This window comes from Gymnoscopelus braueri, assembly GCF_963280865.1.
Source record: "Gymnoscopelus braueri genome assembly, chromosome: 14".
Lineage (NCBI taxonomy): Eukaryota > Metazoa > Chordata > Actinopteri > Myctophiformes > Myctophidae > Gymnoscopelus > Gymnoscopelus braueri.
Window position 1 is genome coordinate 43,959,531 of NC_137619.1, and position 72,089 is coordinate 44,031,619.

General features: G+C 41.3%; 2 protein-coding genes across 4 annotated transcripts; both read left to right on the top strand.

Moving 5' to 3' along the window:
- Positions 1-4,597: 4,597 nt before the first annotated feature.
- On the top strand, positions 4,598-43,237 carry LOC308100423 (ligand-dependent corepressor-like). 3 transcript variants are annotated; one of them, XM_080449467.1, is made up of 7 exons: positions 4,598-4,718; positions 17,674-17,739; positions 19,659-19,738; positions 20,042-20,174; positions 20,442-20,759; positions 23,686-23,785; positions 35,987-43,237. In XM_080449467.1, exons 1-7 carry the CDS (start codon positions 4,622-4,624, stop codon positions 40,899-40,901), a joined length of 5,709 nt encoding a protein of 1,902 aa, XP_080305593.1. In that variant the 5' UTR covers positions 4,598-4,621; the 3' UTR covers positions 40,902-43,237. The 3 variants fall into 3 exon arrangements, with proteins under 3 accessions (XP_080305593.1, XP_080305595.1, XP_080305594.1); XM_080449469.1 differs by lacking the exon at positions 35,987-43,237 and adding an exon at positions 25,581-27,992; XM_080449468.1 differs by having other exon boundaries at positions 4,608-4,714.
- A 25,024-nt stretch (positions 43,238-68,261) lies between these two features.
- LOC308100120 (GTPase IMAP family member 7-like) lies at positions 68,262-70,160 on the top strand. The gene is made up of 2 exons (XM_080449025.1): positions 68,262-68,318; positions 68,476-70,160. The coding sequence occupies exons 1-2, from the start codon at positions 68,282-68,284 to the stop codon at positions 69,516-69,518; spliced, it is 1,080 nt and encodes a 359-aa protein (XP_080305151.1). The 5' UTR covers positions 68,262-68,281; the 3' UTR covers positions 69,519-70,160.
- Positions 70,161-72,089: the final 1,929 nt, after the last annotated feature.

A 72,089-nucleotide genomic window follows, 5' to 3' on the forward strand; every position in this document is an offset into this window, starting at 1 on the left:
CTCCTTCACATATGTTCTATGTATGGTGTGCAATATGAATAAAAAAAAACATCACATGGATGCACCTGGGACGTATCATCAGTGTTGTAGCCTGGGGTCGACGCCTCGACGAGTGTTTCGGGTCTCGCAACATACACCCTCGCACAGGTGACCCAGCCGGGGTTGATCAAACCCCGACTTACGTCCCCTCTACCCTCGGTCAGTCCTCTTAGGGAATGACAGGGCCCCTCAGTCCGCTTCTCCGGAACTACTCTGCCGGGACCGGGGGAGGCTCTGGCACGTGGAGGGACTAGGCTCTGTGGATGGCCTCCTGTCCGGGCCCCTCCTTCGTCTCACCAGGTCCAGGACCTGTGTGTTGCAACAAACACCCCCGCTCCAAACATTTCATTCCAGCGTGATGGTGTCATGGGCCGTGGTGGTACTGCAGGCTCCACTTGCGGCTTGCCTGAAAGGCCCTCCTTAAAGGCCTCGCCGTGTTTTTTTGGGGCTTCTTCGTTACGGAAGACACAGGCTGGGAAGCCAACCCATACTGCTCCCGGGTGCCGTTTATATTCCGGCTGTTAACCGACTCTCTCTCTGTTAACCGAACACCAGACTGTTCCTGTATACAATGCCAGCAAAGGTTCGAACCAAAGAGGACAAAGGTCTTAACTTTCCTGTATTCAAATTATCAGACAGTATAGTCTTGAATAGAATCAAATACCTTGGTCTCTTTATTAATAATCAAATGACAGATGATGATATATACAGAGTCAGACAATGTCGAAAGATGTACAGTATGCTCAAGCAAACACTATTGCTCGTAAGTTTAGTCAATGTTCAATTAATGTTACTGAATTCTGTTATTGTCAGAGGTTAAACTTAGTAAACCTCATCCAAGCTTGAATGATTATTTGATGTATAATTTATAGGCATATAGATTTTCAGTCAGGAATCGAAGTGATATGCAACATAAGCTACTCACAAGCTGTTATTTTAAGTGATGGAATAAATTATTACATACTTTACTCAAGTATGAGTACTTTTGCCTAAATATAACTGCTTTGAATAAAAGAAAACAAAAATATTATTGTTAATTTATTAGTGCCCGACCACTTCGGTCTGCCACCTCGGGGCGACTGATTGCCTCGTCGCTCAAGGGTCCTTCTGGCCGATCTACACGGTCACGACTTTTTTCTGTTCTGGCCCCACAGTGGTGGAATGAACTCCCCACTGATGTCAGGACAGCAGAGTCACTGCCCATCTTTTGCCGCAGGCTGAAAACCCACCTGTTCAGGAAACACTACCCTTCCTCTTCGCCTTGCCTACTTGTTGTTAACTAGTTGTACGAACTCTTGTTTTATTGTTGTATTGTTTTATTGGATCTTGTTTAGTCGATGCACTTATTTGTTTTAGCTCTTGCTCATTTGATGAGCTATTTGTCTCATCTTTTTAAGAAAGTAGGTAGCTGATATATTGCACTTTTACCTTAGCACTAGGTATACTCTTGGTTGCTTGTTTTAGCAGAAAATGCACTTAAGACTTCTGGTGATTAGTAGTTTTGTTCCCTACCTATGTTGAATGCACTTATTGTACGTCGCTTTGGATAAAAGCGTCTGCTAAATGACTGTAATATAATGTAATGTAATGTGGTGGAAGAAGTGCCGTGTTCCAAGCCACTAAACGCTGGTCCACCTGCATGGCATCGCAGCAAGCTTCTCAGCTAGGCAGTGTGGTGGTGTTGAAAGCGGGAGAAGTCAAAGAACATGATTCTTGCAGTGTTGCCCCCAGGGTCAAGGTGGATATACAACGTAAACACGTAGATGATGGCATCCTCTACCCATACATGGGCAACTGGCGGCCCGGGGGAAACATGCGGCCCGCACCTTAATTTAATGCGGCCTGCTGGTTAATATCGGAATACTATATATAATAAATAATATATATTGATTTCAGCTGTTACAATTCCAAACATGCAATCATGACCCGCTTTAATTACTTCAGTATATATTATTAGTTTAATTACTTTTTTATGTCCAATGCATTTGTGTTTAAGTTCATAAAGTTAACTTAAGTATAACTAAATGCATTTGAAATTAAATAAAAATGTTACTTTTCAGGAAAAAATACCAAAAAAGAATTCAGGAGTCCAATTCCAAAATAGCAAAAATAGCAGATTTACAACCTCAAAACGTGTCGCGATGCGACTTTTGTGTGACATACTAGAATGACGAATTACGGCATTAATTTACGAAAAAAGTTCAAATACTGTATGGATCAGAGGTGTCTGCCCGACAGTATATGCAATGTGGCCCTCTGGAGTGAGTGTGGAAATATAGTGGCCCTCTCCATCCTCAAAGTTGCCCACCCCTGCTCTACCCCGATGTTTGCCTGGTACATGAACTGCAGAGGGTCAAGGCAGTCACTCACCCGCGGTTTCAAGAACTGCAGGACCAGTAAGTAAGTAAGTGAGTGGGTCGGAGTGTTTTATTGTCATTATCGGCCGAGAACGAGGGTGTCTATCCCCTTTTCCATGCACCTGACCCCTGGGAGATGGAATGCTGAGGTGGAGTGACAAACGCCGAGTTGGCGGTGCCAGGGAGAACCTTGTGTTCCGAAGGCGAGTGCTCTATACCGACTGAAATACCCGGACACTGCAGGACCAGCAGTCGCTCGAAGATCTTTATGACACGCGATGTCGGAGCAACTGGCCTGTAGACCTGTAGTAGGGTAGGGGGATTTTGTACATCCTGTGTGGGAAATTCAGCTTCAGCTTCACCCTACTGCTGCTCAAATAGCCATGATGAGCGCTTGGGGGGTGCGGCTCGGGAGCTGTTAGGGCCGGGTTGAGTGCCTTGCCCATGGGACACTTCGGCACATAGACATGTATGGGCAGGGAAGCGAACCTGTGACCTTCTGATAACCAGATGGCCTATCCAGGATATAAGAATGCTTTCTCTGGATACATACATGCAAATAATATTGAGAAGTATGCACACAGCACCTTCAAGCACGGTAGCACCTTAAAGTGTGCTATGATTAATGTACGTACAAGTATTTAACTATTTCTTCCCTTACTACTTGTTATTCTTCTTCCATCTTCACCCTTTAACAATTATAATATAATAGTTTATTACTTGATTTAGCATTTGTAGTAATAATATAAATCTGCAATGTTTGACTCTGGGATTGGCCTTGGACCCCCCATCTGGAAACATTTTGTGCCAGTGACCCAGGGCCGGACTTACCGTTGGGCTAGGGTGGGCTGCAGCCCACGGGCCTCCAACTGGGGGGGCCTCCGATTTTTTTGGTAAAAAAAATATATATATATATATATCAATATTTATTTATTTATTATTATTTTTTTATGCCAAAAACCAAAAACTGGAAGAAAAACGAACCCAATCCGCCCAGAACCGCGAAAAAAACGAACCCAATCCGCCCAGAACCGCCCAAAAAATTCGCACGCGCGCAAAGGGGGCAAGCATGCACGCGCACGTGCATGCGCGCCAGGGGGGCCTCGAAAATTACTCTAGCCCACGGGCCTCAACTCCTATAAATCCGGCCCTGCAGTGACCCCCATAAAACATTTGTGTTCAAAATTTTCAAGATATTTCAGAATTTTCCAAAAATATCAGCAGCTATTTTTGAATGGGTTACCCGATTTTAATTAACTCATTTTGCTGGAGTTAATGACCCCTGGGGGTCCCCGCCGCCGGACCTCACTTAGAGAACCACTGCAGTAGAGTGGGCCTACTTGAACTATTACTTTCTATCACTGTGTCACTTGCCAAAAAATAACAGTTCTACAAGCTGACAATCTGTCATTTTGTAAATCTGTTCTTTTTTTTGGGCATGTGACACCTTCTTACTACAGCCTACTGCCTACCTTGTGGTACCAGTACCACTACCTGTGTAACAATTATTATTATTTTTTGTACCTGTGGAAACCCTGAGGTTTCCATGTACTGCTCAGTAGTCATATCCCATGCAGAGCCCCGTTTACTGGATCCGGTAATTTGTCATACACATACGTGCACGCACAAGGACCGTTTCCGTATCCGTTCTAGACCGGATTTGCAGCCTGTAAAGTGAATCGATCCCGTTGTGCGCGTCTGCGTGACAGAGCGCTCGTTCGAGCGCTTCCTCTCTTCTCTCCAGTGTTGCCATGTCTGCTTATTATAAGCGACATTGGGCTTGTTTTTCTGTAGTTGCTTGTAAACATTGGTAGTTGCGGGTTGCAGTTTTTTGGGGCAAATGTTTTAATTATTATTTCAACCGGTGGTTCTCAAATATTTTCATGAAAAAGTTTTGTGCCAGGGAGCATTTGTGTTGTTAGAATGTTAGAAAGTATTCAAAATATTCCACATTTTATTGCAAGAGTTTATGAAAATAGCAGATCTACAAGCTCACAACGCGTCGCATTGTGAGCTTGTAGATCTGCTATTTTCAAATAGCCGACGTATACAGTAGGGGTTTTAAAGCGCTCATGTGGCCTAAAGTTGCTTCTTTTGGACTTGTTTTCCTCGACCCGGTTTCTTATTTCTCTCACAAAACCTGGCAACACTGTTCCTCTCTCTCTTTTTCCGTCGTGAACGCGCCCGTCGTCCAGAGGACTAGGAGGAGGACTCGGGGTTAGAAAATGGCGAGTCCGTGTAAAAGGCAGCAATGCACGATCGAGAGGCGCGGCTTTCGGCAGGAATTAGACTCGTGGCGGCACAAACTCATCCACTGTGTAGGTAAGGACAACGTAATAACGCACGCCGAACAACCGTAGCGCCTTTTAAAGAGCCGCAGCGTGCCGTTTTGTAGGTGTTATAATATAACCCTCTACAAACTGCACCGTCTCTCCTCTCCTTCCTTCCGCCAGCTAGCTACCAGTGTTGCCATGTCCGCTTATTATAAGCCACTTCGGGCTTGTTTTTCTGTAATGTTGCTTGTAAAGATTGGTGGTTGTGGGTTGCGTTTTTTGGGCTTGTGTAGTTGCTTATTTGGGCTTGTTTCGTAATGTTGTTTAAACGCTGTTTCACAAACATTTGTCAAGGTATATTTTGTGCCAGGAGGGACCATGTGTATCAGATTTGTGTTGTTAAAGGATCCCTGGCTAATAAGCCTTATATGCCTCAATACATTATAATTGCCCTCTATAACTAAAGTTAAGAATTAAAAACACTTACTTTTTTTCATAGACCTGGTTGCTTATTTCTCCCACAAAATCTGGCAACAATAAGAGCGACTTTTTTTGTCCTATTCAACTGTTTTCCTTTCCTGACGAGCCCGTCTATCGCTCTGTGCTGTGAGCCAATAATAATAATATTTATTATTATTATTAAGCTAATGGGCGTGTGGTTAAACGTCCCGTAGTTGCTTGCTTGTAGTTTTGTAGTTTTCTTTTATTTACTAAATATCGCGATAATTCCTCACGTTTGGCTGATTTGCGCCGTTACCGTGTAATTTAAAGGGCACCGTGTTTGTTTTAAAGGGAGTGTGATCATCTAACGGCGCGTTGCGTTTGTCGTCGGCCGAAATTTAAAACGGCAGATCTACAAGCTCACAAACAAACGTCTGCGCCGTGAGCTTGCCGTTCTCGTGCACGCGACGCCGTCGCCGCGCAACGAAAATCAGGCTAAAATTACCACCACCATCACCACTAGCGTTTTGGCTGGGATGCGCGTTCCCGTGTGACGTGTACTGTATTTTGGTTGTTGGGGGTTGGGGGGATGGTGTGTGTGTGTGTGTGTGTGCGCGCGCGCGGATATTTGAAAGCTATACTCCTTAGTACAACGGTGTCGCTTGCCTAAAAGAAGTGATCTACAACAGTGGTTCTCAAACTTTTTCGTGTCAAGGACCCCCAAAATTACACACATTAGCCCACGGACCCCCTCATTGTGGGATATATGCCGGGGACGTTTTATTTTTTACGGCTATAGCAGGGATTCGTAAACATTTTAATTTGAAAGACCACCGGTTCTGGGCCACGGAGTCCCATTTGATATCATTTTGATCCCAAATCTACACTGTTATCATCTGTGTTAATTTAACGGTCCATTTGGTTCCATTTGTACACACTCAGAGTTACAGACCCTCAAGGGTCCATTTGGTCCCCAACTATCAATCATTTGGCTGGCGATCCCCTGGACCAGTGACCCCTGGGGGTCCCCGGACCCCACTTTGAGAACCAATGATCTACAAGCTATAGGGAATTGTATTCCTTCGTTTTGGCACAAGAGTCTCTCGAGATGTGGAGTATATATAAAAAATGTTAAGGCTTGGGGGAAAAATGACTGGCTTTTGACTCACCTTGCTCGGGAGGCGCCTTGCTGCAATCAGGAAGTGTGTCAAAGACCCCCCCACCCCTCCTCCTAGAAAATTATTGTTTTAGTTTTATGATAAACTATAATACTGGAGTTCTCTTTTATCTATGTTAGTTCCCGCTCCTAATCCACAACTTCCCCTCGCTGTGCAGTTTGTGATGTGTAACTGTAGAGCAAAGAGTTTTGACCTGTTAGTGTGTGTTCTTTAGGCTATGTAGGGAAACATTCTTTTGAGTGTTTGTTTGTATGTTAAAACAATAGGCCTACATACATTTAATTACATACATTTGAAAAACAAAACAAAGAATATAAAAAAAAGAACAACATTAAACTGTCCGTGTGTGTGTATACACATGCGTGCATGCATGTGCTTGGTGTGTGGTGGGGGGTATGTCTACAAATTAGTGCACCGGGACGTGCACACATTTGTAGGACGCCCAAAATTACACACACACTAACCCACAGACCCCCCATTGGTGGGATATATGCTGGGGACATTTTATTTTAGACGGCTATATCAGCGATTCTTAAACATTTTAATTTCAAAGACCCCCGGTTTGATATGAATTGGGCCACGGACTCCCATTTGATATAATTTTGTGTGATATCATTTTGTGTGATACACCTGTGTTTGGTGTGTATGATATTTTTCCTATACGAGGCTGGTGGAGTCAGTAAAAAGTGCTTTATTATGAAGCACTATATATATATAATCCAAGCACCAGTAATCTGTAGGAGCCTGAAACATTACACTAGTTACTAGTTAATAACAACAATTGGACCTACTTGCTTACCGTTGAATAGCGGTATATTGAAAACCATTTATGTTTTGAGGAAAACATATTGAGAATGTGGATTATGTGAGGAGACAGATTGTAATCACTCTATGATTCATGGTGACTTTTTCGTTAACTTCGTTAACCCTGGTGTCCCTATTTTGGGCATGTTGTGAGAGAACTAAAACAAATAGCCTTGGGCTATTTGCTTAATTAGACCGCTCTATGCCAGCCGTGCGTTGTGTGTTGTGACGTGTTGGTGAGATTGTAGATCGGCTATGTTCGTCATATGATGGTGTCAGCCTTAAGTTAACGGAGCCTAGTGCATTTGTTAAATGATTTTATTAGACCACCGCCAATATAGTCAGTGAATTACAATTACAATCAATGCACGGATTGATTACCCAACAACACCATGGAGTGTAGAGGCCTTTAAATGTCTACCTTTGTTGATTATTGGTATGTTATATCTGTCTACTCAATCCTGCTGACCACTGTTTGCGAAGTTTACAAGTAAATACGAACCCATTTCAAAGTTCATTGTTAGACATTTCTCGTGTGAACTACGACCTGCTGGAATAAACAATTACCGTACTAAAGTTAATACAAACCTGCCAAATGGTGGGACTTACACTGTTTGCATATTTTCATAATGCCTTACATTTGCATTTTGATCAGATTAAGATTAATCTGATATTAAGTCATATAATAATCAAGTAAATATAAAAAAAATGTAGTGAGTGAAAAATTTGGCTCTCAATGTCCAATTTCTACTTATGGACTGGTTTTGTCCAGTTCTCATCCGCCCCATGTCTTAATACCTTTGGTCAAAATGGTCCCATGGTGAGAGAAAAGTAGGATTGTCATTGTGTAACGATGTTGCTTAATTACAGCCTTTATCACAGGTTAAACATGTTCCAGTTAAGCCTGATTTATACTTATTTGCACGCTGGTGTTGCATGCCGCAAATAGCAGATATACAAGCTCACAGCGCGCCACATTCGCGTTGTGAGCTTGTAGATCTGCTATTTACTGAGCACGACACCAGCACGCAACTAAGTATAACTGAGGCTTTACATAGGCTCTGGTACAAGCTAGGCTTTCTGCTGGTGATTAGACTGAAAATGAACAGAGGGAAGATTCTGGTTGGTCACTCACTGCCCCAAGGCCCTGCAGCAGTTAGTCAGTCCCTTCTTCTTCATATATGACCGACAACTGTCCCTTGTTCCCTGGCTCTGCATGACAACAGAGCTCAGCCTGCTACAGAATGGCAGATTCTGTCCATGACAACAACAAGCCCATAGTTTTGTTTGGCTTTTTGGTGGAGAGTGCTGCACGCCACCACCACCCTGTTGAAGTTGTTTGTAATGGACATTTTGTCTTTGTGTATTTAATGTGAGCCTGTAAGACCACAGGGCAAAAAGGAGGGCAATTGTCCTGTTGAACAGCGGAAACTATTGTCTGTATGTCTCGCATGCGTGTGTCCCATAGAACACCAGCCCCCGTGTGCAAACTGTGCTTTCCAGCTGATGACATGTGTTCTGTTCTGTTCTCTGTCCTCAATCTGAGAAATTTGGAATACCAAATAGTTTTGGAACAGGCTAGGCTAACATTTAAAAAGTCTGGAATTTCAGCCATTCATGCAGAGGTTGGTGTGGGTGAGTGTTTGAAGATGTAGTTCTAAATCAAATGACAAACACATTATTGACAATGGCTAGATTGTCTTGTTTTGTCTATGTATGGCTATTTGGGCTACATCTCGTAATTTGCTAACATTGCTGAGGCTTGTTGACAGACTCTGTATACACACACACACACACACACACACACACACACACACACACACACACACACACACACACACACACACACACACACACACACACACACACACACACTCCTAACAGTTTTTTAATTCCATTGTTTTGGCAGGCTAGGTGCGTGCGTGCACAAGTGTGTGTGTGTACACTGTATTTGAGCTCGCATGCATGTGTACACAAGTGTTCACGCTCAGACTCACGCCCTCATGTTTTTATGTTTGCATTTCACTCATGGTCTCACTGGCTCTTGTTATTGTGAGGTTTGCTCTGTGCAGCATTACACCATTTGAATGTCACTTTGCATCATATCGTGTTAACTATTCATGGAGGCCTTTTCCCCCGTTAGATGTTCGCTCAAAGCTGTCACCTCATTGCTTACTGTACAGCCTGATGCAGCTATATTGCTGTTTCGATGATGAGCCCAATGTATGTCTGACAAATGTCATTTCAAGCACTTGCTTTGCTCATGCCCATGGAGGCTTGGATGCTTGATTTATAGTATATACTTGGCTGCATGTGGGTGTCGCACTTTGAAAATATGCGATCTACAATCTCACAATGAGTCACGCTGTGACGCATCGTGAACTTGTTGATCGGCTATTTTCGGTGCGGGACAACCGCACGCAACTATGTATATATCATGCTTAAAGGAGGAGTTCACCCCAAAAATTACGTATTTTCTATCAATTGCACACCCTATCTATGAAGCCTTGAATCCATGGATTCTTTTTAGTTTTAGTTTAGTTCAAGTGGCTAAAAATTATCAGCATCGTCTCCCAGAAATGTACACTGTGTGTGATGGATTGCCGGACTACAATTCTCAATTAACATTTTAAGCATTTAACAGATGCTCTTATCCAGAGCGACTTGCCAAAGTGTGAGATCAGGCAGCAAACGATAGGGTAAATGGTCACATAAGCAGAGTGAAAAGAGAACTCTGCTCAAAGAGACTGTTGGATAACCAGGTGAACGTCAAACCTAAGAATCTGTCTGAACAAAATGCTATTTGTGTAGCACTCGTAGCATTGTGGTCAAGCAAAAACAAAAACAAATTGTGACAAGAAGAAGGGATAGAATGTAATGGTCAGTAATGGTCTTACTTGTGCCATAGCTCAAGTAATCGGTGCAACTTTGTGATCTCTCTCTCCTTATATCCCCAGCCTCCAGTGCTATCCCGCATCTGCATAGAGAACTGCTCAGGCATGTCAATGACCCTCTTTGTATGATATGGATGTATGATCGGCTTCAGTACGTGTGAACATCATATGATTTTGAAAAGATGATCCCGTCAGAGAGACGGAGAGGCTAATCTAATCAATGAATCGATTGATTATTAGATATCTTTGCTTCCTAGTGTTCCCACATGCAGGGTGGATGTAGTTTAATATTTTTGGTTATGTACACTTCAAGCTCAGAGAAGCTCCAGCCATCAAAGATTGTGGTCTCTCTCTCTCACTCTCTCCCTCTCTCTCTGAGTTGTACTGTAGTGTCGATGGGGGATGGGTCATGCAGGCGTTGGATACGAGTCAGAGACCCTCAGAGCTACTAGGGCAGCATGAAACAGGAGGCTTGTCCAATGGGAAGAGCACTGCACTCCCATGATGAAATGTTTGCATTCAATTAACATTTGAAGAAATTCTATGTTCTTCATACAGAACCCTACTGTATACGGAACCTTACGGGTCCATTTGGTTACATTTTACACTCCTAAGAGTTAAATTAACAGTTTTGCTCTTGGAATTGGTGAATATAAGTTAGGACTGTATTCTTGATGAATGGTTAGTAGAAGGACTAGAAATTGACACACACACACACACACACACACACACACATAAATGCCAAAGTCTATCCAAATGGCATCTTTAGACCTGGTAGGGACTAGGGATGGGTGGATGCTTTTTTTGCCAGGTGAGTGGATGTTGCCTGTGATTGCACACGTGCCAGGAGCAGTGATGTATGACAATGACCAATTTCCTGTTTTGGTTATGTTCATTACTTACTATTCATTACGTACTATTTATACTTATTTGCCTGCCAAAAAAAGCTAATCTACAAGTTCGCAACTCGTTTTGTGCCGTGTATAAACACGATATAAATCAGGCTTTAGGACCTAGTGCTACTGATGCGTGTTAAATGGAAGGAGCGAATGCATTGTTGTTTTGTTGGACAAATTACTAGAGTAAAACAAAATACATCTTAGAACAACTAGCCAATTTAATAGTATACACACTGAGTTTAATTGTTTGTAAACCTCCTGAACAATTAGAGGTGAGTGCACAAATAGCAGGAGACATGTAACACATAGCAAGCAGCTTCTGAAATCCCAAACTAGGTCAGACAGCCCAAGTAGGCTGATAAAATAGCCTCCTACTAGTCAAATAGATGGGACATACAATCCCTTAGCACTTAATCACTTCTTGCAACAGGTCATTGATCACATGCATTGACATTACAAAATGAACTTATGTTCCCACTTAAGCCTGACATCATCGTGTACGAAAAATAGCCGATCTACAAGCTTAGAACGTGTGTCGCGCTGTGAGCTTGTAGATCTGCTATTTTAACCACACAATAATACCAGCTCATGAGGAGCATGAATTAAGGATAAATATAGGCCTACAGCTATTTTTGAGAATTCTTGCCTATAATGACATGGCCAAACTGAGGAATTGAATACTAGACTGATTACTTGAGTACAATGGACCACAATGGAAACGAGCCCCTGGGGCTTCTTGTGTTATCCTTTTAGCAGCACCGTTGACTGTACCACCAGTACTGTTAATAATCGTGTTTATAAAGTATTCAATCAATCAAAACCAGGGACGCCAGATTGACTGTGGTTAGAACTTGATTTTATCACTGAATTATTACTTTAAAGTCATTTAGCAGACGCTTTTGTCCAAATCGACTTACAATAAGTGCATTAAACATAGGTAGGGAACGAAACTACCAATCACCAGAAGTGCATTCTCTTCTAAAATAAGCAACTAAGAGTATACCTAGCGCCAAGGTAAAAGTGCAATATATCAGCCACCTACTTTCTTAAACAGATGAGACAAATAGGAAAATCAAATGAGCAAAATCAAATGAGCAAGAGCTAAAACAAATAAGTATCGAATAAACAAGATCCAATAAAACAATAAAACAAGAGCTCGTACAACTAGTTAACAACAAGTAGGCAAGGCAAAGAGGAAGGGTAGTGTTTCCTGAAGAGGTGGGTTTTCAGCCTGCGGCGAAAGATGGGCAGTGACTCAGCTGTCCTCACATCAGTGGGGAGTTCATTCCACCACTGTGGGGCCAGTACAGAAAAAAGCCGTGGCCGTGTAGATCGGCCAGAAGGACCACTGAGCGACGAGGCAACCGGTCGCCCCGAGGCGGCAGACCGAAGTGGTCGGGCAGGGGGGTGTAAGCCTCTACCATAGCCTGGAGGTAAGAAGGAGCTGTTCCTTTCACTGCCCTATAGACAAGCACCAGGGTTTTAAACTGGATGCGAGCCGCTACGGGGAGCCGGTGTAGACAACGGAGAATGATAGTTGTGTGGGAGAATTATCAGTCTAGTTGTGATTGTTAGCTATATTTTCTTACTGACTGCAGCTGTGATATTTCACCAAATCAAATCCAGTGAATTTGCGTTGCATCTTGCCTGTGTGCGCTGCACCTAGGAGGAGCCTTGAAACCAGCCTCCGTTACCCAGTCGTTTCGGCTGATAGGCTAATAAGCTACTCCTTTTGGCTACATTAGCAAAAAGGGGAAAAAAAAGACGCACCAAAAAACGAAATGCACAACGTTGCTAGCATTTCAGAAGTCGGCTTAGCGGAATTAGGATCAGTTGTCGGTGATGTACAGTGGAGGTTAAGGGTTGGATTTAGGGAAAATAAGCTGATCCTAGATCTGCCTCCTGAAAGGGGATTTCTTCTATTAAGTGGTGCTTGGAAGGACAAGGGTGTCACTCCAAATCTCTCTCCTCGCTTCCCTGGCCCTGATTGGTTGGAGATGTAGGTCAGAAGAAGGCTAAGACAGATTGGGTAGTGTAGTGTTACTCTCAATGAGCGCACACACACGGCTCAATGGAAGGTGTTCAAATAAACTGGCTTATAGGGAAGGTTTGTGGTTAAAACAACTGTTTATTTAGGGATCCTGCCTTGGCACAATATACTTCATTACCAACACACTTGACCCTTTTTAGCAATGGCTGATTAAAGCTGCAATCTGGAACTTGTTTTACGGAATACAATGTTATTTTAACCCAATAAGATCTGAGGCCGATTCTACAAAATGCCTTCTAAATCAGTACTTCTCACACAAGATTTTTCATAAAATGTTCAGAAAAAGCAGATGTACAAGCTCTCAGCGAAGTGACGCTGTGAGCTTGTAGATCTGCTAGTTTTGAATAGCCATCGCAAAAATCTAAAATGACACAGATGCTTTCCCGGTTTTAATGGCTGCAATCTGGAACTTGTTCTACTGAATAAAACGTTAGTTCTACTGAATAAAACGTTATTTCAACCGATATGTATGGTAGAGTATGTTAATACAACGTAACTCTTTTACATCTGCAGCGGTTGTAGCTGGTCTCCCTAATCTTCCATTGAGACATTTAGACCCTGGTACCTGAAGATTCCGGACCATTTCTTCATACTATCGAAACTCTTCTGCCTGCTTCCCTTCGCTTTGGTCAACTCCTCAGGGAGTTTTTGATGTAGGGCTACATATCTAGCACACACACAACCTGGAGAGCCTAGTCTAGGCCCAGGTAGATGAGCATTCTCAACGACCACACTGCCATGGGTGTACTACGGTATACAGATGGAGAGGTAATCGCACCTTTCCTGTGGAGATATAATTTAGACGTCACTTATGCTTAAAGGTAGGGTAAGTGATATTTTTTTGGTAAAATAAAACGTTTTTTTTCTTAGAAGGTTAAATCACTATATTCTGTTAGTAATCATTGCTATAGTTTGTTCAGTCACATGGGTCTCCCTGTCTCTCCAGCTCTTTAATAAACAGAAAATACATTTTCAGGTGGGTGACAACATTTCAGCCAATCAGGAGAGAGTACCCATTTATCCGCTGTTCCAGTTCCAATTTTGTCTGCTCATTTCTTTGTCTCATCACTTCCAATTTCACTTGTTTAATCTGTATCCTGTCTGAGTTCTCTCTCCTGATTTGATAACATTGGTATCCCAACCTGAAAACGCATTTTCTGTTTAATAAAGAGCTGGAGAGACATGGAGACTCTTGTAACCGAACAAACACTCTATAGCAATGGGTACTATCAGAATATAGAGCTATTTAACACTTAGTGTAACCAAAGACATTTTTTAAATCACTTTTAATGAGAATGAGAATGAGATCTCAGAACGAGTCCTCAGGTCTCAATAAGATCACCCGTCTAAATAAATGTTAAAACCACACTATTATTTCAGAAATTTTCAGCATGTGACGTCGCCGTACGATGACATACAAATCAGGTCATAGTGTGGAGATTTATCAAAACAATTTAGTTAAAAAGTACATTTCACAACTTGGTTTTTATGTACTGGGGATCCTAACGCAGGTCTTCCACATGGGAGACTACATTTCTGTTGCTCTTCCAGGACGAAATCCCCCGCTTGGCTTGGAGAAATATTGGCTTATGAGCTTGGTGCAGAACTAACTACGTCTGTGTCGTACCTGCCCCACAGAAGGGTCTACATGTCTTAATAGAAGTGTAGGGAAACCACCTTCAACCACTGCAGATGTGCTAGTTAGTTATATTTATATTGTGTTAACATTCTCTACAATACGGATTGGATAAAATACAGATTGGTTAAAATAATGTTTTAGTCACTAAAGTCAGCTGGGGCATTGATATACAATTACTTTCATGAGCACATTTGGTCACATTTTGCCAACAATTTTCAGTGAAAAAATAGTCACTAAACATCTCAATCATCTTTATTTATTTTTTATGTCTGGGCACTGGATGAAGCCCAGTTAATATAATGTCTTTATCTCTAATATCCTTTCATCACTGTCCCCAATATGTTTTCATCTAGCCTCTTCCATTGCCTCCTAGGTCAACAATCTAGTGGTTATTAGACCTGTGCGACTGAGCTATCTTTTCTCATTATCACTTTATTCCACACCTCTTTAGCTCTTTACATTGTGTATCTGGAGGCTATGTGGATACCATACATCGAGCTACATCTGTGTAGCACAATCTGAATGGTGGCCTAATTCCTGTTCTGCCATGATTAATTGCCCAATGTTCCATCAAGTCAAAATGCGTAACCCACCTTTTTTATAGGCTGAGAATTACGCTACTATTTCCACAGCCATAGTCGCATCACTTGAGATAAAGACGCATTGACCACTTTAAACCTGGCATCCCTATTTTGGGCATGTCGCTATAGACGAAGATTGTAATTTTTCTTTTTTTTTAATGGACAAATAGCAAATCAACACGCTCACAAAGCATTGTGTGATGTGACACGTTGTGAGCTTGTAGATCTGCTATTTCTGCTACTAGTCATACAGCAAAGTATACAAGGGATTACAGCTGTGTTGCCTTGGTATTCTTTCATGTTTTTGTTGCACATCGACCACACCCCAGACCCCCACCATGTCGTATTTTAGATGTGCTTTGTGGAGTTTGCACGGCAACGTCAGCAGCTATCAATATTTCATCTGCAGCACATTTAGGCTACTTGTTCTACTCTAGTGTGCATCAAAGCCTAAATGTATGCATCTGGCACCAAAAAAAAAAAGGCTGGGTTTTGAAGCAGCTGTACAAGATTGTCCTCCAGCAAAAAAAGCTTTGGTATTACCTAACTGTTTTTCTTTTTCATCATCTTTTTTTTTTGTACAAGTATGACGCATTATTTAAATGCCCTAAACTCAAATTTCCTGAAGAGTAGTTTGATGTCATGCCGCTGCTCTGTCAAACGAAAGTGGATGACCTAGTTTTTTTTCTCCCTTTTTTTTTTTCTTCTCCTGCCTCTGAAATATTTTCAGAAATGGGATTGGATGGCTGCAGCTGAAGTCCTTTGCACTAACCCAGAAACAGGCTACAACGCTCCAGCTACAGGCAAACGCTATATTTCACCACCTCCCTCCTCCTCCCAGCTCCCTCTGTTTGACTCTCGGGGGGAGGGTGGTGGGGGGAGGTGGTGGTTGGGAGTTGGGTGAGAAGCTGAGAGAGGGCATTTGAACACATGACAGTAGTACAGTATGTGATTGGGCTCACTGTAAGTTTAGGAGGAGAGTAGATGGCGAGGAGGGCTGGAGGTTTTGGGGGCTTTTCTTTTTTCTCTGCTTCTCATCTGTGAAGACATGGATCTTAAAGTAAGTAGAACACATTAGACTAAAGGAGAGAGGTTATGCAACAGACATCTTCTCACTCAGTTGCAGGGATCGGTGATGCTGATGGTAGTGCTGACAAACTTGGGGCTGGTCAGCTAGCTGGGGTATGTTATCTTCTATAGGTTGAATGTGCTGCTATCAAATGTGAGATTTTCTTAACCACCAGCCCTTTATACTTCATCGCACAATGTTTTCGCCCGGCGAAAATAGACTATCTGCAAGCTCGTTGTGAGTTTGTAGATCGACTTCTTTCGCTACTATTGCAAATGTTGTTAATTACTGTCTACGTTGCTTTCAAAAATGGCAATGTCCTGTTGAACCACTGTTTGCCTCATCCACATGGTTTGGTTAATGACTCTTCTTTACCCTGTATGCGTTAGAATTGGACTACAGTGTACGCTCCTATAGTCTCTGATTTAGGATTTGCTTCAGTAGACAGATGCTGCCTCTGACCTCCTTAGCGCTTGGTTAAACACGTGTTGTAGTTTTGGATCTGGTATATATTGACCCTATGGCGGTAGGCAGACTTTAGCATATTGTATTATGCACTGTTCAGTGAAGGCCTGCGAAGGCAATATGCACTATGAACTTGGAACAGCTGGGACTGTAGGCTGCAAAACTAAATCTCATCGGTGCGACTTCCGCCTCTTCCTTAAATGCAGAATATATGGATGGACTCGCGCTGTATAACGTCACTTTGTCAGCTTATCTGACATGTCCGACCACAGGAAGCCTGCTGCTTTCCTGCCTGTTTTTTTTAGATGTTGGTGTTGTGCGCTGGATTCCCATGAAACCGTACAGCTAACAGTAGGAGGCAGCCAACTCTGCAACAGGGTTCACGATAACGTTCATATCATCACCTTTCCATCTCTTTCTGTCAGTTTCTTTTATTGTTACAACATGTACGATAAGTGCACCCAACTCCATATTTGCTTCAGTTGCTTGGCAACTGGAGGATGGATGGAGTCGGAGTGCATGTATTTACTGTTAAAGTAAAAACCTGCGGTGGAAGCCGATAATGTGTGTTTTAACGGGGGGTGTGTGTGTGTGTGGGGGGGGGGGGGTAGATTTTGCTGAGGGGGTTGTCAAGATGAAATGGAAAGGCAGAGATAAGCCTGGTTGTATGTAAAGTGTATGATCCTACACAGTGTCAGGGATGTGCAGCACACTTGGCCCTAATTGATGTATCTTTTTTTCTTTTTTTTTGCCACAGCAAATTAATTTGGACCCTTGGGCAGAAATTGGGTTGTCTTAAGCAGTCATACATTTTTAGAGTATGCTCTGCAGCTGTTGGTTTCTATAGGGCTATGTCTGCCTTAAATGATTACACATTTATGGTTGAAATATTTGTAATCCTTTTTCCCCCTCTTTCTTTCTTTAATTATATGGTGCATTGCCTGTTGATGGTTGATTGATTGATTGGTTTCTTCTGTTCTGTAGGTTTTGAGAGCATTCTGGAGGGTCTGTTTGATCCAGGGCTGGTAGAAGATCTGAAATTATTTAAAGGTAAGTCATTATAATTTATTTTCCTAAGAGAACGTTACTGCAAAAATACATTATGCTATATCATAAGCATTACCAAAAACTGCTTTAGTCAACATTCCAAATGTAATATGTTAACCAGCCTGGCATTCTTATTTTGGAGATGTCGTCATTATCTGTGATAATTCTCCAAATCTTAAAAACTGTACTTGCTCAAGATCAGACTTGATGAATCTTGAGCTTGTAGATCGGTTATTTTGGAGAACTTTTGAATGTGGCTTAAGTGGTGAATAAAGTGTTTGTGTTATCTGTCCATGACAATGCTACACCATTGTACCATCTGGTGCCCATCTACATTCGCTCCCTCCTCTCCACAAGGCAGACCCCTCTGGCTGTTGAAAAGAACATGCTTTGTGTGTAATATGAAGTTGGTGTTTTGGATGGCACAGGGCCCATTATAAAAGTCCACAATTCCTTCAGAATATCATGACAATGCATAATGTTAATGAAACAATAGTGAGCCTTATTCGGGTTTATACGTCATTCCCCTGCCACAGTACTGTAAATAATGAAGCAGGGGTCTTTCATACCAGTTGATAAAGAAGGCTACTGGAAATGTAAAGTTGGTGTGAGTGATATTTGTTCTGTACCGGTAATTGGTTTGTTTTTGTGTTTTTGAATAAAAGTTAGAGCTATCATATATATTTCCATTGAAATCATTGCTATAGTGTTTGTTCAGTTGCAGGGGTCTCCCCGTCTCTCAAACTCTTTTGTGAACAAAATAAATGTTCAGGTCGGGATACCAATTTTATCCAGTCAGGAGAGCGAACCCCATGAAGATCATTTATCAGCTGTGTAGGTTCAGGTTCAGTTCCAATTTAGCTGCTGACTTTATTTTGTCATCACTTTCAATTTCACTTGTTTATCCTATGATAAATGTATGAGTTCTCTCTCTCCTGAGTCCTGAAATGGATGAAATCGGTATCCTGACCTGATAATGTCTGTTTACTAAAGAACAGGAGTGACAGGGAGACCCCGGCTACTGAACAAACACTCTATGGTGTTTGTTCAGTAACAGGTGTCTATATTACGGAATCTAGAGCTATTTAACACATTGTTAACAAAGTGAAAAGAAAGAAAGGAGATATCTCTTACTCCCCCTTTGAATTGAGCATGCTGACTCGATTCTTTTCCTCTTTTGATTCAAAATTGGTGGAAGGGAATTATCATCCTTTTTTTTTTTTTACCATGGCCCATATATTTATATTTATAATGAATGTTCATTAATTCATTGATGTTGAAAACCACTATACTTACTCACACTGGAACATTTGCTTTCTGTGTATGCGGGGAGAATATTATATTGCCCTGAATGTTATGCATCGATAGGTTCAAAGCAAATTTAGAACACTGCAGGTTCTGTGTTTTTACACACTGCATCTTGTAAGCTGCAAGGCAGCATGCTGTTGAGTTAATGATGGAGACGTGTAGTGACAGAACAACAAAATGTGTAACAATAGTGTTGGTTATTTTTTGGAGATGGAAGAAAAAGCTTTCATTTCACCTGAGGCCGATTTATAGCCCACACATGCCTTCTAAATTAGTTTTTTTGTGCCAAGGAGCCCCAAAACGATATGTATTTGGCCGCAGTCCCCCATCTGAAAATGTTTTGTGCCAGGGACCCCCAGAAGGGAAGATTTGGAAAATAAAATCTAAATTATTCAACTTATTTCAAACACTTTCAAGATTTTTCACGATGAAACCTGGACTCGGATGTCCTTTATTTACAATTTGAAAACATTTTTTAGCTTTGACTTGTTTTGAATAGCCATCGCATTTCTCCATTTTCACTTGTGCCACTTTTCATCACACACCCACAGATGCTGGCGAAAAGGTCAGAATGGTACAGTTACTGACATGTCACTTTTGTTTTGCGTCCGTAGGTTGTGAGCCCGAAGCAGTGTCTGATTGGTCCTTTGATGAGAATTGTCTGTTCTGCTGCTTAAGACGTGACAAAGTGAAGGTAAGCTTTCTTGTCTCATGCACCAGTTTTTATGTTGCTTAGCATTCCAACCAGTGACGAGAAAAAAACATGAGCCTACAGTGTTGTGAATGTATAATATATGTGCCTTGGGCTCTGTGCAGCCAGGATTTCCCAGCCGAACCCCTTTATGATAAGTAATGTTTATATTGAGAACTAGGCCTTATGGATGGAAACTGGACAAACATTTTCATTGTATGTAATAGCCCCCTCCCATGCATTTTTAATCAATTCATTAATATCCTATTTGTTTCTGATGATCTTTTTGTTTTGCCCTTTTGACAGGAGCACTTAGTTAGCTTAAGCAACCAGGGTCTTGAAGATACACCGAAACCTCTCCTGGTTAAAGACCAGACCAAAATAAGCAGACTAGAGAAGCAAGCTGAGGAATTCCTAAATGCAGTCCTCTACAGAAAGGGTGAGTTTTTATATATATATATATATATATATATATATTGCATATGATGACACTGGAAGTGAAAGTGGATGTAAAGCCTAATTTATTCTCCGTAGTATGACGACCTCGCTTGCCTAAAAGAACAGATCCTCAACACGCCATGTAGCTTGAAGATCTGCTCTTTTACGCAAGCAACACCATCATGGAAGATAAATTAAGCTTAATGGTGAAATGTATCATTGAGTGTTGTCAACATTTTTGGCCATTTTTGGCCTTTTCCTCTCTCAGATGTCCCAAGCTTCTCGGACCCTCACATTCCAATAGTGGCTCGAGAGATCATGCAGAGAATGATCCGCCAGTTCGCCGCCGAATATACCTCAAAAACCAGCTCCACTCAGGACAGTCTCTCGGATCCGCAGCCCTCCACTGACCAAAGCCTGGCGCCCTCGTTCTCAGGGGCACCACCGTCTACCAGCCCCTCTGCCACCCTCGCCACCTCTGCCGCACACAACCAGAACCCAGTCCTCAGCAAGCTCCTCATGGCCGACCAGGACTCCCCTCTTGACCTCACCGTCAAGAAGCCCCCGGCCGAGCCCAGTGAACAAGGTATGGTGAACGTTGCCACGCACCCATGACACCACAGTGCAAAGAAAGCAAAGGACCTTTTTCACGGCATCCATATTGACATAAATAATAGGGTAACGTTACATCCTGTACAGGTGTTACCAATAATACTAATTATGGCTCTGCTTAGTGTAGCAGAGCCTTTCCAGTGAGCCAAGGTGCACAATAGCAGCACCCTGACTCTGTTTGATCTGAAAGGAACGCCGTCTTAATTAGTATCATTGGTAACACCTGTGTCTACCCTAGTACTTCATGCCAATATTGGCTGCAGTGAAAAAAAGAAAAGAAAGGAAAAGGTCTATTTAGTGCTACAAAGTCACTAGGATACCAGGTAAACATCAAACCTATTATCTGTCTTAACAACATGCTCTCTAAATAACATCATTCTTGGGAGCCAGGGGAGAGAAGAGGCTAGGGTGTGTGGACCGTTGACCCATAGATATATACAAGGGCAAGCCATTAGGGTTGGGATCCTTTAGGATTTTAACAATTCCGGTTCCTTAACGGTTCTCTTTAGGTTCCAAATGGACCCTTAGAAGTCTGTAACTCTTGAGAGTGTACAAATGGGCCCTTACGAGTCCTTTTGGTTCCATTTTTACCCTCTCAGAGTTATGTTGGTCCTTGAAATTTAAAAGTTTGAGAACCACTAGTATTGTAAATGTATAGCAGACGTGAAGTCCACATACCAGCTCTGACAGTGTGATAAAACCAGTTCCGGAAACGGTTCCAAATGTGATGGAACCGATTCCGGTTCCACAATCCCAACCGTACAGCCATGCCTCCTAATGGCTGTATGCCCTATGTATGACTATTGAAACAGGATTTCTCTCCACAATTAAAACTTTATGAATTTTCAACAAGTTTGTTACAAATGTCAGTATGTTATGATACAGGTTACTTGGTTAAATATAAATTGTGGGGTTTCTTACTTAAAAACCCTATCTTGCATAGATACTAACAGTAATGGTTATAATGGTATGTATGGTATTTACGTACGTATGACTCGGGCATATTTCTTGCAAAGAAAGAGTTTTGCCAATGCCCTGCCAATATGGTGTCGACGTGTGATCCAGTGACCTGTGCGGCATCTCATTATATTGGCCCCGATTCATAAAGCGATTTACGACCATATTTTGTACGTACCGGCATTTAGGACAAATCCTACAACTGCAGTCGAATGCCAAAATCGAATGCCAAAATCAATTACAACAGTGGCAAACCTCAAATAAAATATATATGTGCCCAACATTTGTCAACACATATATATAAAAAATTAAAAATAAATGTCAAACGATGTATTGCTTGTAGCCTATGCATAATATAGACATGATGTAGATTCTACCGCTTTTTATTTATTTTCTAGGCTATGAGTCGCATTTAGAGCTGAATTATTAGGTCCCTCAGTGTGTTTGCCAGCGGGCCATCTCAGCCAAAGTGTCACGTAATAATGAAAATAGGCTATGATGCCTTAATGAAACTGCGGAGGGACTGACTTGCATCAGTGTCCGTGCCGCGGTATTAATTTGTAAAGCCTACTGTAGGCTACTGTATATTGATCACATGAACGCCACACACAACAGCCTAATAAATATTACCATCTGATGAGGAAACTAAAGTGGATGAAAGCTGTGTCTAGAAGATCCATTCCCCATTCCGACGTAGGACAGTGATATCCAAAATTAACTAATTTAATCAATAAGCTCTGGTCCATAATCGGATAGAAGCGTTCCACTTGTATGCCCTGGATTTATTTTCAACATCATCTTTTTACCTCGGTAAAGGTGCGCAATGTTCATTTGAAAAGGCTTATATAATATCCTTTCCACGTTTTATTAGCCTTTTATTTGGTAATGGGGTTAAACCTTGTAAACTTCTTTATTCTCATTACACATGAGAGCATTTATTACGTGATCCACTTCCAGACAGAACAGTAAGTTGTCAAGGCGATGCGACACCGCATCTGTTATCTTTAGACGAGGCGGAGTTGAACTTCAAACTTGCATCAGCGTTGCCAGATGTTGTGAGAGAAATAAGCAACCAGGTCTTGGAAAACAAGCCCAAAAGAAGCAACTGGCACTTAGGCCATTATAAGCACTTTAATTAAACCGTTGTGAGCTTGTAGATCTGCTATTTAAAAAGAAAATCTTGTAATAAAATGTGTAATATTTGGAATATTTTTTAAACATTCTAACAACACAAATCTGCCTCCAGCTGGCACAAAACATTTTCAGATGGGGCTTATAGGGATAAATTAGCCTACATATTAACTTGGGGGTCCATGACATAAAGATATTTGAGAACCACCGGTTAAAACAATTGAACAATTGTGAAGCAAGCCCAAATAACCAACTACACTTTAGAAACAAGCCCAAAAAACCGCACCCCACAGCTACCAATATTTACAAGCAACTTTACAGAAAAATAAGCCCAAATTCGCTTATAATAAGCGGACATGGCAACGCTGTTTAGCACGGTTCAGCACGGTGACGTTGAAGTTGGATGCTGTTGGATGCAGCCTTCCAGAGTAATCATGTCTTACACCTGGTCATACGCACGTCTCAGGGATATACGAACCCCTTTGAGAATTGCACGTCAGTTTGTGAGTACCAAAAATACGACCTCCTTTACGAACTTTATTTACCCCATATTTACGACCCTCTTTATGAATCGGGGCCATTGTGTCTATGTATTGGCCAGGGTGTCATAGGGAAGTGAGGGACATACGTCCTGTGTTAAGGACTTGATATACGTACCGAAAATAGACGATATATACAGTACAAGCTCACCTCGCATCGGAGCGAGAGCTTGTAGATCGGCTATTTTCGGTGCTTGACCAAGTATAAATCGCCCTTTGGCTGATCTGAGTGTGCAGGGGGTATTTGACGTTGTGCCTTACATCTCTTTACAGATGGAGTCCTTGACCTGTCCCTCAAAAACAACCGTCACAGCAGCCGCCTGTCTGTCCACACTCCTCCTTACCAGTCTGCACCAGCGTCTACAATCAAAGGGTAAGATAACCTTCTGTCCATGGTCTACAGGCCTTGAAAAGACTGTCTTTTGCTTTTGCCAATAATCATTGTCCATTTCAATCATGAAATCAAATACGAGATTAAGCTTTACCACCGTAATAACGTATTGAATTTCTGATGCACACAAAAAAAAACATGCAGTACATTATATTAGAAAAAAATCTATCTAATTAGGAATTGATTGACTCTGATGGAGTCTGTCAATAGTAGCAATAGAAGCATTTAGTGTTACCACGGATACTATAATAATATTATAATGCGTGTGATGTTCTTAAGGACTAGTATTGGCTTGATAATGTCCTTACTACAACTTATCATTTGTTGCATTGCCAGCACAGAGTTTCTGCACATCAACCTCAATTTAGTAACTGTTTTGACTCGGCATCTCCTCTGAACGTATGAATTATCTAAAAGCAACACACTTTTTTTAATTGAAATTGAACAAGATCAGCAGGCCACACTCCTATTTTAATTAGAGTCTCTATACAAACAACTCAACTATTCTGTTCTTCATTTAAATGAAACACTCAAAGCAAAGTCTTTTATCTAATCAAAGCAAAGTCTTTTATCTAATCATAAAAGACATTGGTTAAGTCTTTATTTCATAACCCATGATTCTGTTCCACTTTCCTCTGAGGCAAATCCTCTTGACATCATTATGCTTTGGCCTGGGTGTTGGTGCATTTGAAACTGAACATGCCTGTAATTCAGCTCTGATTTGGATTAATTAAGCACTAGTTGCTTCGCTCCCTCTGTCTTGGCTGCCGTGGGATTAGATGTAATCGTAAATGATGATAATCTTTTAGCAGAATACAGCGGCCTGTGGTTTAGATCTTGCTCTGTATATGAACCAGATATTTGGATGACGATATCTAGTTCTCATACAGTCCTATCTTTGAAGGCTTGAGCATGTAGATGAAAACCAGTCGCATGACATGATCAGGAATTATTTAAATGAAGAAAAACAGACCTCAGAAATAATTTCATGTCAACACTTACATATTCAATACATACCACCAGCCCCCTTTCCTGATTTGTCTGCCATTATTTGTTCATTATGCTTCTGTCATTTTATCACCAAGTGATTACTTTAATTTTCCACCTTTTGATATTTGAAAAATCAACAAGTGTTATTGTTATTTCTTACCATGACCGAATGTCTGATTTGCATTGGTAATTCCCTTAACGGAGGGTCTTTTCACTTGGACTGAATATTCGAAACATCCCCATCTCCGCTGGCTAACTCTTTTATTGCTGTGCTTGTTCAGTGGTAACGTCACACACAAAGGACCCAGGGCTGTCCTTGCAGTAGTCATCTGGAAACACATAGTCATTGTGCCCTGCTCCGCTGCTATACGACAGAGTGCTTCACTGCAATACTAAAACATCTAACCTCCACCGGAACACATCACTCTTTCTGATAACTCTTTATTTTTCCTTTGACCTTTTTCTTGTTTTGTTTCCCTTTTGTTTGCCCTTGACTTTTCTTTTGTTTTCTTCTTATGTTGATGGAACATTTGTGAACAGAATCGTCAAAGCAAAACTAATAAACAAATTCCCAAACTTTGAGCCTTTTTGTTCTTAAAAGTCACACACAACTGCACCTCCCACATTTATTGAAAAGATGGTGATGTTACCCAAGCAAGGTCATCAAATAAAGGAGTGGCCAACGTCCTCCCCTCCCCAACCCATCGTCCTTTAGAAAAGGCAAAAAAAAAAAAAAAACAGCACTGTGCAAGCTCTGCTTACACCCAATTTCCTTCCATCCAATCAGGCGATCGTTGAGAGCGGACGGACAAGTCGGGCTGTTTATGAGGAGCCTACAGGATGGGAGGAGGTGGGAGAATAGCGGCCACTCCGACCATAATAAGACTTCCCAGCCTCTTGCTTACTCGCTGCACATCAAAGAAGAGGTTGGTCTGGCCCCGGAGAGCGACCCAGAGTCACCTCCGAGTCGGAACCACAGCTCCAGTCCCACTGACCTCTTCAGAAATGGATCTGCGTTCTCCAATGTGAACACTCATTTCGGGGCCTTGCTCAAGCTCAGAGCCAACAGTGAGGCTAGTGAGCATCTTAAAGACCTGCCTAGGTTGTTGGAAGCAGCCGGGCTTTTCTCCAGGTCTCTGTCCTGTGGTAAAGGAATTCTCAACGAGGCCCACCGAGACCCGGGCCTCTCCCCCTCACCTTTTGACCTCAAGATTCCCCAGGTGCGTGGCTTGTCCCTTGGGTTAGACCCGCCCTCGGAGCATTCCACTTCGGTCTGTGAGGATGGTCTGGGAAAGAAGCTTCGTTCTATACTACCCAAGCACGGCCGGAAAGGGAGCAATGGAGCTTTTGATATCCCTGGGGCTGAGAAGGAATACTGGCCGTACGACACAGACCGGCAAGCGCTGAGCGGCAACTATCCCGCCCTTGACTCCGAGTCAGGTCTGGGATCCAAGCAGCCGAGGAAAAAGAGAGGGCGTTATCGGCAGTATAACACCGATCTGCTCGACGAAGCCGTCACTATGGTCATGGGTGGGAAAATGAGCGTGTCTAAGGCCCAGTCCATCTATGGGATTCCACACAGCACCCTGGAATACAAGGTTAAAGAGCGACTGGGGACTTTGAAACATCCCCCCAAAAAGAAACTGAGGCTGCTAAGCCAGGTAGAGGAACAGGGCGTTCCGTCGACGTCCCCCGAAAGCAACGAGGGAGTCCAGTACTCACAGCACACGGTCTCTGAGACATTGGAGTGTGCTTCATTGGAGAATGGGGGAGAGTTGTTCACCACAAGCACCTCCCCTGATGAGTGAACCAGATACCATACTAATGATTTCTTTTTAACAAAATAAACTTTCATGTTGCATTTGACAGACGGTAGCAGAGGCAATGTTGTCTTTCCGTCACAGAACTAGTGTATGATCATTTTATTTAAAACTGTTATTTATTAACTTATTTTATTCGATCTGACCCCGCTCTCTTTTTCTTAAACACTACAAGTGACTCACTACACTCCTTTATTGCCCCCAAAAACAATCCATTAGGGATTTTAAAGCACTCCATGAAAGAACATGCTGTTTTATATAGACTGAATCTAGCCATCCCTGTCTCTAAAAAGGTCATCCTAACAATTGGTAATACATGGAATCAAGTCTTGGCAAGTGGCGCCCCTTACTGTCCTCTGCCGGTACTGTTTTCTTTAATGGCACTTGTGCAAAAGTAAAACATCTTTGCTGCAGATGTGCATGTTGAGAGCTTGTAAATAATAAGTTAATGCAGAATTTAGATGTTTTGTTGTAAAGAAAAGGATATCTTATACGTTTGTGATCTTACATACAAACACTGGATGACGGACTTGCTTTCTGTCACTGTTTTTCAAATGCCCTCCAGAGATTGAAAATGGCCCACCCAAGCCCCAAGAAAATATACTGTAGATGCCAGGGCAATACCGTGTGTTCCAGCACCTTTTTAGATCTCAAATACCTTTTTATTTTTATAGTCTGTTTGTTAGAATGACATGTTCTCTTGTCCAGAGTTTCACCTCCCTCTTTGGTCCAAAGCTAAGAGCTAACCTTCAAAAGCACACCCGGATCATTTTCCACCCTAGAAATGTGATGTAATCTCTGCACAGTATGAATAGTGATAACTTGTAACTTAATAGCCTTCATCACACCTCAGGATACATTTATTTGTTGGCGTGCAGTATTTGTCAGTGAAAGAGAATGTTTCTATCAGGAAAGTTTAAATCTATTGATTTCTATATAAACACAAACATACCTCAACCTCCAGATATACTATATTTGCATATCTCGGTGCCTCATGTTATGGATATTCTCAGTCATCTTAAAAACAGGAAATATATTCCATCCCCAAATCCATTTTATTTTTTATTTTTTTGTGAAAAGAAAGAAATGTATTTTATTTACTGACAAATACGCACGCCCTACTATCAGGTGTCTTCACAGCCTACCTTAGCCGGTTATCAGTAGCGTGTCAACACCAGTTCAAGCCTTCTTATCATTTTTAACTCATGTGTTGTAGGGCTTCTCATTTACTGACTTCATTCTTTATAATTTATCAATCAGGTACAATTACCTCTGAAATATCTTGTCTCTTTAACCCATTTAGACCAAAGGCCGATTCTAAAAATGCCTTCTAAATCCTAACAGTTTTCTGGAAAAGCAAGTTGCTGTAAATCTTTGTTGTCGAGTGGAAACCTTGTATGTCCAAAACCGTTCCCTTTTTTAACATTTTAAAATTGTGAAAATAGCCGATCTACGAGCTCACGTAGTGAGCTTGTAGATCTGCTATTTTCACTACTTGTGTGCGACACTCTTGTATGATGAAGTAGGGCATTAATTTATCTGAAAAAAACATCACAAGTTGAAACATGAAGATGCAAGGTTTCTGCCCGACAGCAACCATGTATAGCTCAAATCTAAAATGACACAGATGCTTTCCCGGATTGAACGGGTTAAGACACAGGATAAGAAGGTTAAAATGTTGCTTCTGAAATGTGCTTTTTCTTGTCTTGTTTGAACAATGGAAAGTCACATAGTAGCATATAATCACGGCAAAGCTTATTTCAGACCGGTAACATTTTTGCCAGACGGCACACTATGACGAAGGCCACCCAGTGGGCCGGCAATGCAATAATGTAAAGATGCTTTCACCAGAGGGTGTCGCAACTGATGGCAGTGATGGACTGTATTGACCCATTACAGGCCATCAACACCAAGAATGATAACTAATATAGATATTAATATAATGATGGGAGCATCCATTCTGGTTGAACGCTAACATTCTGTCGACATGTTGAGCGTGAGTGGCGTGTTCTAACACGACTAGTACCTGCAAATTCGGATTGGATTTCAATTGGTCGTCAGTGTTTCTATTGTTCGTCAAATCGCTCTGAAAGTGATCCCAATTACATGGTTTGCCACAGTGGTGTGAACTCTGCCACCCACTTGATTTTGAAAGATGTTTTAAACGATACATTAATTGTAATGGTCATTGTGGTTATCGTTCTTGTTGTGGACAGCCCTTTTACTCATTCTCAGTCAACAAATTTTACACCAGCATTCTTCAGACAAGATAATACCTTATTCTAGACAGTTAACGCATTAAATGCGTAAATGGTGTTCATTAACTCGGAGGGTGTACAAATGGAATGAAGTGGACCCAACCCATGAGGATCCATTTGGTTTCATTTGCACACTTTCCGAGTTAAATTAACACTTAAGTATTTCTCTTTTTTTTTTTTCTCTCTCTCTCTCAAAAATAGCTTCTGAATGACAACCATAATAATAATAAAAATACTGTGCTTATCCAAAGGACTGAATCATATCCAGGTGTCATACTGGAATCAGGAATTATAGTGCATATGGCTCTTATAACACGTCTGTGTATGCCACTTACACTATCAACAGTTATACCTCAGGACTTGCATAATATTGTAATTGGATTGTACACATAATTTATGATCCTTTTTATCAGGTTGTTCAAAAGCTCTAACAGATCTTCATATATTGTATTCTTTATTTGTGTTTTGTTTGTTTTTAATTTAAATTTTTACAGTTCTAAGATGACATTGTTGTGCTATGAAGTGAACATGTTTTTGAGTACAAAATGATACTTCAGGTATAATAAGTAGGTACCTCAGATTTGCAGACTTGGTGAATTGGAGTTTAAAAAAATAGTGCAGTCAATGATTGTCAAGTGAAATTTCATCTAAAGTAAGATATACCCTTTTCCAGGGATCTGTGCGCTAACAGCAGTACAGTTAATTTTGTCAACGTTCAACTTTTCAAACCACTTTGACATATAAACTATTCAAACTACTTTATACAAACCTTGTGCTATTTTGCAGGGCATAATAATTTTTTACACTAACAGTGTAGACTATTGATAAATCTGCATGTAGATATTATGGAGAAAACAAACTATTCACACTTTCATAGAGTAAAGTGTATAAAGTTTGGATTCTCATTGCTAAAAAACAAATGGCTAAAAACATTTTATAATTATTTACAACAGTTTAACTAGCAGTAGGTTTAATGGACCAAACCTAGATTTCAAATGCATGGCTAATTCACTAATCTAATCAATGTAATGGTGTCTTTGTTTAGGTTGCAAAATAATGACATAACAGTACATACACAAGTTCAAGCTGACTTGCCTCATTATCAGAAAAAAAACTAAAAACGAATAGGTTGATCTTGCCATGACAATCATTTAGAATTAATCAAAGGCTATTCATACCCAACAAAATATTAACTATGTTCTAAGTTTGGGATATATAAATATGCCTGTTAAGCACGTGAGGTTTTGTTTTGTGGTGTCGGTTATTTGCCATGTGATCAGATATAATTGGCATTTTGCAGTTGGCTTATATTGCAGTTGGCTTATAAACAAATGTTAATGTCCTCTTCAAAGTTTACTGTAGCAAATCGAACGGTTCACTACCTCATGATATGGAAAACTGATATCAAAGTATACTAGTTTCCACATAGCATTTCTATGTAGCAGTTTCACATGTACCCAAACACACACACACACTTGTAAAACCTGATCTATACTTTTTCGTACAACGGCAGCACACAGCGGTAATGGGTGATATACAACAGTGGTTCTCAAACGTTTTCATGCCACAAGGACCCACAAATTATATATATTTGGCCGCGGACCCCCATCTGAAAATGTTTTGGCTCCAGTGCCAGGGACCCCCAGAGAAGATTTGTTAAAAAAAACACAAAGATTTTTCAAAAATAGCCGATGAATACAATTTGGATAAAGGGGTTAAAATTATCGTGATGCTGTGTTAACAAATTTAGCTGGGGACCCCCCTGGAATCCCCTCAAGGGACCCCTGGGGGTCCCCGGACCCCACTTTGAGAATCACTGATCTACAAGCTCCCAACGCATCACGTCTGCGACGCGTGGTGATCTTTTAGATTGCCTGTTTTCGCCATGAGACGCAGTCGTACTGTATGACTGAGTATACATTTGGCATTAGAGAGAAAGCTCTTTTTGGATTAATTTTCACACCACAAAGAGAGTTGATTGAGGCTAGAGATAATGTGCATAGTTCCTCTGACATGAGACAGTGAAATTAATCCGAATTCAAGCACGGGTCTAACCATAATGTAAATATTTCAAAGTATCCTAAAAAAGTTTCATGCACCCATGCTTGACTTTTGAATATTTTAAAGGTGAGGTGTTAATTTTTTATCGTCTTGGTGGTTGGCACAGTTAAAAGAGTCTGTGAATAAAAATAACTGTTTTGAGGATTTCATATTTTGGAGAAACATTTCCATTCTCATAAATGGGAGTAAGATATAATTTTGCTTCCTAAATGGAATATCTCTTTGGATATGAGTCATTTCACTCGGGCAGTATTTATTTATTGAAGCTTTTTCTCTCGTAAGTAAACATGAATGTAAATAGCTTTAACAGAACAAAAAAAAAACATTTAAAAAAGCGCTTATTCACATTGAAGAACTTTAGGAAGATATATATATATATATTGCTGATAAGGTATTTAAATGACCTCAGTGTGACGGAGGTGGAGGAATGCGTTTGAAATTGTCCTTCACTTTGTTATTACAAGGGGAATTTGTTAATAAAGTTTTAAATTATATATACTTAGCCCATAATGTACCAGAGCAAAGACTTGGCGAATTGATGAGGTTGCACAAATGCAAATAGTTTCACTCTTGAGATGCGTAAAGTGTGTACATGTGGGGAAATTACATATTTTTTGGGGGGATAATTTAACTTGATCATTTTGCAAATGTACAAAGGAATGAAACTGTGTATTTTGCATGATTGCCAGAGTATGGACTTAAGAAATCGTGTCACTGGGCAACTTGATGTGTAAGGTGAAATTAGTCTTTGATGGGGGATGTTGTATTGAAACTACTGGAGTGTATGCAATGTTTGTCATATGTCACGTTGAAACATGTGTCAAGGATTCCCAAACTTTTAAGGCTGCGACCACCCAAAATAATCACATTTGAACTGCCCCACCCTGACAAGCACTTGGAATTGTAGGCATTACATTTAGTTTGACTCGGTTCCACAGATAAATATTGTAAAAATAGCCCAACTACAAGCTCACAACGCCTTGCACTGTGAGGCGCTGTGAGCTTGTAGATCGGCTATTTTCACAATGTTTGCCTCTTTCTTACATATCTTACAATTCGGCCATTTAGTATTAAAAAGGTCTTAAAAGTCATTAAATTTTAACTTTATGTGCAGATACCCTGTATACACTTACTTTGTTTACTGTTGAGTGAGAAAAAACAATGTTGCACATTAAGGTAATCCTCCCTGGGGGTCCCGACCCCCAGTTTGGGAACCACTGAAGTAGACGAACTGTGAGACTTGAAATGTCATCGGATCCATTCAGAACCACCATGGGTCATTAACCACTTTCAGCCTGACGTCCCTGTTTTGGGCTATGTCATAGTGACATTTTTCAAAAGGTTGCTAAAATGCTCAAATATGTTGCAAAAAGGGTCAGAAATAATCAGATCCACAAGCCCCCAACGGGTCTCGACTCACTGTGAGCTTGTGTATATAGGCTATTTTTGCTGCTTTTTGTAATGGGGCTCGAGTGGTTAATGATGTATGTACTAAACTCATACAAGGGTGTCCTAACTAGGGCTGGGATCCATTAGGATTTTAACTATTCCGGTTCCTTAACGATTTCCTCTTAACGGTCCGATTCCTCAAAGTTATGGTGGTCCTTGACATTTAAAAGTTTGAGAACCACTAGTAGTGTAATTGTATAGCAGACGTGAAATCCACATACCGTCTCTGACAGTGGGATAAAACCGGTTCCCGGAAACGGTTCCAATTGTGATCAATGTTGGATCCGGTTCCTCCTTGATTCCACCCTATTCCTAACGTGAACTAGATTTGTTTCTCCTCCCCAGTGTTACTGTAAAGGTTGCCAATCACAGCTCTGTGTTGTCGCGTGTCTGTCATGATTGTTCTCATTGAATTTGTGTGGTGTTACTTTTTTGATTCCGTCTTTTTAGATCCGTTGTCACTTTACTATTTGAGGGGGGGGGGGGAAATGTATGTATCTTGTGTGAGATCCTATACAAAACGCTACAGTATGTGAAATGGAGAGCAAAACCCTCAGGGATCTTAACATGTACCACTTCATCATAGTTCATCAGGTAATATTCCTACTTGGACTGAGCTTGCAGGGATGTGTCCCATTACCGAAAAGCAAACATGTCTCAGGTTCTGGGTTGTTGTCACACATATAATTTGTAGTATCTTAAATGGATATCATTGCAATTTAGATATCTCCGTGATATTATGACTTCACACTATTATTGTTTTTGTCTTTTGAAATGCAGTGAATTTCAATGCAACCTCAGTTCAGGTAAGATGTTCGCCAGGCAGGGTTTTTAATCTGCAGTACTCTCTCCAGCTCACAATGCCTCAAGCAATATAGATGTGTCACGTTCTATTGGTTTAAAAGAAAATGGACGACATTTAACCCCATGATCAAAAGGGCAGAACATTATTCTTACTGCCTTGCTTTAGTATATCGTCGCTATCCGGCAGAAACCTCCTTTCTCCATATTCTAACTTTTTGTGTTTTTTTTTGTAAATGTTGATCATACTACAGCGTCACACAAACGCATCAAAAGTAGCAGGTCCACAAGTTTGAGCTTGTAGACCTGCTACTTTTGAATTTTAATCCTGAAAAGTAACAGTTTTGGACATATGAGGTTTCCACCCGACAGAGCTGATGGGCATATTCAGACATTCTTAAAGGACGACTTCACCGATTTTCAACCTATGTTCATATAATTGGTCCTCACTAATACTCATGATAAAATGGTTAAAAAAAAATCTACTCGGTCTGTGTCTCAGAGGAGGACAGTTCAGAGTCCCGTCTACCAGTGACATCATCAATGGGGAATCCAAGCTAATAGAAACGGCAGGCTTTCTATTCCTGGAAAGTTCCAATGCAATAAAAGAAGCCATTGTTCTCGTGTTAATAAAAATCTAAATAAAAAATGTGAAATCTTGTTGGGAAAAAAAAAATCATGTCTAACGATGATGTCACTGGTAGACGGATTTCTAGACTGTCCACAGCCCTCCTATGAGACACAGACCAAGTAGAAAAAAATTGTACCATTTTATCATGAGTATTAGTGCGGACCAATTATATGAAGATAGGTTGAAAATCGGTGAAGTCGTCCTTTAACCACTTAAGCCCTATATATACTTACTGATCTGCAAGCTCACACCGTGTTGTGACACGTGTGAGCTGGTTCTAGAACATTTAGGTAGGTTCAGACATTTGTTGACAATTCTTGTCTAATGACATGCCTAAAACAGGGACACCAGGGTTGACGTGGGTAAAGTGTCTAGGTCGTGTAATCACCATAGACATTTGGGAACGTGAAGGTAAAATATTTGGTATCATGGTAATTTGGTCATGCAATATAAACTTTATATCAGAATACAAGCATAATGGAGCCAGCTTAGTTTGAAATAGGCCTTTTTCACGGCTGCCATATTGACATAAATATTTGTGTAATATTACTTCCTTTACAGGTGTTAATAATAATATGATTATAATGATACATTTTTATTTATAATCCACTTTACATTTGAAACAAATCTCAAAGTGCTACCAAAGATTTGGGTTAAAAATTTTCACTTTAAAAAAATGTATGAAGTTTTGCAAGAATGTGCAAGATTTTTCAAAAATAACAGATCTACATGCTCATAGCGTGGCACGAAGTGACGCGCTATGAGCTTTCGTATCTGCTATTTTTGAATAGCCAAAGTATAAAATATGCTTTAAAATGATTGTGACGCTATATTAACTTATTTAGCTGGGGACCCCCTGATACCCCCAAAGGACCTTTGGGAACCAATTACACAATTATTTTTCAATTTGACTGCTGTGAGAAAGAGGCCTGTTGACATTTAAAAAAGTAAAGCGGTCATCTCAGGAACCCAGATATGTTTGACATGTTCATGCACCAGTTGTCTTGTAGGGCATTTCTTTTTCTAAGAAAAAGTTTTTTTTTTGCATACTGGTGGGTGGTACCCAATATAATTGTATTGCGTACAATACTAGGCCTACCTCACATAAACGCAAAATAAATATGACCCCCTATAGATAGACAACACATGGAATAGATGGGGAAACAGGGACACAAACAAAACCTCATGATTATTGGCATTAATAATTTGTCAAACATTGTCTAACTTGCCATGTTATTCCATAAAATTTCTTTTTGTTTTTGACTAAATTTGTTTGTTAATTTCTTTGTGGTAGAGCACTTAAATGATCACTAAATGTTATCCGTTGCACTAGATGTTTGATAACAGTTTGAATTTGACAACTTGACAAAAAAAAGGTTTGCTCCTGATGTGTTTTCTCACAGTGATTTAACATGATCTTGATTTGTGTTACCATGGAAACTGGGGCATCGTTGCTTAATGTCTCTGTGCATGTGTAAAAGTTACTTGATGTACTCTGTAAGGAAAAAAAACATTATGAAAAGAAGGGGAAAAAAATATTAGCTGTAACAATGTCTTTGGTCAAATTCACTGGATAAAAGAATCACTTTTCATAATCACTTATTCTTCTAATAAATGTATTGTGAAAATACAGAACATGTAGTGTGTGTGGTTTACTTCTAATAGATTACACTTCACAAATCAATTGCTTGAATGCTCTTGTCTTGTTTGATTATGTCGTCGCTGCCCGTCAGAAACCTTGTATCTCCATATTTAATATATAACTTTTTTCATAAATGGTTGCCCTGTTTTATCATTTGCTGTGTCGCACAAAAGTATGAAATAGCCTCTACAAGCATCGCAACGCGGCGTGAGCCTGTAGATATGCTATATAATCTCATTTGGAAAAAGTTTGACACTGTGTGTCTGACATGGCCAAAATAGGGTTTGAAATGGTAATGCTTTTACTCTTTAATCAATTAAACGTTTTAATAAGAGCTTGTGACTAAACAATTACTACATTGGCTCCACTGGAACTCCATTTCCTGAACAGTAACCATTTTGGACATGACAAGGTTTCCTCCCTACAGTGACCATAACTAATTAATTGGTATCAATTTGAAAGGCAATAACCATTATGTCTGTTGTAACCGCTGACTCGCACTCATTTGACTGTATTTCCTTTTTTTTTCAGTGAGCCTCCAGAGGTACACGGTGCAAAGGCAACAGAGCTGCAGTCGACCTCCACACTGGAGCAGTTCATGGCCAAACTCTGCCCTCACCATCAGAGACAGATCGTAGACGCCCTAGGCTTCCTTCAGACCGAGGCGAAGGCGTCAGGATGTTCCAGCGCATCGCAAGCCTCTAACCCTACCTCTGGTAGCCAGGGAGCCATGTGCTCCACTGCGCTGCCCAACCTGGAAACCCCTGAGAAGCCATGTTCTCAGTCGAGGCTTCCCATTACATCCACTCCCAAAGGCATGTTGGATGTCCGGGAGACGTCTCATATTACTAGCGGTTCTGCAACGGTAAAGAGTGTTATAGACACGGCTATTTCACTGAAAACGTCCATTATTGCCGGCCCCGCTTTGGATCTGCGCACACCTGGTTCAGGTAGCGCCACGGGTTTGAGCATTCCCAGCTTGAATGCAGTAGATGCAGAGAGCAGCCGTCACGGTGACCACGCCCCGTCTCTTAAAGTGATAATTAAGTCTGATGGTAAAGCTGATGGTAAGAAGCTGTGCGTGCTCCCGTCCTCTCTGTATACTCACTCTGGCACTTTGGAAGAGAAACAGGGTAACTCAGACTTGTCAAACAGAGCAGAGGCTCACAGTGCTAGACTCAGCTCTGCTGTGAAAAGGCACAGTCAGTCAGGACAATTGCAGCAAGCCAGACAGAGAGGCTCCATTGGGCCCACCAAAGACTCGCAAGGAAAAGTCTCGGTTCACAAGGCTTTCAGCACCATTCCACTCAACTCTCCAAGGACCGCTAGAAAGAGCATGCGGAGTTCCACTGACCATCGGCCCAGGGAGTCTGTTCGTAAGGTTATAACGGACCCAGATCTAGGCCATTATGATATTGTTTATATTGACAAACCAATCACAGAGTGCTTGAGGGAACAGCGGCGTCCCTTCACCCCACGGCGAAATGCCAGGAAAAGCACCAGAGGGCCCATGTATGTAGAGGAAATGTGGGAGCTGAAAACTGTCCGTACCTTAGCCAATCGAAACAACAGGAGTAACTGTCCGAACCCGATGCCAGAGCCCATTGCCTCAGTCACCCCGAAACAGGTACTTGCCAAACCTGATGGTGTACCCCCTGTAGATATGCCTTTTGCAGGAGGCTGTGGAGAGACTGTTAGCCAACAAATGCCCTCAGAACAGCCAGAAGAGAGAGAGACACCTGGAATGGGGGATGTGGTGGAGGCAGCAGATAGTGAACTGGATGTTTTAGTTGAGACCAGTCAGACAGATCAAAGTCAAGTAGTCAAAGAGCCATCCACTCCCCCATCGCCCTTAAGCTCCCCAACGGAGAATAGTGAAACGCATGTAGATGCAGATGTAAACAAAATGCAAGAAGCGGGTTCAGATTCAGAGCAGGTAAGGGAGAGTGGTTTATCCGAGGAAAGCTCTGCTTCAGAAACGGCCGCTATGGCACCGCTTGAGGCGGACAAGAGCAATGAGCCTGACAATGAAATGACTGAGGAAGTAGCAAAAGAGATCACGACAGACCAGTTAGAGAATGAACAGGTAAATGAAGCAGGGCCCCTGTTGGTTTCAGATGAAGTCCCGAGCAGCGAGTCTGCAGAGCAGCAGGAGTGTGAAACCTTGGCCCCAGCTGAGGGTGACACAGTAGTGGAAGAAGAGGCGAACAAAAATGAAGATGGCAAGGAAATCGGCAAAGATGAGGAACAGCCACTGGAGCCTCAACCAGAGGTGCAGAAAGTCAGTGACAATTTGGATGGAGAACAGAATCATAGCCCCACAGCTCCTGCAGAGGAGGCGGCAGTGGAGGTGCAGGAAAATGACACGGTGCAGCCACAGGAAAATGACACAGTTCAACCACAGGAAAATGACACAGTTCAACCACAGGAAAATGACCCAGTACAACCACAGGACAATGACACAGTTAAACAAGTTAAGATTGAGGTGGTGCCTGAGACTGAAGAGAATGATGACGATGACTATGATGTGTCCTCAAAGACACTTGATGCACTTCTGAAAGAATTGCCACCCTGGCGTCGAAAACGTGGCATGGTCATTTCTCTGCCAAAGCGTTTAAGAGAGACTAAGCATGAGATTGTGGGATATGTTAACGGTCGACCCATATCGGCCTCTGACAGAAGTCTGCGTCGAAGATCGGTCAATAGCGCCCCTTCACCTCGAAAAACCCGTGTGAAATCGCAAGTTCCCAAAAATACTCCAGTCGATGATCCTGTTCAAAATAGTCCCATGCCAAAAGATCTCCCTGAGAGAGATGTAACTGTAAAATCTGAGAATATACCTGTGGTTCTACAAGTGGAGGAACCTTCCCCTGAAACCACACATAGCCCAACACGTGCCTCAGGGTCCCTCATTAAATTAAGAAGAATAGAGCCAAGAGCCAAACAAATCCCAAAACATACAGCTCAGAGTACACACGATACTGATTCTCTTCCTGATCTCCCAATTGATTCTCCCCAAACCCCTGAGTCCAGACGCCCACTCAGATCAGCCAGACTGAAGCAAGCTGAAACTGCTGAGTCGCCACAGTCTGTAAATACCTCTTCTGTTTTTGCAAAACCCACTGGGCCACATTCACTTCCATCAGGAGAGGACGTACCCTCCGTCCCCGTTTCTTCTTCTCCTCTTCCTGTTTCTTCCGCCCCACCCATACCTCCTTCCTCTGCTGTCTCTGAATCATCAAATGGGTCTGCAGTCCCAGAGAATACTGTCGAGCCGAGTGTCGTAAAACTAAAGTCACCGGAAACAGACCTCAGTGACGAACGGAAATCAATGGTAGACAGAAGTTTGCCAACCAAACAGAAACTTATATCGTCAAAGGCTGAAAAAGTCAGTGAGGATGAGAATCCACAAGTTAGCAGTCAGGTATCCAGTCCAATGAAAAGTCAAAGTTCTGAAGAGAATGAAACGCCAGAACCAAGTACACCGTTAAGAAGCAAACGGCTTCTCCGTAAGGAGACGGAAGGTAGCGAAGGTGTTCAGAGGAAGGCAGCACCGTCCTCTCTAGATGAGAAAACTGTGGGTGGAGATTCCACCAATTCTTCCGCTCTAGACAAACTTGTGAAAATGCCATTGAGGAGTGAGAGCAGTAAGGCTGGTGTGTCCAGCCAGCCCCTCCCCCAGTCAACTCCTGTTGAGAACAGGAAGTTAGCGTTGAGGTCACAGAGACTGGCAACGCCTTCTACAAGTGATCCTAGAATAGCAGAGAAACTGAGAGATATCGCATCACCTATCAGAATCAAGCCAGAAAAGATAACAAAGATGGCAGCAAGATCTTCCCCGTTTTGTGAAACCTCTGTGTTGTCACCAAGCACGGTAACCTCTGTGATCATGCCCAGAAACGAGACCCTAAAGCAAACTACTGCGCAAAAGTTCTTGGGAGCTCTGAATGGAGAAGAAAACCAACATTTACTCACAAATCTGAACATGAAGTTTGATAAAATGCAGAAAGGCTGGCTCCAAATGGACAAAGAGGGCCAGACAGTCAAAAAACACAGAAACATGTCAGACAGACAGGCAGCTATATGGAAGAGTAAGCGCAGGACACGGAAACCAAAGTCTCAGGACCACCAGAAGCACTCTCCAGTGCAGATGCTTTTCATGAAAAATTTCAGCTTCACCAGTATTTGTCGCTGGTTCCTTGAGTCAACAGAAACAAAGTCCCTTGTCATCGTCAAGAAGGTGAACACGCGTCTTCCGTCCGAAACTCAGCTCTGCTTCCACAGCTCTTCTGGCATGTCAGGGACCTCGCAAGGGGTATATCCAAGTCTACAGGCCGAGCGCCTTAAGAAACATCTGAAGAAGTTTGCCATTGCTTCCCCTGTGAAGAGCAACCCCAAGAGTCAGAAGCTCATTGCTAAAGCGTTGGAGCAGGAGGCAAATGTAGTCGGAGAGAGGAGAGAGGTTTTCACTGGCACTCGGGATGGAGTGACTAAGCCATTCTATTCATCAGTTGAAGCTCAGAAGCAGAGTGAAGCCCAGAAGACTTCAGGTAAATCCAAGAACCCAGCTAGCGCACGGATCCTGAGAAAGTACTCTAACATCCGGTTGCAGGTCCAGCAAACATCTGTCAGGCTTAAAAGAGCCCCAACAAAAAGAGCCACAAGTATGAAAGCCTCCAAGTCTGGCTCAAAAACAAATCTCAAATCAACTGTCAAGGGACAGAAGTCACGTCTTCCCGTAAATAAACAAATGAAAGAGTCAAAGATAAGGAAAGGGAAGATATCCTCTGGTAGGAAGGCTACAGCAAAGTCTCCTATTCAAGAAAGGATGGTGAGATCTCCAGGCAGTAATAGAGCATCAAGGGATCTTACCAGGAAAGATACAGATTTGCCGCTGAGAACTTCTCCAAGACCAGGTACGCCTAAAAGACTGAAAAACAAGCTTGAGTCCAGCAAAAAGCAGTTGGAAGCAGAGAAAACAGGGGTGGAAAAGTCCACTCCGACTAAAGCAAGTGGTACAAGAACCCAAATAAAAGAATCACTACAAAGTCCAATCACAGAGAGTCGAGTCAGTGAAAATAAAGGTGCAGAGATCACTGTAGAAACTTCACAGCAAAACACAGATGTTAAGCCCCCAATCTCACCCGACCAGGTGCTGACCAGGTCACAGAGAAAGATGGAGGCAACAGTCCCTCTGACTGAAAGCCCCAGTTCTGCTTCCAAGAAGGTGTCGACAGTCGCAATAATGCAAGGTGGTAGTCCTAGATCTGCAGCCAAGAAAGTTCAGGAGCCCACACCAACAGGAAGTGGGACTCCAAAATCTGTCACAAGAAAAGGTCAGGCGTCAACGCCGCCACGGAGTGGGACTCCAAAATCGTCAACAAAAAGAGCTCAGGAGCCTTTACAGTCTCCAGCTAAGCGCACCAGGATGTCGCATTCAAAATAAAACATACTTATTGATGGGAGACCACAGAACAGAGGATGATGTTTTTCCTCTGTGTTGAATATACTCAAAGGACTACAAGTAATTATTTTGTGTACTCTTGTTCAACTGTTTAGACCTTTCTCTATTATTTTTTTTGTAGGAAAATGTGTTAAAAAGGAAAGTGCTGATACTTGGAATTGATTCATGCTTTCGTCTAGCTTGTGCTGCGAAATGCATAAGGTTTGCTGTATGTGTTCAGGGGCTACATGCAAGTTCCATGAGAGGTAGTGTCCCCTTTTTTGGCTTTGTGTTTCACCACTCTGTAGTAGCATGGCTGGAGATAACATTGATGCCATGTGAAAAACAGTTTTGCAGATTTGTGTGCATGTTTGATGCTAATCTATAACAACAGGTTGGCAGCAAATTCATTCACCATCGGCATATTATTTAGGACAGCGGCATGTTGCGCATTTAGTGAACACTGGAGAATGGAACTACTCAACGTGCATGAACCCAGAAGCATGGGAGAGCAGTTTTAACTGAATACTTTTTGCGTAGAATATTTGGGCCATTGGTGTCTCCAGCCTGTCTTGCAGTCAGAGCTTTTTGAGTGTGTAACAGCTGTGACAAGGTGCCTTATTTATGAAGTTTAAGTCAGAATGTGTTGCTATATGTGAAGCCTCAGTTCCCTTGCTGTTGCACAGGTTCCAGTTAACATGAATGTGCGTCCTTCCATGTTTGCAAATAGTTTCTGTTCCACACCTGCATATTTAATATAATAGTATGCCTCCTTGCTTAATGTGCAAAAGCTTATGTGTCTAATACGTTGACTGAGGCATTATCGTTTATTCTGAAGATTTCTATATTCTGCTGTTTTTGTTTGTTATATACTCATTTTACCCCCAGGAAGTCCATTTAGTTGTTATATGATGAAGCCGGCAGTAATCTCAGTAAATATCTCTCTCTCTCTCTCTCTCTCTCACACACTGTCTGTCTCGCACTGCATCATAACAAAAAAGGCTGTAGATCTTTATTTTATTTTCTATTTTTCATATAGAAATTTGACAGCGATATGTTGTGCATCCATCGCCATAATCTGGTCATTAGCTTCATCGTCACCTCCTTATAATTACACCTCTTCTTAAAAAATTGTACCTGCTTACTGCATGTATTTAGTCTTGCTAATGTGAACCGTTGCAAAACTATTTTCTGCCACTCTTGGAATAGAGCTTTTGCCTATGTAAAGCCGAATCCTACTACCACAATGTGTTGAGAGCTTGTACTTAAATAAAAGTTAACCACTTTAGCCCTGGCATCCCTATTTTCGACATGTCATTATAGGCAAAAATCTTTCAAAAATAGCTGAACAAGCTCACAACTGATTGCAATCATGACGCATAATTTAGAAACAATTAAAGAAATCATGAAATTTTTTATTGAAAAATAGAGGGCTTAACCAGCATCCAGAAAATAGCAGCTCGACAAGCTCCAAGTGTCGCACTGCGACGCGTTGTAAGCTTGTCGATCTGCTATTTTCAGCTGAAGCTTTCCCCACAATAAAAGAAAACCGAAAAGATGTTAGTATAGAGCCATGAGGGACTCCGCTCAACCATATAGGGTTTAAGTGGTTAACTTATTCAAGACTATGCATGCACGTTACGGTGCGTATCATAAACCTATACTGAAAAGAAAAACACAACCCATGAGGGCTGACAATGTGATAGTGGCTTTTTGATCACTGTTGACTTTTTGGACAGCAAATCCCTCTATTGTGACCTCCCATGGCATTAATGAGGCATTACTGGTTGATGCATTAGTACCTCTTCCACATAATATAAGTTAGCTTTTGCCCCACTTAATGATGTCACTACCATGTGTATTATATTCCTTAGTGGGGCAATGTTTATTTTGTATTTTCTTGTCGCTTCTCAATCCATACATACAAGATTTTATTTTATTTTGTATTTACTGCCAGGCAAATGTTTTCAAAGTTCCTTTACATCTGCAATAGTAGCATCCAACATGGAACATTTACCATTTTAGCACAGTGCTATTTTTTTTAAATAATTCTCTCTCTCTCTCTCTCTCTCGGTATTAATCATTTGTAAATGCAAAACATTTCAATCCTGTTTTTATTGTTATTTAAGAACCCCATGTTCATTAGACCTAAATTAAACAACCCACCAAATATCTGACTTGAACATGTTTTATTCTTTACAGTTGCTATTTATAGATTTTGATTTTGTACATCAGAAAGAAATAACTGCTTTATTTGTGTTAATCCCAAGAATGATACATCTTTTATGTTAAGAACTTTGTATTTTTGCTGGAGTTGATATAAAGACGTTTGAATTTTATGTTTGGTTTCTTGGGTTGCGTTTTTCAGTTTTATCCCTTATTCAAACAGACTTAACAAACTCAGTGTGGGGCAATTTAGTCAGGAAGTGTAATAAGCTACTACTTATTTCCCCTTTAAAAAGTACTTGCACTACTCATATTACTATATTCATTTATACTGCGCCAACGTTCTAGCACTTCAAGCTCCAATTCCTGCTGGATGTTTTATGAAGGGATCTTTTTGACAACTGAGAGCCGTAGACCTGTGCTCATGCAGGGTAGCCAATACATTAATTCAGAATCACCAACAGACTTTAAATGAAAGCGGCTTTTGTAACTTGGGGAGCAGCCTACAGCCTACTGACACAGCGATATCGCAACAACCAATATATCGTTGCTGTCGGGCAGAAACCTCTTATCTCCATATTTCATTTCCCGTAAATTAACGCCCTACGAGCTTGTTGATCTGCTACTTTTGCTGTTTTTGAATTTGAAACCTGAAAAGTAGCAGTTTTGGACATATGAGGTTTCCACCCGACATTAATGTGCTGAGGTAGCCTGCCATCCCGCCATCCCTATTGTTGGCATGTCATCATTGATTTTTAAAATATTTTCATAAATTCTTTGAAAATAGCAGCTCTATAAGCTCACAACATGTCGCATCACGAGTTATTGTCAGCTTGTAGATCTGCTATTGTTGACTATTTTTGAATATTATTGAAAGTTTTAACTGACAGTTAATAAAGGTAGCCTACAAACAATAAGTAACAATTGATAGGAAGGCCAGATGGTTCATCAGATCAGTGCCGATCAAGACCCCTGGCACTTGCATAATAAACGTATCCTTTATTTGGATGAGTGTATATATTCATATTTATGTATAAGGTAGCCCTGGCTATTTCTGTCACATATTCAAATGTTGGTGGGATACTGGCCAATTCTCTCACTCTCATTCTCACTCTCACTCCCACTAGCAAAATGTAGCAGGCATGACCATTTATAGCCCAAACTAGTGGCAACAGCACCATCTAGAGGTGATGGGGAGGTTTGTGTCAACACTTGAGTAGGAGAAAAAAAAACAGCTGCTGCTGCAATCAATCTGGCCCAGATTGATTGACTCTGAATCTGGTAAGTAGCTACATTTACTACCATACTGTACTTTTTGTTTGTAAGCACATGGCTACATTTAGAATAGAAATATTGTACTTTTGACACTACATTTCTAGGAAGGGACTGTGGAAATTGTACACATACTCATGCAGTGAACCAGTTAATTGTAATTAAGGGTAATGGTGAACCACTATTGGGGGAACAAGACTATGAAACTGGGAGTGTTGAAACTTAACTAGGTGAAAATGTCTCTGTGGTTACAAACATCAAAGACACACTCAGGCAGCAGTATCCAGATGTGTTCAAGGGTGTAGGAAAATTGAACACCAAGCAGGTTAGCCTGTACATCGACCCACAGGTAAAGCCTGTGGCCCATCCACATAGATGCATACCATACAACCTCAGGGAGGCTGTGGAGAATAAAATAAAGGAGTTGATTGATCTAGATATTGTGTGAAAGTATCAAAGGCCCCACCCCTTGGATAAATCGAGTGATGATAATCCCAAAACCTGAAAAAGATATCAGGATTTCTGTATCTAGAATATGAGAAGGGCCAATGAAGCAATTGTAAGGCACCTGTAAGTTTGGTCCGGAACAGAAAAAAGCATTCCAAGCTTTAAAGCTAGTCAAAGCTGTTACACTAACCTACTCTGTCTCTGACAAGGAAGCACCAACCAAGGTGATAGCAGTTGCAAGTCCTGGAAGTTTAGGAGCAGTGCTAGTGCAAGACCAGCAGGGGGCGATGGTACCTGTGTGCTATGTCAGTGGTACTAAACCTGTGGGTCGGGACTCCCATGGGGGTCCCCACATGATTTTGGGTGGGTCCCCAGATGACAGTGAAGGGACGATCAAGACTTTTTTTAATACCAAAAAGACAATTACTGCATCAAAAGTAATGAACAAACTGTACTACTGGTCAAACATTGGCCAAATTGTCAAATAATATAAGAAAGAGGCCAAAAAAATGAGCTTGTAGATCTGCTATTTTCTTTATTTATAATCATTAATTTTTGCAATTTTCCAGTTTACATTTAGACAACAGACTACAACAACAGACAACAACAGACTCAGACCTACACACAAAACAGTGTACATACAGAAAATCATAAGCATAAGACAGAAAACAAAAACAATAAAACAAAAAGTAAAACATTTAAATATCAAGTGGTAAAGCTTCAGAAATACATCTGGGACATCTTATTTAAACAAACTGGGGTTAGGAATGTTTTGAAAATGAACTTATAATTATGTTCCAGCACTCTAGGAGAAAGTGTAGGTAGGTTTACCTTTGCACATATCATTGTCCATGTTTCCTGATCTATAATTACATTTTAAAATCTGCTATTTTCACAATATTTATCTGTGGAACTGCACCAAAATGTAATGCCTCAACTCATACATTCCAAGTGCTTGTCAGGGTGGGGTGTCCCCAGTACAAATATGATTATTTTGGGGGTCACAGCCTGTAAAGGTTGAGAACCACTGTGCTATGCGAGTCGCAGCTTGACAGACTGTGAGTGTAGGTACTCTCAGACTGAGCGTGAAGCTTTAGCTCTAATATGGGCTTGTGAGAGACTACATCATTATGTGAATGGTTGGAGGTTTGATTTAGTGAGAGCCATTAGAGGTTCTATGTAATGCCCGGGATTTGAACCCCAGACTCCCGTGTGGAAAGCCAACATCTTAACCACTAGACTAGACTAAAGGTAACTACTTTTCAACTGAGCCACTCTGCTACACGTATACGTATAGTCCTCGATCCAAACCAAACCCATGTGGACGCATAGAGAGATGGGTTATCAGCTTACAGTTACAGGCCTGTGATTTCATAGCACACCCATTGTCACGGCTGCTGGGGGATACAGCACAAAGGCAGGTACACAAACATGACTCGGAGGAGTATGTTAGATTTGTAGTGCTACACCCAGTCATACTTGAGAGAGACACATTTCTCAAAATGTCATGGGAATGTAAGTAGGAGTCTACACGTACAGATAAAAGAATGAATAACCACCTGCAGACTGTCGTCACACTGATTGTTTTATCTGTTGTGTACATGCCAGCTACCCCTAACCTGACGCTGCCAGATCCAAGAGGCTTGCTTCACACATTTGTTTCACAGCTTATTTGGGGAACCTGGTTACTCAATACCGCCCCATCTGGCAGAGTCAGGTTATTTTCAAATAGCCTATGTATAAAATAGGGCTGAAGTGGTTAATGTATGTTTTATATAATGTCACGCCACAGCATCACAACTTTTTTACAGCGGGGTTCAAGATGCCCTGCCACCCGTGCATTTGAGTTACAAATGTTCCATTTTAAAAATACACACACACACACACACACACACACACACACACACACACACACACACCCCCCAAATTTGGATTCATATGTTGTCTACTGACATCATAGATGAGTGACATCACACACTGGGCATATAAATGTGAGAGATCATCTAATTTAGACGCCTAACGCACAGACAGTCAGACACATACAGTGGTAGCCAGTTGATATCCTCACGAGAGGTACCTCTGGCGTGGGTGCGAACGGCCTTCTACCATGCCGTTGAAGGCACAAGGGGGCGGGGCTGGAGGGCTAAGTTAGTGCAGTGAGTGGCAGTTGGGGCAAACGCAGTCCCCACCAATATTATTTACGATTCTGTGCCTATCGGTACATAACTCGGACGGCGCTTAGTCGACTAGCAGACCTTGAGCCCGAGCGCCTCCAGGCGTGAGTGCCCGCGACGACCGGCCGACGAGTCGGCGCGCCTCCGTCATGGTCCAAAACTATACTTTATCGGCGAAAAAAATAGTGTGCGGTTGTTTGAAAAAGTATTTTCCCAAGTGGGAGTCGAAACCAAACTCCCAGAGGTGGTGTATTGGTAGAGGTGCGCCACTGAGGCCGGTGCTCAAATTGGGTATTCGGGTTGTATTAGAATGTGACGTCCTAACTCTTTTATTGTAGAGGAAAGAAGTCCCCGCCCGCGCGCCCGCCCAATAGGGGGCGCCCTTGTGCCTTCAACGGCATGGTAGAAGGCTGTTCGTGGCGTGGGTACCCATCTGGTGCCCATCGGGTGTGGTTTTGCCTTGGAGGGCGGGGTTTAGCCTTATTTTTTTTCCCCACTGTGTAATACAGTAGGTGGACAGTAGGTGGCAGGGCCGAGCAACTATTGACTGGCTGGCCAGTTTGTTTACCCAGTCTACTTGTTGGGGAATTTAATTGAAATAATATACTGTAGAAGCCTACTATAGCAGTAATTATACTTTAAATAGTGTCATTTCTATGAGGTGTCCATAACACCATACAGACAATTTAGGCTATTCTAAACCAAGTCCTATTTGCACTGCTTTTTTTTTTGTTAAAGAGACAATTTAAAAAACGTGTGTGTAAAGGGTTTACACACATTTCACACAAATTTCAATTTGTATTTAAAGTGAAATATCCCTTTAACTATATTCTACAGTTTAACCCAGTGATTCTCAACCTTTTTCATTTCAATTTCATTACAGTATGTAGTCTCATATCTATTGGTTTATTTAGGCAATTTGTCAACGTTTTGTCAACATTTATTCCTTTACATGTGTTCACATGCATTACATGCAAACACAATATATATATCTTTTCATTTAATAATAATAATGGCTCAAAATATATATATGGCTGAAGTGGTTAGTGTGTTTTTTAATCAAAATCTAAGTAACTAGTAACCAAAGTTTTCAAATAATTGAGGGAGAGTAAGGGGAGAGGGAGGGAGAGAGAAAGAGGGAGAGAGAGAGGGGGGAGAGAGAGGGCGCAAGACAGAGAGAAACACCATTTGAGGTAGCGGGGGGAGGGGGAGGTTTAACTATCACATCTTTTCCCTGTCAACAGTCAGTCTGCAGTGGTCGACTTACAATAAGCCAGTGGTGGAAAAAGTACTGAAATGTTTAACTTAAGTAAAAGTATCAATTCTGCAAAGTAGAAATACTCTGTTACAAGTAAAAGTTCGGAAATCAAAATTTACTTGTTAAAGTACAAAAGTATTGGTAAATAAATGTACTTAAAGTAACAAAAGTAGAAAGTACTGCAGACAGTGATATGCATTGTGGTGCTTTTCCCCACCCCCAAGCAGGAGGAGGTTTTATTTATTTTTTGATAAAGGTCAAATAAAATGAGGATTTTTATTTAAAGAGTAGCCTACGTATAAATGTAATTTTATAGAGCTGAATTATTTTTAGACTAAACATTTGCCTGAACTTTGTTACACTTTATTCTTGCTATGTAAAGCACTTTTAGCTGCATTTCATGTCAGGAAAGGTGCTATACAATGTGTGTGTGTGTGTGTGTGTGTGTGTGTGTGTGTGTGTGTGTGTGTGTGTGTGTGTGTGTGTGTGTGTGTGTGTGTGTGTGTGTGTGTGTGTGTGTGTGTGTGTGTGTGTGTGTGTGTGTGTGTGTGTGTGTGTGTGTGTGTGTGTGTGTGTGTGTGTCAACTGCTCAGCTCTCTCTTTCCCCCTCTCTATCTCTCTCGCTCTCTCGCTCTCTCTGTCTCTCATTCTCTCTGTCTCTGTCTGCCTCTATCTCTCTCTCTCTCTCTCTCTCTGATGCGCATTGACTGAAAGCAGTGATTCGACCGTGGAACTTTTGGAGTTAAATTAACACTGATAAATAAGAGTGACATTTTAACAGTTAACAGTATAAACTCTCAATGAAGAAAATAGATGATGGCGATATTATACAGTTTAGACTGATGATAGGTTCTTGGTTTACCTATGATCCTAGATTATTATTTCTATATGCATTTGAAATTACCTCGTGTTTACCTTGCCTACTGTACTGTAAATCTCTCTGGATTAAGAGCATCTGATAAATGCCTACATTGAAGAGAGATTACGCTACAGGCTAGGGGCTATTGTATACAAAATGTACATAACCTGTTTGGCTTTGAAACCCCACACAGTCAAACTGGGGTCCTACTACTCCTTGGAAAGTCAGAGATAAAAAAAATGGCAGCTCCCAAAGCTGCTTTCTGAGAATAGTAACTAGTAACTATACTAGTCAACTAAAAGTAACATTTCAATAAAATGCATTATAAACTACTTTCCGGCACAATTATATTGTTTTGGAATGTGAAACAGAGTTAAATGAACACATGAGATTATAATGTAGGCCTACTAACTAACTAAGGATCCCAATTTAAACAAGCCATATGGCTTGCTTGGGTTTTTTAATCCTATTTAGTCGACCTTGTATTTGAACTGTACTTTCATGTGCTTTTTGTCTGCAAACTTCTAAATGAAGTAAAGGTTTCAGACAATGACATGCAAATTAACTTTAGCACCTTGGCCATGGGCTTTTGTTTGTCTCAACCAAACTTAGGCCATCAGCCCCCACCTCAGTGTGAGACCAGAGTGACGACCAGAGTGACGACACTCTGGTCCACACGCCTAACTTGGTGGACCACCTGCAGGACGCGGCCCAGAGGAACGTCGCCGACCTGTGGCTCGGCAATGTGGCGAGCGGGATGGGGCCCATCCGAGACAGGAACAGCAAGTACTACTTGACCCACAAAATGTACCCGTGGTCGACCTTCCCCGACTTCACGTCAGGGAATGGATACGTGGTTTCCAGGGACGTGGTGGAGAAGATCTATCAAGCGACTCTGACACTCGATGCTTCTATCCACATGGATGACGTGGTCATGGGTATCTGTGCCAACATCGTGGGCGTCACGCCACAGCATCACGACTTCTTTACATGGGGGTTCAAGGCGCCCTACCACCCGTGCATTTACAGGCAGATGATGAACTCGCACGGTCATCACGGCCAGGACATGTATGACCTCTGGAAGGCGGCGACGGACCCGCAGGTCCAGCAGATCACCTCTAAGACAAACTGTGTGTTGGTGAAAATGGCCCTCCTGTGTAAACCCAACAGGGTTTGGGGTGACACCTACCCCTGTAAGGCCTCCGAAATGTAGTGGAGTAGAAGTAAAAGTATTGAAAATGGGAACTAGATGGCGGACGGGAGTGAGTAGGCACGAGAGAGGCTCCGACTCTGGAATTATTAGAAACCTTGAATTAATTCTTCCTTAGTGACTGCGATTCATAGTCCATGTTGCAACTTTAAAGTTGATATTAATCATGTCAACATTGTTCGGACGAGTCGCATCCACGCTTTGAATGAACCACTCCATGGAACGGCGGAGTAGGCCGACCAAACAATTCTAAAGATGCCAACGCGCAACCAACAGGACATGGAGCAACTACAAGAGCTGATGAAAGATGTGGCTGAATCAAATAAACAACTTGCTAAGGGACAGGTCGATTTTTAAAGAAGGGTACCCCTGGAGAAAATGTGTGTGCCTTAATCTAAAATGCCATGACCCTCCCTTTGACTAAAAACAAAATCAATGACCCTTCCCAAGTGATTAAAAAACAAAGATTAACCCTCCCCGCCTATAGGAGTGTCACGATATATTGTCCCACGATATAGCCTATCGTGGTATTAAAATGTGACGATAGGTATTGTCATGATGTCATACTGTATTGTAATATTTCTTAAATATTTTTTTTAATATAAGAAAAAAACTTTATTTTTTGCCGGTGAAAGTTATAGGAGTTCTTGCTGTATGGTATGAAATGTAAAGCTTATCATAATCACAGTAATTATTAATCATGTCTTCCATCATATTCAAGGTATTTTGGAGAGAAATGAAACAGACTCCAGTCACTTTCAGTTTAAAGCACTGCAGAGGGGGGAGGTGTTGTGTGTCAGCTGATGCTCGTTGACGTTCGTTAATGTGACATGCATCAAAGCAATTATGCCTCTGCGCTCTCAAATAGGCCTATCTAATCTAAGATTGTTTACATGGTATTATACTGTATCTGCTATTATAGATTTTTTTTAAGCTGTTGGAAATAACTACGCTGCACTTGGTTGGTAAAGTCCAGATGACAAAAATATGAGGTTTGTGGAATTTACAGTTATGCAGTGTTATATCAGGGCTGCCAACACTCCTGGATCCTGCAGGAGTCTCCTCGATTTTGACCACGTCTCCTGACAATCTCCTGGATTGTCAAACTCCCAAAATTCACCAGAACACAGAACACATGCAATGTTGGCAGCCCTGCAAAAAGTGTATTTTGGACGACGTGAGGTGGGGGGCTCCGAGTGTGGGGGGCTCCAACAAACGAGAACAGACAAGAATGATGAGAGTACTAAGCCACACCCTCGGACCTAAGTGTCATCTGGTTTGAAAGAAAACAGATCTTCAGTTCAGATCTGATCTCCACAGAGCCAGGTGTTCAGGTCAACACAAGCAGTAAATACCTTTAACTCCTTTAACCTTTACCTTGAAATACCTTGCCCTCAAGGCCCTCATATCTCATGAACTTTCCCACAGCTGCTTATGGAGAGAGGATAATGTTTTGCATATTTGAGTTAATTTAAATGTTCACATCTCAGAATTATTCGGATAAAAGATAATAGTCTTTGATTGTGTTTATTGCACAATCTGTCTTCACAGTCTTCATATGCAGATCTATTGTTATAATAATACCAACATTCTCTCTCTCTCTGTCTGTCTGTCTGTCTGTCTGTCTGTCTGTTCGTTCGTCTGTTCGTTCGTCTGTTTGTCTCTCTCTCTCTCACTCTCACTCACTCACTCACTCACTCACTCACTCACTCACTCACACACACACACACACACACACACACACACACACACACACACACACACACACACACACACACACACACACACACACACACACACACACACACACACACACACACACACACACACACACACACACACACACACACACACACACACACACACACATGAAGTAAGACACAGACACGAGACAGACATGTGTGCAGATTCTATAAGCAAAAAGAACGATGAAGGTATATTGTTCTTACCAAGATAATATTTCACTGGAAGGAAAAAAAAAGAGTTACTCCACTGGGCCCTCTACAGATCTGGTCAATGGAAATTTTCTATTGACCAGATTTTTCTAGACAAAAAGTTTATTTTAGACGTGAGGTAATGAATTGCATTTTTTTTTTAATACTTATACTTAACTTCAGTTCAGATCTGATCTCCAGCTGTTCAGGTCAACATAAATACCTTCACATAGTGACCATTTTGCTCTACATCATACATGGGCAACTGGCAGCCCGGGGGCCACATGCGGCCCCCACCTTCACAGTAAGTTCAGCTCCACCTGGGAGCAACATAAGAAAAAATTTATATTTATTTATATATTATATAATTTGAGTATATTGCCTTTTTTTTATGATTGCACTGTTACAATCTGTTCACATTGGTGTGTTCACATTTTGTGAATGAAGCCTGTTTCTAGATTTGGAATCTTATCATTTATATCCAGAGAGCCTGAAACCCAAAAAAGTATGTTATGTTTGTGTCCAAAATGTTATTTTAGGTAGGTATGTTATTGTTTCTACCAGTCCAAGAGAGAGTGGTATGGCTTAATTTCAGCTGAGTATTAGCCTCTTTACCTACCTCTGATATTTGCCCTCTGATTCTGATTTATTGCAACAGTAATCTGTTCATGTTCTCTTCACATTTTGTGAATAAAGCCTCATTTTGTAACTTCATTTCATCATGAATTATTTCATGACAATCTTTTTGTTCAATGAGGTTTGGCCTTATAGATGGAAATGTGTCTGTTTTCTGTGTGTTTCCTTAATTTTGAGACTAGTCATGTACAAAATCACTGTCTAAAATGTTTTAACTTGCAGCCCTTGAACTTTTGGTATTTTGCTGAGTGGCCCCTGAGCCATCTTAAGTTGAGTAGCCCTATATTGTAAGATTTACAGCTTTATCTCCCCTGAAACCAACACAACCAGTCATGTCTCTGCAGTCAGGCTCATGACCTGCCTTGAGGACATCAAGTGTTGCATAGCACACACCTTTATACAGCTGAATGAAGGCAAGTTGGAAGTTGTCCTGTTTGGCTCTCTCACACTCAGGTGGGGGGCTCCGAGTGTGGGAGGCTCCAGCAAACAAGAACAGACAACAATGATGAGAGTAATAAAAACCCTCTGACCTAAGTGTCATCTGATAACAAGGCGTTTGAGGGAAAACAGAACTTCAGATCTGATCTCCAGCTGTTCAGGTCAACATAAATACCTTCACATAGTGACCATTTTGCGCTACATCATACATGGACAACTGGCATCCCGGGGGCCACCACCTTCACTTATTGCGGACCACAGGTTAATATCAGAATACTGATATATTATTGATTTCAGCTGTTATGATTCCAAACATGCAAACATGATAATTACTTCAGTCGTAGTTCTAAATTCTAAAATTGTCTTTTTTTATGTCCAATGTATTTGTATTTAAGTTCATAAGGTTAACATAAGTATAAGTAAATGCATTTGAAATTAAATACAAATTTTACTTTTCAGGATTCCAATTCAAAAATAGCAACAAAAAAAACAAACAGAATTCCAATTCAAAAATAGCAGATCTACAAGTTTGTAGATCTGCTATTTTTGCTACTTTTGTGTGACATAGAATGTCCCAACAGTATATGCTATGTGGCCCTCTGGAGTGAGTGTGGAAATATAGGGGCCCTCTCCATCAAAGTTGCCCACCCCTGCTCTACATCATACTCTACAATGATGCAATGATACAACAGGGGTCGACATTACTGTAAGGCAATTTCTGTAGGCCTACTTTAAGCGGTTTAATGGGTGAAATTGTACCCATCATTTTCCAATGCTAGTAGGTCTACAGCAAGCCTGATAAAAGTATCAAACTCACAAAAAAATCTTTGTTGCAACTTGCAATGTTATATATTGTGTGGGTTGTGTGAGGGTGCTGGGGGGGGGGTGCTTGGCTAGTGGCCACGCCCCCCAGCCCACCAAATAAAATCTCCTGGATTCTGACAGTCCAATGTTGGCAGCCCTGTAGTATTATATTATACTTGTTATATTAGTGTCTATGTGTCCTCTGAAACAATGGGTTTATATTTAGTGAGAACTTCACTTCTCCCTTGAGCTTGCACAAATGTATTTATTTGTGTGTACAAAGCACTTTGTAATTGTTTTTTAAAGTGCTTTATAATTTTTATTTTAAACTAAAGATGATGGCCAATGTTGATGATACATGAGAAAAGAACATTAATAATGTATCATATCAATATCATATGCCCAACATCATGTATGTATCGTGAAATTAGTGTTATCTTGACACCCCTAACCCTCCCCATCAAATACAATAACATGACATTTAAAACCGATAATATGTCCGATGTTTTGCTTTCCACATTGATTAGAACATTACTGTAGTCAGTCTTGCAGTGTAGTGTCTGACTCTGTAGTGGTAGCAGAATGGACAGTGTTCTCAACTTACATGTGGGAAACCCATTGAATCCTGGTCAGATTGAAGAAAGTTGAGTATTTGGTAGTCAGTAGTTTACAACTTTTGTCACTCTGCCCTTTTAATTATTAACTACAGTGACTACACTGTTGCTACATGTAACAAATTAGGCTATCAATTATGGCCTGATGATTCTGGTTTTACTTGTGGAGCTAGGCTGGCATCTGCACAACTGTCCATATAGATCCAAATGAATCACATGCACAGAATTACTTCAAATGATTATGAATATCCAGTTATAAATTGGTCGTTGTAACCTACCTGGTGTATGTAATTCTATGAGCAACAAAAACACACTTAAAAGAGGATATCTCTGTGTTGGAAATTGGGATAACGCATCTCTTTCTTTTCAAGGTCTTTTTATTATATTTTTTGGTACAAGGCCCAGGGGCAAGCATTATGCACATACATTTTTATATAGTATCGCAGACAGACTGAGACAATGTACATATACTACATTCCCCTATCCCACCCTCCCCCCACCCCCACCCTCCCCCCACCCTCAATCCCCAGGACAGTTGTAGGCACAGTTGTAAGAGAAAAGATTTAAAATAAAAGGAAAAACAAAGAGGCACAGAGATTAATCAGAGCAGATAAAATAGGGGAAAAAAAGAAGCAGATATAATAAATAAAAAATAATAAATAAATAAATAAACATTTTGGGTTTGCTGTGTGCTGCAGTCGCAACAGGCATACGCCACACTATGCTACCTGAGTGTTGTGGTAGAAAGTCATGAACGGGTCCCAGGTCTTATGGATTTTTTTCTCGGAGCCGGCTATTGAGAATCGCAGCATCTCCAATTTAAGGCAAGACATTATATCACGAAGCCATTGAATGAGCACGGGCGGGGCAGCATCTTTCCATCGGAGCAGAACAGCGCGTCTGGCAAGCAACAGGGCGAAGTCCACCATACGGCACTCTGTACGTATTAGTGTGAGATCTTTCCCTCCCACAGTACCAAACAGTGCAACTAAGGGGTCTGGGTCTAGAGTTCGGTGTAAAATAGTAGATAGGGTATTGAAGACACCTTCCCAAAATGGTTGTAATTGCGCACACATCCAGTATTGGTGGATGAGGGTTGCGTCAGTATTGTTGCACTTGTCACAGGTGGGGGTTATGTCAGGGTATATACTTGCAAGTTTGGCCTTAGACATGTGAGCTCTGTGAACTATTTTAAACTGAATTAGACAGTGCCTTGCACAGAGTGAGGACTTATGTATGGAAGAGAAAATAGAGTCCCAGTTTTCCGCAGACAACGTGGTCCCCAAATCATGTTCCCAGTCAGCTATTATCTTGGCCATGGGCGCAGGCCTCAAATTGGAGATTATGTCATATAGTGTTGATATAGCGGCTTTGGCCATCGGGTCAAAAAGGAGAAATTGGTCGATAGGATTAATATTGGACTTTTCGGGGAAGCCAGGTACCACAGAGCGCACGTAATGTCTGGCCTGCAAATATCTGTAGAAATGTGACCTTGGTAGGTCGTACTTTCTTGAGAGTTGGTCAAAGGAGGCAAAATGCCCATCTATAAATAGATCTTTAAACCATTTAATACCCTTCCCTTGCCAGTTGTTAAATGTCAAATCTTGCAGCGATGGGACAAAGAGATGGGCAACAGGACTCACCAGGGAGAGGTCTCTATATTTATAGGTTCTTCTGAACTGGGCCCACACTCTCAGCGTATGACGCACAACCGGGTTGACTATAGAGTCAGGTATCGGACGGTCAGGCGGTGCACCGAGGAGAGCCGGAAGTGACAGATAACGCATCTCTAATATGCCTAACACCTGTTGAAGTGTTGCTTAATTGTTCAACCATCGTTAAGACGCTGAATAGATTTGACTGGGTCGTTCACACTCGCTGTGCGTTGATGGCTTGTTAACAACCGTCATTGATTCTAAATAGACCAAGGTGTTACTGGATTTGAATCCTTTGTATCCTTTGAAATAGAGAGGGGTCATTGACCACTGTTCTGCTGTACTAAAAATGTATATAAAAAACGGACTGGCAACAAATATATATATATATGCAAAAGATTGGCACAAATTTTCCAAAAATAGAAGATCTACAAGCTTGTAGATCTATTTTTGAATAGCCAAAGAAATCTAAAAATGACACACAGATACGTTCCCAGTCTATGGGTTAAGTAAAAGTATCAATACTGCAATGTAGGAAATACTCTGTTACAAGTAAAAGTCCAGGATTCAAAATTGACTTGAGTAAAAGTACAAAAGTATTGGTATCAAAATATACTTAAAAGTACCAAAACTAACTGGGTCCCCGGTTTTACCAAAAAAACACTGCTCTAAAGCTGTGGGAGTTAAGGGAGATGATGTTCTCTTCTCACCAAAGTCAGACAGTTTGAGCAGTTTGAGCTCCCCATGGTTCTGGGGTGAAGGATCCTGTGACTATTGTATGAGAGGCCTCTGAGCAGCTGGAACATGAAGATCTGCGCAGAGAGAGAGAGAGAGAGAGAGAGAGAGAGAGAGAGAGAGAGAGAGAGAGAGGAGAGAGGAGAGAGGAGAGAGGAGAGAAGAGAGAAGAGAGAAGAGAGAAGAGAGAAGAGAGAGAGATCATGTAATATTCTCACACACTACAGTACGGTTATAAAAGAAAATGCTCCAGGCACATTTCCTTAACCCATTAAGACCTGAAGCCGATTCTACAAAATGTCTTCTAAACAGTTTTCTGAAAAAACATATGTTTCTATGTCAGTGCCAGGTCGACTTTTTCATGTCAAGGACCCCCAAAACGATATGAATGTGGCCGCGGACCCCCATCTCAAAATATTTTGTTCCAGGGACCCTCAGAAGTAAAGATTTGAGTCAAAATAATGCTTTTTTAGCTCAAATCAAAAAATGACACAGATGTGTTCCAGGTCTTAAATTAATCTGCGAACAGAGAGACAAAGACAGAGAGACATTCTGAGAGACAGGAAGAGAGCGAGAGGCTGTGTCCAAAGGGTGTCTGAAAGTATAGTGATAATTATTATACCCTATATACAGTCAACTCATCTTATCCCGCAATGCACGGTGAAAAGTAGGGCACGACCAATGGTCACTATCGTGAAACAAACCATGCATTGTGCTGAAAGAAAAATACCAACGTTTATCCGGAAGTTACGTTTTAATTGCACGAGAGCAATGATGAACAACATAAATAATACTGCGTGGCTCTGTAGGGGCCGGGCCGTCTAGACGAGGGTCTGTTTGCGTGTCTGTCTGTGAGTTTGCTTGTTGTCCAGGGCTAATCTTTAACCCATTCAATCTGTGTCTGTTTAGATTTCAGCTATAAGCATTATTTTTTGAGATTGCAGATCTGCTATTTTTTAAACATTTTGTGCAAATCTTTGGATACATACATTTTTAACTCAAATCTTTGCTTCTGGGGGTCCCTGGAACTAAATATTGTGAGATGGGGGTCAAATACATATAATGTTGGGGGTCCTTGACAAGAAAAAGTTCGAGCACCACTGATATATATTTGTTGAGACATTTGACAGTCACAAATGTTCACTTTAAAATATATATATTCAAAGATTTTCAAAAATAATTGTTGATTTTAAAAAAATAGCAGATCTACAAGCTCAGAGTCAGAGAGCTTGTAGATCACCAAATCTCTGCACGCTGCCAGTAGGCCAAGGAACCGACATGTATTTTATATATATTTTTTCTTTTACATATCGTTGCTGTTTTGTTCATGGAGTACATTGTTCTTTCTTTCTTTCTTTCCAGAAATGTAATGCCCAACTTCATCATACTTCATCATAAGAGTGTCAAGCAAAAGCAGTGAAAATAGTCGATCTACAAGCTCAAAATGCGTCGCAATGTGACGTATTGTAAGCTTGTAGATCAACTATGTTCACTGTTTTGTATATATTATTTTAATAGTAGCCTAATAAAACAGGAACGGTTTTGGACGATTATGTTACATATCTTCTCTGTCGGGTGGAAACCTCCTATGTCCAAAACTGTTACTTTTCAGGATTCAAATTCAAAAGCAGATCCACAAGCTCGAAACGCGTGTTTGTAGATCTGCTACTTTTAATGCTTACGTGTGACGCTGTGGTATGATCAAGTAGGGCATTAATTTATGAAAAAAACACAACAAACGTAAAATATGGCGACAAGAGGTTTCTGCCAGACAGCAACGATATGTTTTTAATATTTAACTTTAACCTGCTTAATACATGAGCTACAGACACTCAAAGACAGACAGACAGACAGACAGACAGACAGACAGACAGACGGTGTTGATTTTGTCGACTAAAACTATGACAAATAAAAATCGTCTATAAAAACTAAGCTATGATGACTAAAACTAAATATATTGACAATGTCGTCAACAAATAAAAACTACACTAACGTTCCAGAGCCCGACCCTTAATTAAATTAAAACTAAATAGGCCCCAATATAGAGAGCCCCCCAGTCCAAAAAATGGACTGGAGTACTTTCTCAAGGTCTATGTTAGAGAAAAATGGCTTGATTTTGGAAACGATTCAAAGCTAGAAAAAAAAAACGTTTTTCTTTTCTACTGCTTTTACCTGCTTGTTAAACTTAAAGGCAGAATCAAACATCTCACCAAGGTGTTTCACATTTGGACAGGTTGCCACAGGGACACAGAGGGCACTTTAGAACCGAAGGGGACATGTGCGTTCCCAGCGTGTGCGTGCGCATCACAATCATCCTATAATTTCAGTAACCTCTGTCGGTCTTCGTCTGTGGTGTCTTCGTCTGTGGTGTCTTCGTCTGTGCCCGATCAAACTGCGCATGCGTCGCGACACACATGCTGGCTCTGTGTGTGCGCATGCGTCGCATCTACAGCCCCACAGCGTTGCACTGTTGCACACACAGAACACTCGCCTCCGCGGCCGTGTATGCACGTTGGGGAGGCACGTGTCAAAATGGACATTATTTGTGTTCGCGCGACGACCGCGTATGTGTGTTCGCGACGGGGGACAGCTCTGGCCGCATGAGGGTGTGTGCGTGACGGGGGGGTGTGTGGGGGGTTGCCCGTGGGGAGGGGTGACCGCGGGGGGTGCCGCGGGGGGACCCGCGGGGGGTGCCGCGGGGGGACCCGCGGGGGGACCGCGCTACAGGACGTGCAATAACCTTCACCGGGTATGGTCTAGTTTACTTTAATTTGGTTAATTCGGTACAAAAAATGTACTCCATGAAGTGTAGAGGTTTTTTCTTTTTCCTTTTTCTTCATCCCAAAAGTACTCAGTTCCCCCCCAATGGAACTGAGTATGTTCAAACCCCTCCGCCCCCCTCCTGCGTCCCTGGGTTGCCAAGACCGTTAGTATTCCCTGTGATGGAGTGACCGTGAGCAGAGCCGTCTGGGAGAAATGCGGGGCCCTGTGCGAAGTCGCGTGCGCGCGCGCCCCCATCCCCGCGCTCGCGGGGATCTGTTTTTGGTGGTTATTTGCGGTTATTTCTCGGTATAACTCTTACTAAACGTGAATATGTTCACTATGTTCACTTTTTTTTTTTTGCGGGGCTCCCCCAAGCGCGGGGCCCTGTGCGGCCGCACCGTTCGCACTACCCTTGGTGCGGCCCTGACCGTGAGGGAGCCAAACAGGACAACTTCCAGCTTGCCTTCATTGTTGCAGCTGTACAAAGGTGTGTGCCATGCAACACTTGATGTCCTCAAGGCAGGTCATGAGCCTGACTGCAGAGATAGGACTGGTTGTTGGCTCCAGGGAAGATAAAGCTGTAAATCTTGTATATCGTCTCATCGATCATCAGGTATTTGTTTTGATTGTATTGGCATTGCGTGAGAGCATACACAACCTTCAACAACATGAATTCATGCTCAGACACAGTACATCTAGTGGTCATACCTCCAGGCTAATTTCATAGAACCTCAATGAGTTTGGTAAAACAGTGTTACATTACACTCATTTATCTGTCATCATTCACTTTGGTTTTCTCCCCACAGAGTAGAAATTCCTATTGCATGGAATATTTTCCAAGGTAAACTAAGGTGATAAACACCCATTTTAGATCTTGTGTGAATGTTTTTTGAATGTTTAGGCTATTCCTTCAGTATGACTTTTGGGGCTGTTATTGACAGGCATTACTAAGACCTTTTATATGTGACTAGAAATGCAAAGTTAGCAAGCAGCGATGACCAGGCCCTCGCACCTCTGTCCACGTTGGGTAGAAATATCGACGAATCAGAGCAGGGAGCAGAGCTAAGTAACTCTAATGAAGGACAAGGATTTTTAACCAGTGAGTCCAGAGTCCAGTGAGATGACTCTGTACGACAAATTGTTCAAAAATTACGGCAAAACATAGGAACTATCAAATATCGACCAATTAGAAGAGGGGCCGGAGTTATGTAACACCAATGAAGAACAAGGACTGTTATCTGAGTCCAATGACACCACCCACAAGTCTGTATGGCAATCAGCTGAAAAGTTAGGCTACATAAAAAAATCACACCGAGTGTGAAGTGAGCGGTGCCTTTGATGAGTTAATTTCATTAAGCTATATGAACTAGAGGAACAATGTTAAATCCCTGTCTGTTCATTTCAAGGCTGCTCAACAGGAATACAGAGCTTAAAGGTTTCATGACGTTCAGTTTTACCACACATTAAAAGTCTTTGTCATGGTCCTTCAAACGTGTATAGAAAGTTTTAACAACAAATTCCACTCCGTTGATCCATGGCAGGTGTTTTTCTTTCACATTTCTAAAGCCTTTTCAACTGCAATGAAAAAAGAAGTCTTTGCCTGCGGGTGTCACTGGTGAGGGATTTTGCCTGTCAATCATCGCCTCTGCTCCGCCCCCCCCAAAGGAAAGGATAGGGGAGGGGAGGGGCGAGGAGGAGAGTGGGCGGGATTAATCGGCTGTGACCTCACTGTCGAAGGGCCAAGCTCAGATTACTTTTCAGCCTAATTATTCAGAAAACCCCAGACCACAGAAAATCCACTGAATGTTCAAAGTTCAGATTATTTGGGTGTAATTGAGGTCATAAAACCCCCAAAAAAACATAAAAAATAAAAAAAGTGAAAATGAATGTCATAGAACCTTTAAGCAATTACAGCCTGTCCCTATTGGCCATAAGAGCACCTAGCAAGTTTCGTAGGTTTAGCATGCTGGGAACTGGAGTTATGGCTGTTTAAAGCCCAGCCAATAGGAATTTGACGCTTCGCCACAGTCACGCCGTTTTACGAAAACTCAAGCTTTTGATAACTTTTCATTGTTATGGTCTTTTGTGTACTCTGAGCGAATTTCAGACGGATCCGACAATCCGCCTAGGAGGAGTTTGTTAAAGTACAACCTGTGAAAATGGTGTGAAATGCATAAAAACGTCACTATAAATAAAAAATGGCCGACTTCCTGTTGGGTTTAGGTCATGGCTCCAAGAGACTTTTTTGTAAGTCGGAACATGATACAGGTGTGTACCGCTTTTCATACATGTAGGTGAAACCGTATTGTGGGGCTTCAAGCACAGAATTTTGTAGGGGGCGCTATTGAGCCATTAGGCCCACGCCCCTTTTTAGACGATTAATATCCATAATTTTTCGCCACTTGTGATGTGTGTGCAAAGTTGTGTAACTTTTTGAGTGCGTTTAGGCCCTCATTTTCCTGATTCATTATCGGGAAGCGGAAGGGCAGAATAATAATCATTGCAGTTTCAATAGGGCTTCGGACTACTGTGCAGTGCCCTAATTATACACTTGCATCACTGATTTGCACATAAAAGCACAATGTTAATTTTGGCTTCACGATGGTCTCCACAGAATATTGAAGTTAAATGACTAATATACACTCATGAAGTGGCGCATGTTCAAGAGTTGACAAGTGTGAGCATTTTTTGTAAAATAGGCCTCTCCCGATAACTTTGGAAGCCAATTAACGGTATGGACTATCAAAGTTTCGCTTGGATTTGTTTATCGCATGGGGGATCATGTGTACCGATTTTTGTGAAATTTGGACAAAATACGTGGGAGGAGGAGCTAAAAGTGTATTTTGAAGAAAATTCAACATGGCGGAAAATTTATCCAGACGCAAATGGGTGTGGCCTATATGGGGAGTTGTGTCATGACCCAAGGAATCCAGGGAAAGGATTTTTTTTATTGTACAACCTACGGTTCAAGAGTTATAAGCCAAAAGGTAAAGTGGGCTGTTGCATGGGTCCAGAGATCATGTGTACCTAATTTTGTGAGATTTGGACAAAATCTGTAGGAAGAGGAGCTAAAAGTGTGTTTTGAAGAAAATTCAAATGGCGGAAAATCTATCCAGGCGCAAATAGGCGTGGCCTATATGGGGAGTTTCCGTCATGACCAAAGGAATCCAGGGGAAAATATTGTTTGATTCTACGACCCACGGTTCAAGAGTTAAAGGCCAAAAGGTAAAGTGGGCTGTTATAGCGCCACCATGTGGCCGACTGGTGTAATCATTTTGTAAATAATTTGGTAATAAACTATGAACCTCCCCTCTAAGTGTCGTAGCTGTAGCCCTTACGCTTTCCGAGAAAAAAATACTTGAATGGGAGTTTTTTTATTTTCCCATTAAAGTGGATGGGGACATTTAATGCACTAATAAATCAATATCAATTAAACTATACAACCTATCTCTTAGAAAAGTACAAGCCCTGGACTGTGGGAGAAATAGCGCAATGAAATAAAGTTTATCTAGAAAGAACGAAAGAATAACGTTTATAGAGCACTATAGTCTGGTTGCCCTGTTAGGACAACCACACTAATTATGTCTAATAAATCAAAACACACACCTTTGCAGCTAAGTGTCAGGTTGAAGCACTGTCTGTACTGATGAGACTCAATTATTATTATCCAAAATAATTAGGATTATATTTTTTGGTCGTTAAGTGGTTCAGCAGTTAATGCAGACATACTATTGTTTTAAAATGTGCAGCACATTGGAATAGACCCTATGACACATTAGGAGTCCATTAGTATACATTTAGGGCTAGGCCACTGTGTTTTTGGTAAGATGATTACTTTGCATGTCTGTGGCAAAAATGAAATATTAATGAAAATGTCCATCACAAGCTGCCATGGTGATGACCCCTGATCACAATGTGTCGCATCGCGACGCATTGTGAGCATGTAGATCGGCTATTTTCAAATGGCTGAAATGCATATAGGGCTGAAGTGATTAATATATGTTTTGTAATAATAATCAAAATCTACAAAGTAACTAAAGTTATTATACGTGAATCCCTTGAGGTGCTTATTGGTCAAAAACCCAGATGTGTGTCTCAAAGAATAGCGCCTTTATTCAAATCGCTTTACAATATGAGTTGCATTCTCACACACACTCACACACGCGTTACAAACACACACTGATGCAGAAGAATCCATGCAAGGCACCAGGGGTGTAAGTGCTGTAGCACCACCGATGTTCAGAGACAACTACAGCACTCTCGTCTGAGTTGCTCCCCGTCTAAACAGGACGACTAGTGTACTGTACATGGAACTGGATAAAGTGCTGTCACCTGTATTTTATTTGTCTCATCAGAGTCAACTGCACAGGGATGGTGAAGAAAGGGAACATGGAAAGACACTCTCGGACAAACCTCAAACCATTTGATAATGAACTGAAATTTCAACTGGCGACCATACATGAAACTGGAACTGGAACTGCTGTCTGTTATCAGTGCTTTAAACGTCCAATAAATCATTTTTGCATTATTGTTTGATGTGTGTGACTGTTTCATAATTTATCCTGCCTTTACTTTTCATGTGAAACTATTGACGTATTCTGTTATTTTAATTAACAGCCTATAAGAACATTTTGAAGTGGTGGTAATTTAGATTTTACTATCTGGTGACCTCTGCTGACTAAGTAGATCTTGTGCCTAAAAAGTTTTCTATACCCTGTTCTAGAGTATACAGGTCCAGGGGCTGTGGGCAACCAGAAAGGACAGTAAACCTACATTTTTGTGAGCAGAGGTGATTCTTGAGACTGTTGGGACCCTGGCCTGTGCAGAAAATCCCATAGGGCCCTTCTTACCATCTTGAATGAGCCTTCAGGGGCCCCATGTTGCTCTGGGTCCAAAGCAGATGCATATTGCATAGTTTGCTTTCACAAACTGTATCTCTATATGGGGTCTTTTTGGTTCAGCTTCTGAAATTAGTCATTTGGCCCAATTTTCTGGACAGGCCCGTCCAGGGATGTGGCTCAGCTGTGTGTGTGTGTGTGTGTGTGTGTGTGTGTGTGTGTGTGTGTGTGTGTGTGTGTGTGTGTGTGTGTGTGTGTGTGTGTGTGTGTGTGTGTGTGTGTGTGTGTGTGCGTGTGCGTGCGTGCGTGCGTTGTAACTACCATCGTCAATGTAGAAGGTGCAGTGGATGCATTTGCAACTTCTTTGGATTATGTAGCTTGCATACAAGAAGGCACTACTCACCGGTGGAATCAACAGCCAACACTAGCTGACGGCCCCTCACGTGAACACCGGTGCGCCGTCTGAAGCGAACTTGAGCCACGAGAGGCAACGCCGAGCGAGCACAGGCGAGCGAGTCGCCGTGCCAAACGTGGTGAAGTCTGCAGCTGTTGTCTGCCTGTGGCATGTTCTTTAGATGGGAGGAGCTAAAACAGAACATGACTCATGAGCCTAGCCTAAGTGATTATGTTATTGTTCCGCTCACTGCAGTTTCAAGAAATGCCCCTACTTCTTTTAAACAACATAATATCCCTGGCTCCCCCCATCAAAGGAGGCGCAAACTGAAATGTATAAATGACAGGGAGACATAGAGACTTGTTAGTGCACTAGTCCTTGTTGATGAAGCTTCATTGCCTGTCTTTATACTTCTTCTGTTCTGTCTCTCCAGACCCACATTAGGATTTCACAACTGAAGCAGGTAAGACACACACTCTTTAATTATTAGCAGAATTCATTCAGTGATCACCAGCTGTCATTTTACAAATGAAAATGTAAATGACAAAATGAAACAGTGAAATTGTTTACAAATCTTGAAATGTAATTATTTGTCCAAAAAAGAAAAGAAAAAAAAGGATTATCAATAGGCCTACATTTACTAATGTTTCACCATCTACTCTTCGTGCATAAATATTTTACTCAATATCCTGCTGTCTAGAGGCCTTCTAACCCTTATCCTCTTTCGCTAGTTTTACATAGGATCTCACCCCTGCTTAGGGTTTCTGCCACTACATTTTTTGATTTATATTTTAATGTTTAATGTCTAAGTTTAAAACGAGTAATGCACCGTCTGTCATTTTGAGTTAGATAAAGAACGTAGCAGCCCAAGAATGTCTCCATAACAGTGTTGGGCAAGTTACTTTTAAAAAACTTGTTACTTTATTAGTTACTAAATTACTGCTCTCATAAAAGTAAATAGTAACTAGTTACTTTACTTTCAAAATAACAACAATAAAAATAAAGGTTTTTGTGTTTTTTTTTGTTGTGGTTTCTGTGGCACAGGAAGAGAAAAGACAACTCCTTATCATTGTAGCAATTATTATGAAATGTCGTGGAAAAATAAAACACAAAAGATATGTTTAGAAATGTTGACAGGCATCTTTGGCATCTATATCTTCAGGCATCTATTGTAGCCTCAACAACTAAGTAGTGCACTTGTACAAATGTATTTTTGAGCTCAACTTCCATTTTGGCATATTCAATGTCCAGGTACTTTGAAAACGTCTTTCTGCACTGTGGCCCTGAATTCACTCCTTTCACTGGCATATGGCTCACTAGTTGCCTGAAGGCAACAGACTCAACCGTTGCAATGGGCAGCATCTCCTCAATAACATACCTGGCAAATTGGCAATCAAACGGTTTAGTTGATTCTGGGTGACACTGACATGTGGCGATTTTTAAAAATCGATTTTTGTCTGTTTAGCTGGTGTTGTTCCATCTGGATCACTGCTGGTTGTAGAGACGGTGGGGTCTTTGGGAACCACTTTTATAGCCCCATGTACTGTACTGAGGTGCTTCAGCAGATTGGCATTGCTGTTATTGGATGTGGATAATGCTTTCTGTCCTGCACAGAGTTTACATTTAACAGTAATATTTTTTGCATCTTTTATCCCTGCATATTCAAAATAGTGGCTAAATCGCCAAGTTGTAAAGCTGCTGCTGTTGTCGTTTGCCATTGTGTGTGTGTGTGTGTGTGTGTGTGTGTGTGTGTGTGTGTGTGTTGCCGGTCAGTGGCTGCGTTGCCGTGTGTGTGTGTGTGTGTGTGTGTGTGTGTGTGTGTGTGTGTGTGTGTGTGTGTGTGTGTGTGTGTGTGTGTGTGTGTGTGTGTGTGTGTGTGTGTGTGTGTGTGTGTTGGTCCACTTAATAGCAAGCGTTTGTGTGTCTGTGTATTTCCCCATAAGACAAGACCCGCCCAACTCTGTCTCTGATTGGCTTAACCTGAAATTTTACCCCGCGTTAACCAATCATCGTCCTCTCTAGCACTTTCACTTTTTCATTAGAGTGTAAGGGACCGCTGTTAAATGACAGGCAGAGAGAGGCAGGCTGCTCCGCAGAAAACAGTTCATTGGATCACATAACGTAACGCAAGTAACGTACCCATTTCAATCACAGTAACTCTAACGGCGTTACTGAATGGGAAAAGGTAACGCGTTACGTTATTAGTTACCGCAAATAGTAGTTGCGTTACGTAACGCGTAACGCGTTAGTCCCAACACTGCTCCATAATGAAAATCAGGTGCAAGTGGAGGAACATGAGCTATGGAAATCACACAGGGATTTTTGACATAAAAATACACAAACATCGATTTATTTAATTTCTTTGGAATCTTTTGTTAGAAATGTCCTAAGTATGACCACTGATATGCGCACGCTGCGACCGGCAGCAAGAGATATGTTTGAATGTATGTAATATGTTTTACTACCTCTTGCTGTAAACCTAATTGCCCTTTTGGGACATTAATAAAGTTGAACCTTAAACCTTGAACCTAATACTCCTACAGATTGTGTAAAATACTCACACTAATTGGTACACAATATCTCTGGGGTCATGTGATCAAGATGTATCAGTCAGATATATCAGATTCCATTCCAATTGGCTATGACTGGCATCCAAATTTCACAGGTTTGGGTAGGCAACCTGGAGACCTGCGCTCCGAAGAGGGCACTTTTCTTTTTTTCCTTTTCTTTTTTAATATATGTTTTTATTTAGAGAGGGATAGTGAAAGTAGACTGACAGGAAATGGGGAGAGAGATGGGGGGTGGCACGCAGCAAATGTCGTCGGGAACGGGAGTCGAACCCGCGACACGCTGTCAGGCTTTGCAGCCTAGGGTGCATGGACCGCCTTGCTACGGCGCAGGCCAGAGGGCACTTTTCTAGTTAGTATTCTGTGATAGAACACGTTTCAATGTCAAGTGGGGAGTGTACTTAGGGGTTAGGGTATAGAGTCCATTTCAGCTCATTTGATTACCGTATGTTGCTGTAGATTGAGTTCATCTGTATATACACATGTACTGTATTGTTATAATAACTCTCTCTCTCTCTCTATCTCTCTCTCTCTCTCTCTCTCTCTCTCTCTCTCTCTCTCTCTCTCTCTCTCTCTCTCTCTCTCTCTCTCTAAGAACGTAAGACAACACAAAACAGTCATGAGTGCAGATTCAAGCAGCAAGAATGGAGAAGAAGGTATATCTTCCCAGGAGACAAATTCTCAAGGCAAGACTGTAATGAAATCGAATTGATGTAATTGCATAGAATCATTGAAACATGTTTTCTTTCTTTCTTTTTCTTTTGCAAACATCAAATGTTTATCATCCATAACCATATCATTTTAATCCAACAGATCTCATAATAAATGATGACGAAATTCGGATCGTGATGGTTGGGAAAACTGGAGCTGGAAAAAGCGCCACTGGAAACACAATTCTGGGTTCAAAAGCTTTTGTAGACAAGTTTACAACTGTATCCGTCACAACGAAATGTACAAAAGCCAGTGGTGAAGTGGCTGGTAGAAAGGTCTCTGTTGTTGACACACCAGGCTTGTTTGACACCAAAGTTAGCGAAGATGAGGTCATTGCTGAGATCAAACAGTGTATTTGTTTTGCTTCGCCTGGTCCCCATGTGTTCCTGGTTGTGATCAAACTGGGAAGATTCACAAAAGAGGAGCAGGAAACTGTGCAAATTATACAGGACATATTTGGCCAAAAGTCAAATGAATACACTATGATTCTTCTAAGTCATGCTGACATGGTTGATGAAGGTGTACCAGTTGAAGAAATTCTGAAAAATAATCAGGAACTACAAAAAGTCATCAGAAACTGTGGAGGTCGCTATCATGTCTTCAACAACAAATCTAAGGATCCCTTCTCTCAGGTCACTGAGCTACTGGAGAAAATCAACAGCCTGGTGTTGAAGAATGGTGAAAAAAGCCACTACACCAATGACATGTTCCAAATAGCAGAGAAAAAGATAGAGGAAATGAAAAAGAGAATTCTTAAGAAGAACAAAAAGAAGATACAAAAAGAAGAGGAACGACTGAAGAAAAAACATGAGGGACAATCTCTGGAAGACGCAATAAAATTGATGCATAAACGATATGAAAAAGAAGCAAGAGATGAAGCCGAGAAAAGAAACGCATTCTTGGCTTTTGGATTGGTGTCTGCTGCTGCTGGAGCTGCCTGTGGAGCATATGCTGGGCTTTATGCTGGATTGGCGTTCGGCCCAGTTGGTGTAATAACAGGGGGTGTACTGGGGGCGTTAGTTGGGGCTATATTAGGGGCTATAGCAGGGGTTGGTACAGCTTCTAACGAACAGGCTGCAGAAGCTGGTGCCAAGGCAGTGGCTACGGTGGGGAAAACAGTGAAAGACAACTGCGTTACTCAATGAATGACGAAGGTTCAATGACATATCCAGGTCAAGAAATTCACCAGCAATCACCATAAACATAAATGTATAGAGTTCAAATTGGATGCCAAATTAAATTCAAGTCAACAGTGATGCAAGAGAAACTTTTCAAATGGAGAAGGGATGATAAAGATTAGTATAAGGAGGGAACTGTATATTATTGGACCAAACAAAAGCCAGCACACCAAGGACAGCAACAGCGAAGAAGCATTCAGCCAATTAAACAACACAGTTGTTGTTTTTACATGCATTGACTCTCAGGTTGCCCCCCATTTTAAACAGCATCAGGGTAATGATCTCTCTTCTTTAATATGGTATCAACCATGTCCCTTTGTCAAACAGAGGTGATGACCTGAAACGTCAGTATTCTTTATTTATAGCTACCACCCTCCCAGGGACCAATGGATTTGGTTGGATTTGACTGCTTTATGAATTGTTTAGAAAATAGAGTTGATTCGATCCTAGCATATTTTGCTGTTTTCCCTTTCCCTTCGTTGTTTTTGTTATAATACATTAGTAATCTTTACTTCTGTTTATTGTGTGTCATAGATAGAGTTGTACTGACACTTATTGTCTAAGTGGATAATTGAATCATTGTGGGGCTCCACCCATTGAGCTGCAACTCCATTTATACCACCTGGGAATGTACTCACTGTTTATCCTGATGCAACATGTTGGTTTAGTAATGTTCTGCAATGAACTAGACAAGTAATAAAGGCTTGTTTACACTTTGGCTACAAGAAGAGCTTCTGCAGTGTCTCTTTCGCTTTTTAAATTTCAAAGATTGTAAAGTCCCATATGAACACAAAACACACACAATCCTTTATATCCAGGAAATTATCTTTGACATTGAGTAATAGAAAATGTAGCTGATCAACGAACGACTTTATGGTACAATAACAAAAAACAAATTTGCATACCTCTCCCATGTCGATAAGTCTTGAACATTTTAAACATATCCCTTTAAGGTACATTTTGAACGGATAACATTTTACTTTGTTTATTATTACCTTACATCAGAAATTCTGATTCTGCAACTCTTTCTCTCCATATGATGGTATGCCCTTCAAGTAAGGTGTTGAACTATTTATCTATCTACTATCAATTATTTTATCAGGTATTGGAACAATTACAAACATTACTTGCCATTACAGTATACATTACACTTTATTTCAATAGCCACAAACATGATGATCTCATTAGCTAGTGATTAATCAATGATGATTACAACATGTAATACATGTTCTCTGTCCATTTAGTTGTGAACAACTAAGAATGAATCACGATGATGATTAATAAGTCATCATTCATAATGATGTACTTACCTTAAGCCTTTAAGACCGGGAAAGCATCTATGTCATTTTAGATTTATTTGGCTATTCAAAAATAGCAGATACAGTATACAATCTGAGTGCCGAGCTTGTAGATCTGCTATTTTTGAAAAACGAGTCGTGAAAATGTGTGCAAATCATTGAATATATACATTTTTAACTCAAATATTTGCTTCTGGGGGTCCCTGGAACAACATATTTTGAGATGGGGGGGGGGGGGGGGGGATATACATTTTGGGGGTCCTTGACATGAAAAAAGTTTGAGAACCACTGATATTATAGCAACATATTTTTTTTTCAAAAAAACTGTTAGGATTCAGAAGACATTTGTAGAATCCCCCAGAAGCAAAGAGTTGAGTTAAACATTTTCACATTCAAATATATATATATTCAAAGATTTGCACACATTTTCACGATTTTTCTAAAATAGCAGATCTACAAGCACAGCACTCGGTGCCGCGCTATGAGCTTGTAGATCTGCTATGTTTGAATAGCCAAATAAAAATGACACACAGATGCGTTCCCGGTCTTAATGGATTAATTCATGCTTTAATTGGCACGTTGTTTATGCAAGTGGACATGAATGACGCACTGTGACCTCATGTAAATTCCTGATTATTCACAAGGCATTAATGCATTTCATATTTGGATTATTTCATAATAATATTAAATAAAATAATATTTGTCTAACACTTCATGCTGCAGTCAGCGCAGTTGTATACAGTAAGTGTGTGTAGGCTGTAATACCAGGTGAGATCATACTGTAGATGGATGAGATGATAAAATGTTCACTCTAGTTTTCTACAGGTCTACTTAAGGTCACGTGTCATCATTTAAACAATATCACATGAGAGGGAGTGCTGTTCTACTGTATATCAGCACGGCTGTGGTTTGGTCGGAGACACGAAGCTGCAGGACAAAGAGCTGAAGATAATTAGTGGATTGTGTGATTCTGATGAATTAACTGATTAACTAATTATTTGCTTCATCATTTCCTGTTCTTGATGGTCTCCAGTAACTTCATAGTGAGCTTTCAGACCTGCAGACAAACCTTTTTATTGTTGTTGTTTTTTAATGTGTCTGTTACAAATCACAATTCACCTCTGTATAAATCATCACAATGATCACATCATCAGAAGTCCTGGAGTGGAGTCCTGTCCATCTATATGTGTGTCTTTGAACAGCTATAATCTCCGGCACTGTTGAACAGATGAACATGAAA

Excerpts from the sequence above, each read along its gene's own strand:
- LOC308100423 (XM_080449467.1), top strand. The coding sequence starts at position 4,622 with ATGGCGAGTCCGTGTAAAAGGCAGCAATGCACGATCGAGAGGCGCGGC. Across the intron at positions 4,719-17,673 it reads CAAACTCATCCACTGTGTAG|GTTTTGAGAGCATTCTGGAG; the intron begins GTAAGGACAACG and ends TCTGTTCTGTAG. Across the intron at positions 19,739-20,041 it reads TAAGACGTGACAAAGTGAAG|GAGCACTTAGTTAGCTTAAG; the intron begins GTAAGCTTTCTT and ends CCCTTTTGACAG.
- LOC308100120 (XM_080449025.1), top strand. The coding sequence starts at position 68,282 with ATGAGTGCAGATTCAAGCAGCAAGAATGGAGAAGAAG. Across the intron at positions 68,319-68,475 it reads CAGCAAGAATGGAGAAGAAG|ATCTCATAATAAATGATGAC; the intron begins GTATATCTTCCC and ends TTAATCCAACAG.